The 70,841-nt window shown below is 38.9% G+C and overlaps 1 protein-coding gene across 1 annotated transcript; it reads left to right on the top strand.

The window, feature by feature from the left end:
- The first annotated feature begins 25,721 nt into the window (after nucleotides 1-25,721).
- Nucleotides 25,722-57,184, top strand: CLCA4 (chloride channel accessory 4). The gene is made up of 14 exons (XM_027536664.1): nucleotides 25,722-26,146; nucleotides 31,348-31,488; nucleotides 31,629-31,776; nucleotides 36,642-36,750; nucleotides 38,829-39,009; nucleotides 39,346-39,564; nucleotides 43,168-43,395; nucleotides 47,740-47,917; nucleotides 49,194-49,300; nucleotides 49,997-50,212; nucleotides 51,129-51,396; nucleotides 54,752-54,922; nucleotides 55,836-56,072; nucleotides 56,411-57,184. The coding sequence occupies exons 1-14, from the start codon at nucleotides 25,988-25,990 to the stop codon at nucleotides 56,848-56,850; spliced, it is 2,802 nt and encodes a 933-aa protein (XP_027392465.1). The 5' UTR covers nucleotides 25,722-25,987; the 3' UTR covers nucleotides 56,851-57,184.
- The last annotated feature ends 13,657 nt before the right edge of the window (nucleotides 57,185-70,841 follow it).

The raw sequence follows: 70,841 nt of genomic DNA, 5'->3' as shown, positions 1-70,841 counted from the left end.
CCTTGACTAGACGGACCTTTGTTGGCAAAGTAATGTCTCTGCTTTTCAATATGCTATCTAGGTTGGTCATAACTTTTCTTCCAAGGAGTAAGCGTCTTTTAATTTCATGCTGCAGTCACCATCTGCAGTGATTTGGAGCCCAGAAAAATAAAGTCTGACACCGTTTCCACAATTTCCCCATCTATTTCCCATGAAGTGATGGGACCAGATGCCATGATCTTCATTTTCTGAATGTTGAGTTTTAAGCCAACTTTTTCACTCTCCTCTTTCACCTTCATCAAGAGGCTTTTTAGTTCCTCCTCACTTTCTGCCATGAGGGTGGTGTCATCGGCATATCTGAGGTTATTGATATTTCTCCCGGCAATCTTAGTTCCAGCTTGTGCTTCTTCCAGCCCAGCGTTTCTCATGATGTACTCTGCATAGAAGTTAAATAAGCAGGGTGACAATATACAGCCTTGACGTACTGCTTTTCCTATTTGGAACCAGTCTGTTGTTCCATGTCCAGTTCTAACTGTTGCTTCCTGACCTGCATACAGATTTCTCAAGAGGCAGATCAGGTGGTCTGGTATTCCCATCTCTTTCAGAATTAGAACAGCAGAGAGTTCAGAGGCTAGAAATATTGTAATATCCTAAAATTCATTACTGTTCAGTTCTAAAATTCAGTACCGCTTGTTGAGTACACATCCAGGTACTTTCCCAACCAACTAGACAGAAGATCAGACTGTAGTCTTTTTCTGAAAGTTATGAAACCAAACTAGGTTGCTTCCACATCCTAGCTATTATAAACAGTGCTGCAATGAACATGGGGGTACATGTGTCTCTTTAAATTCTGGTTTCCTCAGTGTGTACGCCCAGCAGTGGGATTGCTGGGTTGTATGTCAGCCTATTTCCAGTTTTTTTAAGGAATCTCCACACTGCTCTCCATAGTGGCTGTACTACTTTGCATTCCTACCGACAGTGTAAGAGGGTCCCCTTTTCGCCACACCCTCTCCAGCATTTATTGTTTGTAGACTTTTTGATGACAGCCATTCTGACCAACATGAGATTGTACCTCATTGTGGTTTTGATTTGCATTTCTCTGATCAGCAGATGAATGGATAAGGAGGTTGTGGTACATATACACAATGGAATATTACTCAGCTATAAAAAAGAACACATTTGAGTCAGTTCTAATGAGGCGGATGAAACTGGAGCCTATTATACAGAGTGAAGCCAGAAAGAGAAATACCAATACAGTATGTTAACACATATATATGGAATTTAGAAAGATGGTAACAATGACCCTATATTCAAGATAGCAAAAAAGACACAGATATAAAGAACAGACTTTTGGACTATGTGGGAGAAGGCGAGGGTGGGATGATATGAGAGAATAGCATTGAAACATGTATATTACCATATGTAAAATAGATGACCAATGCAAATGCAATGCATGAAGCAGGGCACCCAAAGCTGGTGCTCTGGGATGACCCAGAGGGATGGGGTAGGGAGGGAGGCAGGAGGGGGGTTCAGGATGGTGGGACACAGGTACACCCATGGCTGATTCATGTTAATATACGGCAAAACCCACCACAATATCATAAAGTAATTAGTAATTAGGCTATTTAATTAGCCTTAAATAAATTAATTAAAAAAAAAACTAGGGCACACACTTGGCTAGAGGACCTGCCCCATATGGACAAATGGGTGGGTCTGAGGCCCCAATTCAGCCCCATAAAATATGGCTGCCATGGGTTTAGCCTGGAGAATTTCTAGGATGTCACTCATTGAGACTGTAGTTTCCCATTTGGGTGAATTTAATGGGATGTACCTTGGGATACATTGAGGAACTGCATAGAAATGTATGATGTTACTTCAGGGAAAGGAGGTAAATGTCAGCATGTAGCTAAGACAAAGTAGAGAACAGCAGAGAAAAACTTTCTTATGTACTCTGGATTATAAAGCAGATCATTGCAAAATGGATCTGGATTGTCATATGTGATTAAAAAAACAAACAAACAAAAACAAAATCTTGCTTTATGCCATCATAACCCCACAATGATCTTAGTTTTGTTTTTAGTTTCTGATAGGTCAATTAAGTGGGTGGGTATATCTGATAAATATATTCTAGGCATTGGTCACCTTGGATTTTCAAATAAAAGCTGTGTCCTACCTAGACTTTCTCATCTAGAACCATGGTTTTATCTTGCTTCCTCTCCCTCCTTCACTTAACTGAGCCTAAACTCTTATTGGAAGACTCCCTTTTTTCTAGAAGAGGCTGCAGCTTCTCCCAATATCCAAGTATCAGGGTTTGCCTGAGAGAAGTACTTTCTGCACTCCCCTCTGCAACTTCTGAACTAGGTCATTACTCCTATGGTATCATTTTTAAGTCTCCATCCTTCACCATTGATCTATGCCATCATTTATCCCTTATTTTCGCTGTTATCTACCAATCTCACCCAAGACACTCTTGCTCCCTTACCCCTTAAAATCATTCTGCCTGGTATCAGAATCTGTATGAAACAGTCAATCAATATCTTAGCTTCAAAATTCCTTGATCTTAACCCCATCTCCACTAATGTTACCAAACTATTGGATTGGATCATAAATAAAAAAGGGAGAATATTGCAATTCCATATGGTTTGACCTAATACTTTCAAGGCCACAATCTAGACAATATTAAGCATATTATGTGCCTGAAGCATTCATTTATCCACTTGACATATATTTTAAAGTACCTACCCTGTATCTGAATCACTCTGTTAGATGACAAGTATAAATGGATAAGCAACCCAGGTATGGTTTTTATTCTCAAGAATTTTACAGCCAGTCAGCATGTAAACAACCAAGTAGACAATTAACATACACAGTATATAGGCACTACTTTAGGGAAAACATCTCTTTCAAGAATCCATGGTTTGGTAACTAATCCACACGTAGTATCTGACAGAGGGAGCGATGCTTCCACTTTCATAATGTCTGGTTATAAGTATAAAATAAAGAGGGAAAACCAACAAAAGAAAAGGAAAAAAAAATAATCCTAATCAAATTTCTGTTTCTGCTAATATTACTACATTTTACATGTTGGGACCTATTTCTTTTCATTTGCTCATTGATAGTTTTTGAGATCAATGCCAGCAAAAGAATTAGAGACAGGGAATATAAACACTCTGTTTTTAAAAATTGTACTTAAAAAAACTACCTGACATATGGCCTCAATGGATTCCCCCTGCCTCAACAATTTTACAGTTTAGACTTTTGAAGAAATGCCAAAATGTTTCCAAACAACAAGCTTTTCAAAGTGTGTTTGTTAGAATGATTCATTAAAACAAATAAAGACTAATTAACAAAACAGAGTTCAACGAGGCTTATAGGAAAATGTCACAGAAACAAAGATGACAATCCAGGAAAGAACTTAATAATGAGAACGGGAAATTCATTTAATTAGAAAGCCTAAGAAATGCACAATTATCATAATTGAGAAAAATCAAAATTTTACCTAGTTCCCCGCATACAGTGCTAAAAGGGAAACATTAAAAGGTTCTTCTTAGTGTATTTTAACTATAATAGAGATAAATATTGTCCTAAATTTTAAAGTAATTCCAAATTCATTAGGAAAAAAGACAAAAAGCACATGAGGAACTGCAGAATGAACAGCACAATTCAAATTGCAGAGGGCACACCAAGCTCATGCATAATTCTGGCAGTCACTGAACCTCAGCTAATCTGACTCACAGGACATGGCTGTGGGACCCAAGGCAGCACTTTAGGGATCCAGGCAATCAGTCTATTTAGAGCAAGGCCTTAGTATCTGGGGATTGGAAAGCAGAATACCACCACTGTCACTATCACTCTTCCCACCAGGGGTTAAAGAAGAGGTAGAGGTGTAGGGCAGGCGGGGGTAAGCAGGGCCTTGTCCAAGAAGAGAACGGTGCTACCTTAGAACATCATTGTGGTGCTAGTGGCAAAGAACTTGCCTGCCAATGCACGAGACAGGAATTCGATTCCTGGAACCAGAAGATGCCCTGGAGAAGGGCATGGCAACCCACTGCAGTATTCTTGCCTGGAGAATACCATGGACAGAGGAGCCTGGTGGGCTACAGATCATAGAGTTGTGAAGAGTTGGACATGATTAAAGCAGCTGAGCACACACTGGGCTTTTACTAAGTTTCAGGCACTAAGTGCTTTACATATTCACATCCAGAACCTCCCCTAATATTTAAGAGGCTTGAGGCAAAATTAAAAGTGGAGATCAACATATATAAATCAGGCTAACAAGCTATTAAATGTGTTTATCTCCTGTCTAGACAACACTTTCAAAATGACTTGAAAGCCCAGATACAAATTTGAAATTATTAGACCGTTCTCAATGTCATGCTGATACATGGATGCTCAAGAACAGACGGGCCATGGGGCCCCCATTTTTCTTCTTACTGTCCCCAACTCCAGTCCTCACTTGAGGGACCTCATGTACATATGTGTGGCCTCCCTCAACCCACACAACACATCAATTCAGTAGCTGTCCTTTGTACTCTCAAGCCTAGAAATGCACACACCCTGATTTGATGCAATCTGTCTTGGGGAGACCTGACCCTGGCACCCCAGTTAGTTCTAGCCAATGCAGACTGTGGAAGCAGGATCAGTTATTTATCAGGAGATTTCAGGTCCAGGCATGTGTAGTGTGTTCTAGAAGAAGGGGAGGGGGCCACTCACTGGATGGGCACAATCTCTTGGCCTTGTGGACTCCTTACACCATAGGATGGACCAGCTACACAATTTGGAGAACCAAGTACAAAATGAAAATGCAGGATCCCTTGTTTAAGCAGAAGTAAAAAGTAATATTATTAAAGCTACTAAAACATAAAGCTTTTTTCTTTTTTCCATAGCCTTTCTTTACTTGTCATGGTAATTTTATTTGTAATTTAAAGTTGTTCTAAACTTGAAAAATTACAATTATAAAGTATTCATGTGATATTTACTATTTATCTTTACATCATGCAATGCTAGTTCTAAATGCACATATAAGAACATTTAACTTGTATGTAGAATATACAACTCATATTTTAAAACTCATACATGCATATGTGTTTCATTCTTGCCAAAATACTGAAAACAATGCACAAAACTAACTTTTAACTGTTTTTACTTCACATCTTGCCTGCCAGACACTCTCCACCTTTGGCTCACTGGTGAGTAAGGAAGGACTGAAAGGAAAAGGAACTATGGGATGTTCTATTTTCCCTTTTCCTTCTGAATCATCATTATCAATATAAGTAGTTGACTAACAAAGGAAAATGGAGAAGGAAATGGCAATCCACTCCAGTATTCTTGCCTGGAGAATGCCATGGACAGAGGAGCCTGGTGGATATAGTCCATGGGGTCACAAAGAGTTGGACACTACTGAGTGACTAAGAAGCAACAAAGGGAAATAACATGAATAAGAAAGGATATGATAGTTTCTTGGTTGCTTGTGTTTCTTGGAGTGTCATTGCCTTCCTTCTGCATTCAAAGTTCTGGATTAAACTGAAAGCACAGCCTTTCCAGGCTGTTAGGGCACTGTCTACTGAGATAAAACAGTGGAAACAGTGTCAGACTTTATTTTGGGGGGCTCCAAAATCACTGCAGATGGTGACTGCAGCCATGAAATTAAAAGATGCTTACTCCTTGGAAGGAAAGTTATGACCAACCTAGATAGCATATTCAAAAGCAGAAACATTACTTTGCCAACAAAGGTCCGTCTAATCAAGGCTATGGTTTTTCCAGTGGTCACGTATGGATGTGAGAGTCGGACTGTGAAGAAGGCTGAGCACCGAAGAATTGATGCTTTTGAACTGTGGTGTTGGAGAAGACTCTTGAGAGTCCCTTGGACTGCAAGGAGATCCAACCAGTCCATTCTGAAGGAGATCAGCCCTGGGATTTCTTTGGAAGGAATGATGCTAAAGCTGAAACTCCAGTACTTTGGCCACCTCATGAGAAGAGTTGACTCACTGGAAAAGACCCTGAGGCTGGGAGGGATTGGGGGCAGGAAGAGAAGGGGATGACAGAGGATGAGATGGCTGGATGGCATCACTGACTCGATGGATGTGAGTCTCAGTGAACTCCGGGAGTTGGTGATGGAGGCCTGGCGTGCTGCGATTCATGGGGTCGCAAAGAGTCGGACACGACTGAGCGACTGAACTGAATTGAACTACTTAGATAAAATATGTTTATCCTGTATTCACTTTGAGTCTCACTGAAATCCAACACTTTGTGAGCTCACCTGAATTTGTGCTCATGGATCTCATGAATGCTATATGTAAAGGAAGTGGCAAGAAATGGTGGGCACACATACATCTTCCCATCAGACTCTACTTATAAAAAATAAGTTCAAAGGAAAAAATGACTAAGAATTTTAGGACAACTACAGCAGAGCATTGAGTCAAGTGTATGACTTTTCTGAATCCAGGGCCATATGTGATGACTACACAAGTCTCACACCCATGAAGCTAGCCTGGGGGAGGCACAGCCAGCAAACGGCAAGTGCAGGGACCTCTAAAGAGAAAGGATGTCATATCAAAGTTGGTACAGACAGGCAACTAGGACTTAAGAGTTCAGGAATCTGCCTGTAGTCTCAGTTGGTAAGTGATTTAAGTAATATTTAAGCCATCAGATCAGATCAGTCGCTCAGTCGTGTCCAACTCTTTGTGACCCCATGAATTGCAGCACGCCAGGCCTCCCTGTCCATCACCAACTCCTGGAGTTCACTCAGACTCACGTCCATCGAGTCAGTGATGCCATCCAGCCATCTCATCCTCTGTCGTCCCCTTCTCCTCCTACCCCCAATCCCTCCCAGCATCAGAGTCTTTTCCAACAAGTCAACTCTTCGCATGAGGTGGCCAAAGTACTGGACATTAATCTCTTAAATAAATTTACTGCACTTCCTCCTGAAAAAGAAGACCAGTTGCATAAACTGGGCCAATAGTGTACAAGCCTCAGATTTTCAGGTATTCTTTCTCCCATGGCCAAGAAGCATTTCTGGGTGAGTTCTTTGGCAAGCTGATTCTAGAAACATAACTGCATTTATAATAATACTATTCATAAAACATTAGCTTGATGAAAAGAGAAGATGCAAGCAACTTTTCTTAGTAGTAATAATTAGAATACATAGAATAATAAGCATAACAAGAAAAATGATTATTATATAATACTAACAAAAAGAATAGCTAACATATATTTGTGTGTGTGTGATAAAGTCGCCAGTGGTGTCTAACTCTTTGTGACCTCTTGGACTGTAACCTATCAGGCTCCTCTGTCCATGGAATTCTCTAGGCAAGAATACTGGAGTCTGTTGGCATTCCCTTCTCCAGGGTATCTTCCTACCCAGGGATCAAACCCAAGTCTCCTGCATTGTAGACAAATTCTTTACTGACTAGGCTACCAGGGATAACACTTACTAAGTATCAGGTACTGCTCTGAGAGCTTCTGCTATATTAGCCCATTTTTATTTCACAGAAACCCCTTGAGTTTGGTAATATTATTATTCACATTTACAAATTAGAAAACTGAGGTAAAGAAGTTCCAACAAGTTTAGTAAGGTCACACAGTTGATTAGAGATAGAGTCAGCAGTTTGAACCCAGAATTGTTTGTTTGTTTCCTGTGTTTTTTGATCATAAAATAGGGAAAATATAAAGTTTATTAATATTCAAACTGACTATATTAATATAGTGTGGCCTTTTATTGAAGCATGGTTAATTTATGGTGTATTAATTTTGGGTGTATAGCAAAGTGGATCAATTATATATATTCCAACCCAAAGAAAGGCAATGCCAAAGAATGCTCAAACTACCACACAATTGCACTCATCTCACACGCTAGTAAAGTAATGCTCAAAATTCTCCAAGCCAGGCTTCAGAAATATGTGAAGCGTGAACTTCCTGATATTCAAGCTGGTTTTAGAAAAGGCAGAGGAACCAGAGATTAAATTGCCAACATCCGCTGGATCATGGAAAAAAAGAGAGCTCCAGAAAAGCATCTATTTCTGCTTTATTGACTATGCCAAAGCCTTTGACTGTGTGGATCACAATAAACTGTGGAAAATTCTGAAAGAGATGGGAATACCAGACCACCTGATCTGCCTCTTGAGAAATTTGTATGCAGGTCAGGAAGCAACAGTTAGAACTGGACATGGAACAACAGACTGCTTCCAAATAGGAAAAGGAGTACGTCAAGGCTGTATATTGTCACCCTGCTTATTTAACTTCTATGCAGAGCACATCATGAGAAATGCTGGACCGGAAGAAACACAAGCTGGAATCAAGATTGCCGGGAGAAATATCAATAACCTCAGATATGCAGATGACACCACCCTTATGGCAGAAAGTGAAGAGGAACTCAAAAGCCTCTTGATGAAAGTGAAAATGGAGAGTAAAAGTAGGCTTAAAGCTCAACATTCAGAAAATGAAGATCATGGCATCCGGTCCCATCACTTCATGGGAAATAGATGGGGAAACAGTGAAAACAGTGTCAGACTTTATTTTTCTGGGTTCCAAAATCACTACAGATGGTAATTGCAGCCATGAAATTAAAAGACATTTACTCCTTGGAAGGAAAGTTATGACCAACCTAGATAGCATATTCAAAAGCAGAGACATTACTTTGCCAACAAAGGTTTGTCTAGTCAAGGCTATGGTTTTTCCAATGGTCATGTATGGATGTGAGAGTCAGACTGTAAAGAAGGCTGAGCGCCAAAGAATTGATGCTTTTGAACTGTGGTGTTGGAGAAGACTCTTGAGAGTCCCTTGGACTGCAAGGAGATCCAACCAGTCTATCCTAAAGGAGATCAGCCCTGGGATTTCTTTGGAAGGAATGATGCTAAAGCTGAAACTCCAGTACTTTGGCCACCTCATGCGAAGAGTTGACTCATTGGAAAAGACTCTGATGCTGGGAGGGATTGGGGGCAGGAGGAGAAGGGGACGACAGAGGATGAGATGGCTGGATGGCATCACTGACTCAATGGACATGAGTCTGAGTGAACTCTGGGAGTTGGTGATGGACAGGGAGGCCTGGCGTGCTGTGATTCATGGGGTCGCAAAGAGTCGGACACGACTGAGCGACTGATCTGATATATATATATATATATATATATATATATATATATACACACATATATAATGGGCTGGCTAAAAAGTTTGGTTTTAAATAAAAATAAAAGACCCATTTTCCATTTTCACCAAGAACTGTATTGAACAACATATTCACTAACTGAAAAAATTTTCTGGCCAAAACAATATTTAAACAATACACACACACACACACACACACACACACACACACACAGCACACAAATATATATGCATTGTTTTTCAGATTCTTTCCTCAGTCATGACTCAAACATGTCCTGAGTCATGTCCAACTCTGTGACCCCATGAACTGTATCACGCCAGGCTTCCCTGTCCATCACCAACTCCCGGAGTTCACCCAAACTCATGTCCATTGAATCGGTGATGCCATCCAACCATCTCATCCTCTGTTGTCCCCTTCTCCTCCTGCCCCAAACACTCCCAGCATCAGAGTCTTTTCAAATGAGTCAGCTCTTTGCATCAGGTGGCCAAAGTACTGGAGTTTAAGCTTTAGCATCAGTCCTTCCAATGAACACCCAGGACTGATCTCCTTTAGGATAGACTGGTTGGATCTCCTTGCAGTCCAAGGGACTCTCAAGAGTCTTCTCCAACACCACAGTTCAAAAGCATCAATTCTTTGGTGCTCAGCTTTCTTTATACTCCAACTCTCACATCCATACATGACTACTGGAAAAACCATAGCCTTGACTAGGTGGACCTTTCTTGGCAAAGTAATGTCCCTGCTTTTCAATATGCTATCTAGGTTGGTCATAATTTTCCTTCCAAGGAGTGTCTTTTAATTTCATCGCTGCAATCACCATCTACAGTGATTTTGGAGCCCAAAAAAATAAAGTCAGCCACTGTTTCCACTCTTTCTCCATCTATTAGCCATGAAGTGATGGGACTGGATGCCATGATCTTAATTTTCTGACTGTGGAGCTTTAAGCCAACTTTTCTGTAACAGGTTATTACAAGATATTGAAATAGCTCATTGTATTGAATACAGCAGGTTCGTTGTTTCTATTTTTCATATATTAGTGTGTATATGTTAATTTTAAATTCCTAATATACCTCCTCTCCTTTGCTAACCGTAAATTAGCTATGTCTGTGAGTCTATTTTGGATTTGTAAATGAGTTCATTTAAATAATTTTTTTAGATTCCACACAAAAGCGATATCATATGATACTTATCTTTGTCTCATTTGTTTCACTTAACATGATAATCTCTAGATCCATCCAAATGGCATTATTTTATTCTTTTTTATGGCTGAGTAATATTCCAGTTCAGTTCAGTTCAGTTCAGTTGCTCAGTCATGTCTGACTCTTTGTGACCCCATGAATCACAGCACGCCAGTCCTCCCTGTCCATCACTAACTCCCGGAGTTCACTCAAACTCATGTCCGTCGAGTCAGTGATGCCATCCAGCCATCTCATCCTCTGTCATCCCCTTCTCCTCCTGCCCCCAATCCCTCCCAGCATCAGAGTCTTTTCCAATGAGTCAACTCTTCACATGAGGTGGCCAAAGTCCTGGAGTTTCACCTTCAGCATCAGTCCTTTCAATGAACACCCAGGACTGATCTTCAGAATGGATTGGTTGGAACTCCTTGCAGTCCAAGGGACTCTCAAGAGTTTTCTCCAACACCACAATCCAAAAGCATCAATTCTTCAGTGCTCAGCTTTCTTCACAGTCCAACTCTCACATACATGACCACTGGAAAAACCATAGCTTTGACTAAATGGATCTTTGTTGGCAAAGTAATGTCTCTGCTTCTGAATACGCTGTCTAGGCTGGTCATAACTTTCCTTCCAAGGAGTAAGTGTCTTTTAATTTCATGGCTGCAGTCACCATCTGCAGTGATTTTGGAGCCCAAAAAATAAAGTCTGACACTGTTTCCACTGTTTCCCCATCTATTTCCCATGAAGTGATGGAACCAGATGCCATGATCTTCGTTTTCTGAATGTTGAGCTTTAAGCTAACTTCTTCACTCTCCTCCTTTACTTTCATCAAGAGGCTTTTGAGTTCCTCTTCACTTTCTACCATAAGGGTGGTGTCATCGGCATATCTGAGGTTATTGATATTTCTCCCAGTAATCTTGGTTCCAGCTTGTGATTTTTCCAGCCCAACGTTTCTCATGATGTACTCTGCATAGAAGTTAAATAAACAGGGTGACAATATATAGCCTTGACGTACTCCTTTTCCTATTTGGAAGCAGTCTGTTGTTCCATGTCCAGTTCTAACTGTTGCTTCCTGGCCTGCATATAGGTTTCTCAAGAGGCAGATCAGGTGGTCTGGTATTCCCATCTCTTTCAGAATTTTCTACAGTTTATTGTGATCCACACAGTCAAAGGCTTTGGCATAGTCAATAAAGCAGAAACGGATGTTTTTCTGGAACTCTCTTGCTTTTTCCATGATCCAGCGGATGTTGGCAATTTGATCTCTGGTTCCTCTGCCTTTTCTAAAACCAGCTTGAACATCTGAAAGTTCATGGTTCATGTATTGCTGAAGCCTGGCTTGGAGAATTTTGAACATTACTTTACTAGCATGTGAGATGAGTGCAATTGTGCCGTAGTTTGAGCATTCTTTGGCATTGCCTTTCTTTGGGATTGGAATGAAAACTGACCTTTTCCAGTCCTGTGGCCACTGCTGAGTTTCCAAAATTTGCTCACATATTGGGTGCAGCACTTTCACAGCATCATTTTTTAGGATTTGAAATAGCTCAACTGAAATTCCATCACCTCCACTAGCTTTGTTCGTGATGCTTTCTAAGGTCCACTTGACTTCACATTCCAGGATTTCTGGCTCTAGGTGAGTGATCACACCATCGTGATTATCTTGGTCGTGAAGATCTTTTTTGTATAGTTCTTCTGTGTATTCTTGCCACCTCTTCTTAATATCTTCTGCTTCTGTTAGGTCCATACCATTTCTGTCCTTTGTCGAACCCATCTTTGCATGAAATGTTCCCTTGGTATCTCTAATTTTCTTGAAGAGATCTCTTGTCTTTCCTATTCTATTGTTTTCCTCTATTTCTTTGCATTGATTGCTGAGGAAGGCTTTCTTATCTGTCCTTGCTATTCTTTGGAACTCTGCATTCAGATGCTTATATCTTTCCTTTTCTCTTTTGCTTTTTGCTTCTCTTCTTTTCACAGTTATTTGTAAGGCCTCCCCAGACAGCCATTTTGCTTTTTTGCATTTCTTTTTCTTGGGGGTGGTCTTGATCCCTGTCTCCTGTACAATGATGAACATCCATCCAGAGTTCATCAGGCACTCTATCAGATCTAGCCCCTTAAATCTATTTCTCACTTCCACTGTATAGTCATAAGGGATTTGATTTAGGTCATACTTGAATGGTCTAGTGGTTTTCCCTACTTTCTTCAATTTAAGTCTGAATTTGGCAATAAGGAGTTCATGATCTGAGCCACAGTCAGCTCCTGGTCTTCTTTTTGTTGACTGTATGGAGCTTGTCCATCTTTGGCTGCAAAGAATATAATCAATTTGATTTCGGTGTTGACCATCTAATGATGTCCATGTGTAGAGTCTTCTCTTGTGTTGTTGGAAGAGGGTGTTTGCTATGACCAGTTTGATCTCTTGGCAAAACTCTATTAGTCTTTGCCCTGCTTCATTCCATATTCCAAGGCCAAATTTGCCTGTTACCCCAGGTGTTTCTCAGAGAAGGCAATGGCACCCCACTCCAGTACTCTTGCCTGGAAAATTCCATGGGCGGAGGAGCCTGGTGGGCTGCAGTCCATGGAGTCACTAAGAGTCGGACACGACTGAGTGACTTAGCAGCAGCAGCAGCAGCCAGGTGTTTCTTGACTTCCTACTTTTGCATTCCAGTCCCCTTTAATGAAAAGGACATCTTTTTTGGGTGTTAGTTCTAGAAGGCCTTGTAGGTCTTCATAGAACCATTCACCTTCAGCTTCTTCAGCATTACTGGTTGGGGCATAGGCTTGGATTACCGTGATATTGAATGGTTTGCCTTGGAAATGAACAGAGATCATTCTGTTGTTTTTGAGATTGCATGCAAGTACTGCATTTCGGACTCTTTTGTTGACCATGATGGCTACTCCATTTCTTCTAAGGGATTCCTTCCCACAGTAGTAGTTATAACGGTCATCTGAGTTAAATTCACCCATTCCAGTCCATTTGAGTTCGCTGATTCCTAGAATGTTGACGTTCACTCTTGCCATCTCCTGTTTGACCACTTCCAACTTGCCTTGATTCATGGACCTAACATTCCAGGTTCCTATGCAATATTGCTGTTTATATAATTGGATCTTGCTTCTATCACCAGTCGCATCCACAACTGGGTATTGTTTTTGCTTTGGCTCCATCCCTTTATTCTTTCTGCAGTTATTTCTCCACTGATCTCCAGTAGCATGTTGGGCACCTACCGACCTGGGGAGTTCCTCCTTCAGTATCTTATCATTTTGCTTTTTCATACTGTTCATGGGGATCTCCAGGCAAGAATACGAAGTGGTTTGCCATTCCCTTCTCCAGTGGAACACTTTCTGTCACACCTCTTCACTATGACCTGCCCATTTTGGGTGTCCCCACATGGCATGGCTTAGTTTCATTGAGTTAGACAGTCTGTGGTCCACATGATCAGATTGACTAGTGTTCTGTGAGTATGGTTTCAGTGTGTCTGCCCTCTGATGCCGTCTTGCAACACCTACCGTCTTACTTGGGTTTCTCTTACCTTGGACGTGGGGTATCTCTTCACGGTTGCTCCAGCAAAGCACAGCCGCTGCTCCTTACCTTGGACGAGGGGTATCTCCTCATGGCCGCCCCTCCTGACCTTGAACGTGGAGTAGCTCCTCTTGGCCCTCCTGCACCCACCCCCATTGCATATATACACTGTATCTTCTTTATTCAGTCTTTTCTCAATGGACATTTATGTGACTTCCATGTCTTGACTATTGTAAACAGCGCTGCTATGAGCATTGAGGTGCAAGTATCTTTTTGAATTATGCTTTCCTCCAGATATATGTACAGCAGTGGGACTGCAGGATCATATGGTAAGGCTATTTTTAGTTTCCTAAGGAACCTGCATACTGTTCTCCATAGTGACTGTACCAATTTACATTCCCATCAACAGTGTAATAGGGTTTCTTCTTCTCCATACTTTCTCCAGTATTTACTGTTTGTAGATATTGATAGCCATTCTCTCTATACACACACACACACACACACACACACACACACACACACACACACACACACACACAAAAACATATCCATCCCTATATTAGTGAAGTCTACTTGCAGGCAGGTAGAACTAAGCCAACTGACCCAGACAAGGTGATCAATAAATATTTTTAGAATAACAGTACGGGGAATGTTAACAGCATTTTCACTTATCAGGCATAATTAAAATCCTACATTAACTATTTTTCCTTTTTACTTTTCAGAAAAAAATTTTTTTAAGTTTCCACTTTAGATCCAGTATTTTTTATCATGTACGCAAGGTTTCATATTCAGGAAACATCTTGTATTTAATTCAATTTCCTATATATTTTCCTTATCTACACTGACAGTAAGGCCAGGAACCAGGAAATAAGGGGAAAATCCTGATGACTCACAAAATTGTTAGGAGGTACTATTCTCAACATGGCTATTAACTTCAGAATTGAGCATCAATCAAATTTGCTATCAATGTACAGAGTTTATTGCCTAGCTTCCTTGTTTGTTTTAGTTTTTTTGTTTTAATGATGGATAGTATGTGGAGAAGGAAATGGCAACCCACTCCAGTGTTCTTGCCTGGAGAATCCCAGGGATGGGGGAGCCTGGTGGGCTGCTGTCTACGGGGTCACACAGAGTTGGACACGACTGAAGTGACTTAGCAGCAGCAGCAGCAGCAGTATGTGGATCAAATTTGCTAATATAGCATGACCTAGTTGTCTAGTTAGCTTTCTTTTTGTTATGAGATAGTATAGTATCTATGTGGAAACAGGTATCAGATATGCATACATGGTAGTGAATCAGCAGTCCTGATTAATAAACAGTGACAAAGGTAACCAAGAGTAACAAACAGAAGCTCCTAAGTACTAGGTTAACTCAATTTCCTCATCTGAGAATGAGGTTAGAGAAGTGCTGTGAGCAACCCCATTGCTTAGCAACAACAAAAATAATAAAATAATTGTTACCAAATTAAATATACATATATAGTATTTATATATACATATTATTTGTAAAGTGTAATGACGTGTATACACTGATATACCATTTCATGAACTATAAATAGGCACTGACTTTCTAGAAAGCAATCGGCAATGTCAAAAGCCATAAAAATCTCCACTTGACACATTAGTTTACAAACAGTATCTATCATAATGAAATAAATAAACTCACCAACAAAGTTATTCACAGCAGCATTCTCTGAAAGATACCGAAATTGGAAATAATATCAATGTAATAGTAAATTTTATTGTATTCATGTGATGAAATTTTATTCATTTTGGTTTATGAAATATTGATATAAAAATGCTTTAAAAATACATATCCTCTGACTAGTAACCAAACATTGGCCAAGTTATCTCTCTGTACTAAAGCTTTTTTATATGTGGTATAAAATGAAAACATCATAGGACTGATGTGAAGATTAACTGAATGAGTATAAGATGAGTGGTTAGAACAGGGTCCAACACAGAAGAATCACTAAGTCAATATTCGTTATCTCATCAGCTACATCGTCATCTTCATTCTCTTTCCAAAACAGTCTTTTGGTAGAATGCTCATAATACGTCTATTTTTTAAAGGTTTACAAAATTGAAAACATATATATGTGAAATGAGGAAAATGGAGAACATACAGTTCTGCTGTATATGGACAACATCTTAGTAGCGCTTTCACTTCTGGCCACTGCACACAATTCTACAGAGATTAGCAAATTTCCAAGAACCTTGTATTGGTCTCCAGAGTGGTACCCAAAGTTGATCTACAGAATGATGGTCCTGAGTGTGCAACTAAACTAATTCTGATATGACATAGGAGATGTCACAGAAAGGTAAGCTCAAACACACTCAAAGAGGAAAAGCAAATGAGCTTTCTTCTATCCCTGGTGGCTCAGACGGTAAAGAATCCGCTTGCAGTGTGGGGTGGGTTCGAACCCTGAGTTGGGAAGATCCCCTGGAGGAGGGCATGGCAACCCACTCCAGTATTCTTGCCTGAAGAATCCCCATGGACAGAGGAGCCTGGCGGGCTATAGTCCATGGGGTGGCAAAGAGTCAGACATGACTGAGCAACTAAGCACACACACAGCAAATGGGCTTTCTTCTCTCTCTTTTCCCATAACAGATTACCGTATTAATTTATCTGAAATTGATTTCTAAAAAAATTTTAAATCTGGCACTTCCCTTCTGTGGAAGTATTTGTGTGCCTCAATAAAAATTTGTCCTGTGGATAAAGACTGGAGTATATGAACCTGGTGTCCACTGGAAGACATTCATTAAAGACTCCTGGAGACCTGCACTCACTCTTGTGCCCCATTATATTACCCAAGTTATCTTCAATATATTCTATTCAATATATTCTCTTTTAGAAAGAAAGGCCTGAAAAGAGTTAAAATTAAGTTTTCAAACTAAATGAATTAGGCTCTGGTTATCTGGGAAGTTCGATGACAGTATGTATTCCTGATTGATGCCGGATACTCAAGGCTTTCAGACACCCATATCAAGTAGTATCACAGAATATCAGATGAACTGAGCCTAGTTCTTCCAGAACAGCCTATATAGCAGCCTAATGCATTGGCCAACCAGGATTTTTTCACCTTGGGACCATCTCAGACTTTAGGAAATCATCCCCCAGATATTTTCAGAATCTGACCTAGGTATACAAAGTTGTCAGCAAAACTAATTCTGTATTGGTTCCTGGATAATGTACAATGGGGCTGGTTTTGAGTTCTCTTCGGGCTACTCCTTCGTAGTGCTATTTGAGATGTACCCAATATCTTTCAAACGAACAAACATATAAATAGATTTAACTAACTTATGTGAGTTGGTTTTCTATCACATGCAACCATAGAGTCCTGTTTAAAATACTCATATAATATAATTAACACTTCAGAACATAATCTTTTTAGAGCTTAAAAAAAATTCATTGTAACCTTTGTACAAGAACCTACTTACTAAATTTTTGTTTCTTAACTATTGCTCTAACAATGTCTAAAACCTAGAACATAATATTTGTTGACTTGAATTCATTTATTCATTGAGCACAATTTGTACTGTATAATAGTCACTGTGCTTTAGTCTGGAACTACACGGTTCCTGCTGTTCCAGAGGTTTACGATTTAGTTAAGGAGACAAAGCAATTTCAGGTGATGTGATACAGTGTCGCATAACTATAGGAGTATAAAGGAGAAAATGTAAACATTTCTGTGTATTCTAAGCTGGAAGACGAGAGGGCAAGAAATTGAGGACTAAGAAGGTAATGAAAAAGTAGCTAAGTCACAGAGGAAGGCTTTGAATAAAATGCCAAAGATCTTGGACTTTAACCTATAGCCAATGGGGAAATGATGATAGAAAAAACAACAACTGCAGGCGGATATGATCATGTTTTATTGAGAAAGACTGTGTGCAGAATACATTGGGAGGAATTAGTGTAAAGACAAGGGGTTCTGTTAGGACAGAGATTGCGTCTCTGAACTAGTAAATTATTGTACAAAGTTATAATGAGGTAAAATAAAATCATTCAGGGCCAACTGATTTTGTCTTTTTCATTACTTGTTACAAATTTCCTACCTTTCTTACGTTTTCTTTTACATGTAAATAATTTTGGAATAGTTAAAAAAATATATTGAGAAATTGAGGTACAGAAGGATCAAGGAGTTTAACCAAATTCATTCACATAATGGTAAAGCTAGGGTTTAAACTTGAACAATACAGTTCCAAACCCTTATATTCTTAACTGCTTTGCTTATGGCTGCCCCACAAGATAAGAGCTCTAGTATCTATAGCTTGGAAAAGGAATATATATGCATATGGATTTGAATACCCATCTCATTAAACTTGAGTCCCCTTGGAGTCTTAATCCACAGGTTGGAAATCACTCTCCTTTGATTTGGAAATCACTCTCCTTTACCTAGCATGGCCATTAATATGTTCAAGTTCACATCTCCATATCAGAAACATTTGAAACCTCAGAGTCCCACTTTTATATAGCTATGAATATAAGTGATAACTGCTTGAAAGTGAATATTCTAAGTATAAAGTAATTCTGAGTCCTTTTGAAGAAAATCTATCAATCAGAGGAAAGCACTACTATTCTTTCCACCAGAGCAAGTAAATGAGGTCTAGCTAGGTCTTTGTATTAGATTTCTAATAAGAATCACAGATACAGGCCATTTTCTACCTCTGTGATCCTGGCCTCTATTTCAAACACAGTTCTGGTATTTGTCTTCCATTGTAAAATAATAAAGTACAATTAAATTAAAATGAGATAAAATAAAACACTAAAATCCTGTCCATTCTTTATGACTCATGAGTCATTCCCTAACTTTATCTCTAGGATGAATTGTAGATTACTTAAGAGAAAGCACTTTTTTTTATCTTCTGAGCTTATCAGAAAGCAAATACTCCACAAATATTCAAGGCACTAGTCTAAAGACTATATGAAGTGTCATATAATATGTTTTGCCCGGATAAGATTTCTCTCTCTCCCCAGTCACAGAAATGTAGATCTTCTGGATTAGGAGAAGAAAACTATAAAATATATGATAATTTGTGTTTTACACTAGAATTTGTATCATTTGTTTTTGTATTCTCCCATAGATGGAGGGGCTGACTATGCGTTGGCTTCCTTACCAGGGGAAATTATGTATCCTTGAGGAGTACAACATAGGGGTTATGAATATGCCTTGGGAATCAGACCAGGGTTTCAGCTTGGTTCTGACAACCTACTGGCTGCGTGACCTTGAGGAGGATATTAAGGCTCAGCTTTCTCATTTGTAAAATGAGAAATGGTATCTACTCATGGGGTTCTTGTGAGGATTCAATGAGTTAATAGATTTAAAGAATATCACATAGTGCTTGGCATATAGGAAGTGCTTAATAAATAATATTTGAGAAATTAAGACATGATACTCTATCTTAGAATGGATTCACCAAAATTAAACCCTGAGACAAGACTTTACATACAAGCAATTTATTAAGGAAGTTCTCAAAGAAAACAATGGCAAAGGTGGAAAGAAAACAAAACAAGGAAAGATTAAGTCAAGTAGGATGTTGGTTACAGTCCTGTGGAGATTTTTTAAGGTTGTTTCCACAGGGAACTCTAATATCTAAGTTACATCTTAGAACTTGTCCCAACTTGAAGCAAAGGCGCTAAGATTTCACATCCCCTGTGCTTGTCAGTCACTGGCTAAGGACCACCTGGGAGGATGGACCCTACCACTGGCTCTCTGCATAAACAGATTAAGCAGCTCCCATAGCCTGAGGACCGTCCTCCAGAGAAGAGTTGCCAGTGTGAGCCACTGAGAGAAAAGTCCCCTGACACAGAGAGAAGAGGTATACAGGAACAGTAAAAAGGCAAGAGGAGATGGGGCAGAGCACTAACAGTGTCCACCACCATAGTCCAATGTGTAACCAAACAGGCAAAATATAGCTACCCATAACATGATGTAGAGACAAGAGATATAAGTTCAAATCCCATGTTCTTCCTTCTATGGGCTTATTATTCAGAAAATTTACTTAACATCTCTGGTCTCTGTTTCACCATGTGTAGGAGGAGGAAGATAATAGGATGCCTGTCTCATGACTCAATTTGCTATACAGCAGAAACTAACACAACATTTTAAATCAACTATACTACAACATATTTTTTAAAAAATAAAAATTTATTTATTTATTTTTTTTTCTAATTTTATTTTATTTTTAAACTTTACATAATTGTATTAGTTTTGCCAAATATCAAATAAAAATTTAAAGTTAGTGATTATGAAAACTAAATGAGTTAATGTAAAGTAACAATAAGAGTATCTGACATGGATGCTCAATAAATATTAGTTCTCCCTGATCCTTACAGGATCCCATATATATAAAAGAACGGATTACAGAGATCACTATGAATAGATGAATCTGTGAGTACTTGCTCCTGGCATAAAATTCTTTGGACAAACTTTCTGTTTAAAGCAATTTTGCTCAAAGGATTTTTTTTTTCTCCTTGTGGCTCATCCAATTCTGATTACACAATGAGAAAGTCTTTAACTTAGGAATCATATGTTACAAAATTTCTGTAGCATCTGTTAACTTTACAACTCCTAAAAAGAAACAGGTACCTTGAGTTCAGGGTACAGCTGGTATAACAAATAGCAATAGCAGCAGCAGCCAGGGGGAATAAGGAGGGACTGGCTCAGTGCTGGGAGCAGGAAGCCATGAGAAGAGGTCACACTGGGCAAAAGTCAGATGTTCTGGTTGGAGCTTTGCTACTAAGTCACTAATCTTCCTAGGACATGTGTTGTCATCCATAATATCAGTGGTTGAACTAGATGGTCTCTCAGGTCTCAGGTCTTCCAGCACTAAAATTGTATTATGAAGCTATTCAAAACCTCAACCCTTAAATCCTGAAATTGAGAGGATTCTCTGTGTAGAAAACCATGTTATTAATCAAAGGGTACAGAAATTCAGAGAAGGGAAATGACAGGAGGTATTGGTCAGGGAAACCTTCATAGGAAGCAGAATTTAAGCTAGATATTGAATAATTAGAAAAATGAATGTGGTCAAGGATACCAGAGTGGAAAGTAAAGGTGATTTTTCACAAAGTATGCGAGAGAAATATTTATTACTGGTGGTATTAAAAGATAAAATTGAAACTGTAAATTGACCAGATTCTGATATATTCTAAATAGCAAGTCAAGCCTTGTGCCAATCTGAAGGTAACGATATTCTCTTGAAGAATTAGAGAAGGGAAAGATGACATTGTACGTGAGACAACTGGTGTGCAAGAGGAACTGGAGCCGGAAAATCTGGTGACTAAGGATTTGGTAAGAAGGCTGCCTAACTGCTTGATTATGAAATTTAAAATCTTTGAAAATAGGGTTTTATACCATATGGCTAGCACTATAGAGGCTAGTTGAACAAGGTCTAGTTCCTCTAACAATGAGAGAAAATGAAACCACCTCTGACTGTCTAAGGGCTTCCCCGGTAACTCAGATGGTAAAGCGTCTGCCTGAAATGTGGGAGAGGGTTCGATCGCTGGGTCAGGAAGATCCCCTGGAGAAGGAACTGGCAAACCACTCCAGTACTCTTGCCTGGAAAATTCCATGGACAGAGGAGCCTGGCAAGCTACAGTCCATGGTGTTGAAAAGAGTCGGACAGGACTGAGCAGCTTCACTTTCACTTTCTGGCTGTCTATCCCCACATGAAGGACCTGTTGGAAAGTAGACTTCGTTTTGTTTACATAACACTATATAGCTCTTACATGGCAACCCACTTCAGTATTCTTACCTGGAGAATCCCATGGACAGAGGAGCCTAGCAAGCTACAGTCCATTGGGTTGCAAAGAGTCGGACATGACTGAGTGAGTGACTATCACTCACTCATTCATCTTTAACAGGCTTAAATGTGCAAGTTTCAGAGCAGCAGCAGGAGAGAGCTAAAGTACTACTTTGTAAAAAAGAGAAAAGTATTTGCAGTTCCAGGAATTTAACAGTCGTGAAAGGAATAAGTGAGAATAAGCAGAGAATGAGAAAAGAAAGGGGAAAGCTGGTCACTAAGTACGAAGAAGGGCCAATAGGAAACCCTTATTGGTGGGATGTTCCAAGAAACTATAAATATTTGATTTTATACTGTTTCCTATTTAACTAATACTTTGGGCTTTTAAATCACAGACACATACACAAAACCCCCAGCCATTTCCTTTTCAGAAGTTGGAACTAATTTGGAAACGGGTTTAGGAGTTAGAAAATCAAAATATTGGCTAGATCAATGGCAAACCTGGACTAAGAAATATGGTCTGACCTGAAGAAACAGTTGGGATTTCTAATGCTTCTCTCCAGGTCTAGAACTCAGAAACATACTCCCTCTACTATCTCCAAAACGTAGTTTGAAAAGCAGGTACTTATCTAATTAGGTATGGAGGGAACCACAACCTCTCATAAATTGTGTGCTAGTGGTAGAGAAAGAGAGATTGATTTCCAGACTTGGCTCTAGAAGGCAGGAAAGGATTCTGACCAATGTGTGCTTAGCACAAGTAATCTAGAACAGAATATACACAGTGCGGATAGGAAGATCCACAAAAGGAGGAGGAAGAAACAATATCAAAGGAGGAATTCCAACCTATTTATACCCTAAATTCTGTGTTATTAGTGGAGAACTCATTACCTTCAGGAAATTTCTTAAGGGGGAGTAACTCAGTTTTACAATTCAGAAAGAAACTCTTTTCATTTTTTAAAAATGAAGATATTACAAACATCATTCCTTCAAGGAAATCAAAAGTGAAATCATAGACTGTATTCCTGCCTCAATAATGCCAATCCAAATCCTCTTTTCATAAGGAAAGAAACTGGCTGTTACTGTCGTACCGTGTGACTGACTCATGATTTAAAAATCCCTTGACAAGAGATCCTGTGTGACTATGGCAATCAGAAATGTGACTCTCCCTGGAGAATTCAGTGTTACTCACCTAAATTCCCAAAAAAGAGGAGAATCTGGGATGGAATGTTAAAAAGAAAAAACATAAAATTAATGTCTCATTTTCTTAACTTGGCATATTGATTCCCCCTGTGAAGAGTGTAAGAGACTTCTGCTCTTTTTGATAAATGTAAAATAGCAAGGAGAAACATGTTTGTTTGCTTGCTTTATGGCTCTTGGAAAACAGTGTTACTCATTCAAATGTGAATTCACCATGATTTATGGCAGCCAATAAAATGCCTACTTGGGACAGAAAGAGAGTAGAATAGGGAATTATTAACACAGTAAATGTAAGTTTTCTAAATGCTCACTCAAACGTTGATACTATATAATAGATACTGTTACCCATTGGAATCTATTATTAATCAAATTCTACCAACAATTTTCTCTTTGGGTTATCATGTGAAAACTAAACTTAATAAAACCCTGTATTTTGAAGCTGAATAAAGTTTTTCATGCATAATAAAAGTATTATATAAAAACAATTCATAGTAACTATATTTGAAAATTTTAAACAATTTTTAATATTGCATATATCAACCTGAAAGTGAAAAGTGAAGTCACTTAGTCATGCCAGACTCTTTGTTACCATGTTCATGTACCCATTCTACTATTTTCTTAATATAGCTTTAAATCAACTCACTTGGAAAAAAAAAAAAAACAGTATTTGGTATCACTGTAACAGTAATAGCTGTGAAATCATAAGTTTTGATCTGTTGTTGTTGTTGCTCAGTGGCTAAGTTGTGTCCAACTCTTTGTTATGTTGGGTAACAACTAAATTTTTTCTAAGCTCCTTGGTTCAGTAATAGACAAGGAAATCCAACCCTTCGAAGTGCCCTATAAGTTAGCCTCTTTCCCTAAGCATGATTTGATTTAGACCCATTTATTTATTTATTTAGACCCTTTTCTGATTTTTGACCAGCCAGTCTCTGCCCCTAAGGCCCACATGAGGTTGAGTTGATGGAGACCTTTGAAGCTGGACCAACCAACTAGGAATCTGGAAGAGGCGGACTAGTTATAGAAGGGGATAGCTCTGAGATACCATCTTTACAATTATCATTCCCTCTTTACAACTAGCATTAGAAATTCAGCAAAGGAAATATATGGAAAAATAAGTCAGGGCATACAATCATCTTCCTTTCCATGGTGGTCCCTTTTCAAGCTCTACAAAGCATCACTCCTTTCTGGGCTTCCAGGAACAAGTAAAAGGAGAATGTGATAAATATTTGTCTATTGTCATGGGGCATCATGTATCTAGTACTTGAAGGGAGCTTTTCCTAACACCTCTGGCAAAGATGAAGGATCTCTTTTCCAACATTCTAGCCAAGAGTTTCCTGATTTTATTGAGGGAGCAAGGGCCTCTCCTGAAAATAACCTATATATCCCCCAAACGTTAGGGAAGATTTGAGCTCCCATGTTTCTCCAACATTTCAGAGACCTCAAACAAGTTTCTGTTTATGCACTGTGATATGTTTTTATTTGGGGTTAAAATGGTAGTCCTTCACTAGTCCAGTCAGTCCATCAGTTAAAAACAATTTCTTGAGCATTCTATGGGATGAGACCTTGCTCAGTGTGCTTGAAGCCCCTAAGCTGGAGTTCAGGGAGAGGCAGGGGGAAGTAGGAAGTGAGGTCAGTGAGGAAACCAAGAAAGACTGCCTAGTATATATTTGTCAAGGCAATGGCACCCCACTCCAGTACTCTTGGCTGGAAAATCCCGTGGATGGAGGAGCCTGGTAGGCTGCAGTCCATGGGGTAGCGAAGAGTCGGACACAACTGAGCGACTTCCCTTTCTCTTTTCACTCTCCTGCATTGGAGAAGGAAATGGCATCCCACTCCAGTGTTCTTGCCTGGAGAATCCCAGGGACTGCGGAGCCTGGTGGGCTGCCATCTATGGGGTCGAGCAGAGTCGGACATGACTGAATCGACGTAGCAGCAGCAGCAGCAGTCTAATCCCTCCAGGTAATCACAATTCACCTGCAGTGGCTAATATAGCAGCTCCACCCTGTATCTTGCATAAAATATCAATTCTATGAATGTAAAGTTATTCCATAATATTCCTGAATGAATGGAAGGAGGGTGTGAGATGCTACCTAAGAGGTCAGAATCTGAACACATATGATAAAACTTCTATCTTGATAAAAATCTTTTGCTTGTTCAGAATGTGACACAGGTATCCTCCTACTTAAGCTCTTAATTTAAAGATATTTTTTATTATTTTATTTTTAGTTCTCTTCTGGATTTCTGATGAGTCCTGGTTCCTTTTCTTTAGGACTAGATATACCTAACTCATCATTATAATTCCTATCCTGACCCCCTTTTTCCATTAAAAAAACTTATTATATTATTTGCCTTATAAGACAATATTGCCTTATTGTGGAGTATGATAAAACTCTGGAGTAAGCATATTGGGTTCAAATACTGACTTTGCCATTCACTAGCTATGTGATCTTGGCAAGGTACTAAAAGTGTGTGCCTCGGTTTCCCCAAGTATAAAATGAAAATAATATTCATACTTATGTTACAGAGTTGCAGTAAGGAGTAAGTGAAAGAATCTCTGCCCTGGTAAGTACTGAATAAATGTTAACTGTTAAGATGATTCACTCTGTCTCAATAATAACCAACACATACCATTCTTTTTTTATATAATTGATTAAAAACAAATTCTATTCATTCTTTACTGGACAGGGTTTTTAAAAATTTACTCTAATAACTTTATTAAATTTCCCTTAACTTATCAGTCTTTAAAATACTTAATTTAATTTTCAAAGCCATCTTACCTAATTTGACATTATTTACATTTAGTAATCTTAACATTCTCTTATTTTTACTGTTAGTAAATAATCTAAATAATAGTTAAATCACTGTAAAACTGATTAACAAAATTAGCATTTTTGTTTCTAATAATATCATGATGAAATTTTATTTATTTTCACATTGCACTCTTCAGAAAATACAAAGTATATGTCTATACTGAGGAAATTAGCCAGAATTAGAAAGCATAGAAAATATGTCCCAAAAGGAATATGTGCAATGTATTTTATAAAAAGTTCTGAACTCATCTATGATTCAGGTCATTTTACAGTAACATACAATAAAACAATTGTGTAATCTGAAGTCAAATATTTTCTAAAAATATGTAACTTTGACCTTTATACAGTCAAAGTCCCGTAACTAGCCAACATTGATAATGTTCAGGAGTATGTGTATATATATGTGGAGGGATTAAAGGTGAAAGAAATGCCCCTTGAACAACACTGGGGCCTGGACCAACTCAAGAAGAACAATGGGGTTATTCAGAAGTTTTGTCTTCCTCTTAATGCTATACCTGCTGCAGGGGTCCAATACTTCCCTTGTTCGGCTGAATAACAATGGCTACGAGGGCATTATCATTGCTATAGACCCCGCTGTGCCAGAAGATGAAACACTAATTGAAAAGATACAGGTAAGAAAGTAATGGGATTTCTTCTGTTTGAATTGATGAGAAAATATATATATATATATAGTAGTTAATAACTACAATGGAAACTTCTCAGTACTCCAGGAAGTTTAAAAGCACCAAGGTGCAGTAAAAAAAGAAAATAAAATAACGCTGGAATAGGCAGTGGAAATTGAAGGTTCCAGACAAGGTTCTACCCTGTTCCACCATAAGATCAAAGACGTGGCATGGGGCCTCCCTCATCCTCTGTTTCTCCATCTGTAAGTTAGCAACTAGACTTGTATGTTCTTTAAATAATGATTTACTGAATGCTTGCTATGGCATGACAGGAGACAGCGCAGTGGATTTTTTAAAAACTCTTGATCTCATGAAGTATATATTTTCTTCAGATGATACAGATAATAAAAACATGTCAATGTACAGCAGGTTCATGGTAGTAAGTTGCTATGCAGTAAAATAAACTGGCAGAGGGGATAGGCAGTGATGGTGGGGCTAGGGTAAGGAGAGAATGCAGGTTACTGTTTCATGCAGGGTAGTCAGGGAATGTCTCACTAGATGTAACGTCTGGGTGGAGACCTGAGATGAGTGAGGGGAGAGCCCACTGAAAACCTTGGGAGTGGACACTAGGTGCAGCAGCATGGAGATGACAGTATGCTTGATGTGACCAAGGAAACAACTGGGAATGAGCAGGAGGAAGAGCGGGGGAGAGCTGCAGGTGGAAAGGTAGCAGGGCCCAGGCCATTGGAAAGATCTGGACTTTTACTCTGAGAGAAATCATAATCCGTGGACGAGGAGAGGTGTGCTCGCTTGTGCTTGTTCTGGAGTCATTCTGTCTGCAGTGTTGAGGAAACACTGTAGAGGGTTTTCCCATGTCATTCATCTTGTATAAGCTCTGTTAGAACACAGAAGTATTGAGGGACCCTGTGTACGGAGCTGCTGGGAGTGAGAAATGACAGTGACTATGAACGGGGATACTGTGGTAGACATCATTAATGTGGTGTGATCCTGAACGTGTTCTTTGCCATGAGCTTATCATAGACAAGTTTGCTAATGATTTAGATGTGTGGGGTAGGGGAAGGGAAGAGGGAAAAATAAAAGTCACAGAAGACTTCAAGGGTTTTGGTCTGAACACTTGGAAGGGTGGTATTATTATTGATTGAGAAGGGAAAGACTTAAGTGGAGAAAATTTCGTGGCTGGGAGATCAGAAGTTAGTTTGCAAAATTTTGAATTTGAGATGCTTTTGCCATTTCTTTCTCTATGGGTCTTCCCCACCCAGGGATCTAACCTGAGTCTTTTATGTCTCCTGTATTGACAGATGGGTTCTTTACCACTAGAGCCACCTGGGAAACCCATTAGATATCCATATGGATGGCGATATGAATCTGAATTCAAGGAGGAAATCTAGGGAGAGATAAAAACTTGGGAGTCATCAGTGTGTAGATGAGATTTCAAGCCATGAGAGTGACTGAGTTCACTCGGAAGAGTGGGTAGACAAGAGAAAGTTTCCAGGACTGAACCAAAGACTCATATCTATTGTTTCATCCAACTTTAACGTTCCATGTAATAGAGAGACTGGTGTTACAGCCATGTAAATTAATTCTCCCTGTCCCTCACCTCAACATTTACTAACTCCTTATATTTAACTCCTTAACTATTGTTTCCTTAAATTCTCACTTTCTGCTTTCCCCATGGGTGTTTTTATCCATCAGAAGCTGATGAGCTTGACCTGAATCGTGAGCAGGTGATATTGTGGCTGCCATTTATCATTCATTCTGTATAATCTTAAGCACAGCAGTATTTACTTACTGGTACATTTTTAATTCCAGGAAAATAAAAAGATTAATTTACTGATGAACACAGGCTTGAGTAGCAGTTACTATAATTGATTGTGAATGATAGCTTTTTAGTATCTAGTTGATCAATATCAAAACTAACTGAAGCTCAGGAAACAGCATTTGGAAGAATTGTTTGTAGGGGCAAAACATTTGTTAAAATGGTTCTCTATTGAATGTAAAAGTTCAATGTTTAGCAGACATTCCTAGATTAGAAGAATGTTTTCTGGCATTCTCTGAGTCTTCTACAAAGTCCTTACGTTGATATTTTCAGACAACCTTGTGAAATACTCTCATCCAGACTATATAGAAGGGAAAACTGGGATTTGGAAAAGGAAATAATTTTCCCAAGGTCAAGTTAAATAGTACAATCAGAGCTGAGATCCTGCACACGGGTTTTGAAGGCTGATAGATCTGGATTTGAGATCCACTTTATACAAGATAACAAAAATCACTCTTTTTGTAAAGGGTGAACAGTGAACAGACTCTTATTCTTGGGATACTATCTGACCATAGTAAGATATGTTGAATTGATTCATAATTTATGACCTGAGTTTCAATTGTCAACTTTTCCTTATTCCTTTTATTCATGTGTCTTTTGGGTTTAAGAGTACTTTTTTTTTTGAAACATTAATATCTTAATCTTCTTTGATCAAACTAGGATATTATAGGAATTCTGAGAAGGAATTTAGATGGAATATTATAAAATTCTGCATGGAAGCCTCTGAGAACCATTATTAGCCACCCCAGCAGGCCCCAAGGTATCAAAGTCACCTGATATAGGGTATTTGAAATCCCTCCATGACTTTATAAACACACCACTACCCAAGACAGCTATATAGCATTACAAGACTACAAAATAAACTGAATCCCGTGGGCTTGTACAATTCGCAGCCCACTAAACTGTATGCAGTGATCTTATTTTCCCAAACTGTACTGCAATTCAATTTACTATATGCCAGATACACTCAAAGGGACAGAGAGAGTCATCACTTTAAGCAGAAAACAACTGATTGAGATCTAAATTAAGATCCAAAACAAAGAGAGAGGAGAGACATTCTTAGGGAACATACTTAGGTAGAAAATTATTTCATCTGCTTTAGGCCAGTGATGAAGTAATCTTCAGTCTAACTTAGGAGATCTCTGAAGTCCTCTTCCAAACTCCTAGCCAGTCCTCTGGATCTTCAGTTTTCTGTACCCTAGCTTCTGACTGATTCCTGGCTCAGAACCCAGTTTGCTTGCTGGTCGTCAGCACATGTGATCCTCCTCTCTTTCCTATCTGTAAATTAGCGATTGGACTTGTCTGTTCTTTAAACAATGATTTATTAAATGCTTGCTTATGGTATTCCAGGTGAGAAAGTAGTGAATTTTCTTAAAGCTCCTGATCTCTTTCAGTATATACTCTCTTCAGATGATACAGATAATGATAAAAAGTCAATATAAACAAGTCTGTAGTAGTAAGTTGGTATGTAGTAAAATAAATCAGCAAAGGGAGACAGGCAGTCTTTGTAGAGCTAGGGTAGGGAGAGAATGTGGGTTACTGTTTCATGCAGGGTGGTCAGAAAATGTCTCACTAGATGTGATATCTGGGCAGAGGCCTGAGATTTGTGAGGGAAGACTCATTGAAAATCTGGGGAGGGGACAGCAGTTGCAGTGGCATGGAGGTGACAGCATGTTTGATGTGACCAAGGAAACAACTATGAATGAGCAGGAAGAAGACTGAGGAGAGCTGAAGTTGGAGAGGTCGCAGGGCCCAGACCACTAGAAAGATTTGGGCTTTTATTTCGAGTGAGATGAAATCCACAGAAGGATCTGAGCAGAGGTCGGGTGTGCTCTAGCTTGCTTATTCTGAGATCACTCTGATGGCAGCGTTGAGGATACTCTCTACAGGGCTTCCACTTATCACCCATCCCATATAAGTTGTGAGCATAGAGGTGTCAAGGGACATTAGTAGGAAGCTGCAGCAGATGAAAAGTGATGGTGAATAGGAATGGAGATATTGTGGGAGAGATCATTAATGTGCTGTGATCCTGGACATTTTCTGAGAGTATTATGGAGAAATTTGCTGATGGTTTAGATGTGTGGGATAGAGAAGGGTTGAGGGAAAGTAGAAGTCAGAAACTTCATGGGTTTTTGCTTGAATACTTGGAAAAATATAATTATAATCAATTGAAAAGTAACCTCCAACCTACTTTGGGAGCTCTATAAAGACCTTGTCACACCACCAGCCAGTCCTCTGGTCTTCAGTTCTGTACTCTGGCTTCTGGCTGATCCCTGCTCTAAGTAAGCCTAATCACTTTAATGATCTCTTCAGTACACTAAGAGCACACTAGACCATCTTCCAGAGAAAAAGGAAGAAATCCTTGGAATTTCTGAAGAAGAGTTATATTCTGGTCTTAGGTCAGAAAGAATTGAAAAGGAGGATATATTTTCAAATAAAAAATACTGTAGACTGTGCTGTTTGCCAGCAACATGAATAGGGTAACATCATCATCCAGAACCCAGTATTCCTCAATTTTTCAGTGGATTTGATCATGTAGAATAAATCACCAAAGAACCTTTCAACCATCTATTTCCTCCACTAGATAATAAGCTCTTTTGAGGAACTATTTATCTTATTAATCCTAACATTTTTGGGTTTTGGATACTAATAATATAAGGATATGAATAATATAATATATATTCTTTTCACCCTGATGGCAGAGCTAGAAGCTCTGCCTAAAAAAGCTCTGCCTCTCCTATGAACTTTTCCATTCCTCCACTCCCTGTGCTCCCAACCCAACTGCCCCTCCTGGGAGGTAGTGAAAACTTCTATGACCCATCCATATAAACTGTTTTTCTCAATTTGCATCAGGTAAGGCTGTTCCTTACTAGTAATTATAATAGTGATGATATCAATGAGTTTTATGACTACCTTGTGTAGAACACTTATTTATAACTCATTTCATGTTTATATCATCCTTAAAGATATGTTTTAAGAGTATAGTAAATAAATAAGAAGGCTGAGATTCAAAGCAGTCACATAAACCAGTCAAATTTTAATAGCAAGAGGCTTAAGCTGGCATTAAAACCAAGTCTAGCTGCTTCCAAAGTCCATGCCCTTTATCATATTAATCAATTCCTCATAATGTAAACATAAGTATTTGCCTTTTGATGTAGGATTATAGAAGACTGAAAGCTGTTAAATGTGCAAATTAAGTCATAATTTTGAACTGACGATGACAGATTTTGATTTTTGAATCAGAAACCCTGCTCACCAGTCAGTTGCTTTTTTTTTTAATGACTAAAGGTGAGAAATGCCTGTGATGCTTGCCTGTTCATTTAGTCTACTGTCCCTTGGCCAGCCTAACTTCTCTTTTTTCCTATAATAACAGAACATGGTGATTGATGCATCTACTTACCTGTTTGAAGCCACGGAAAAGAGATTTTTTTTCAAAAATGTATCAATATTAATTCCAGAGAACTGGAAGAGCATCACTCAATACAAGAGGCCAAAACATGAAAGCTACAAACATGTAAGAATCAAAAGGCGTTTCTTAAAAATATTTTCTCTGCTGCTTCTCAAATTTGATGTTAATTAATCATTTCAGAATTTTTCAGACAAATGTTATAATTTCTATTCTGATCTTTTAAACACCTTTTTAAACGTTCTCAGGCTGATGTTAGAGTTGCTCCACCTACACTCCCAGGTAGAGATGAACCATATACTAAGCAATTCACAGCCTGTGAAGAAAAAGGAGAATATATTCATTTCACTCCTGACTTTGTACTTGGAAACAAGCAAAATGAATTTGGACCATCAGGTAAGAATTTTGGTTAAAACAAATATTTTGCAATGATTCCAACATGTAGATTTATATCCATGTTCAGTATACAAGCCTCGTAGGCTTAAATCCCAACTCCAAGGTCACTCCTCTGTGTGTGACCTTGGACAAATGACCAAGACTTTCTGTACTTATTTCCTTTAAAAATGATGAATAGAGGAGCTGCTCCTGCCTTATAGAATTGTTGGAAACATTAAACTAGATAATTCTTGTTAAGTGTACTCAGTATGGTTTCTACAGAAATTTGAATATGGGACAGCCATGATAAATTTTTTGCTTTAGGAACACATTTTAGATTTTAATTTTTCAGTTCTCCATTGCTGGATATTAATCACATGCCACCTCCATGAAAGGCAGAGGCAAGGCAAAATCAAAAGGGCCAAGATGACAGTTCCTGGCCAAGAGAAAACACTAATAGGCTGGTAGCTGCTGATATTATTATTCAACCCATTCTTTGAACCAGATGAACTTGTTTATAAGTGATCATTTTTACCTATGAAAATGACAATTTCCTCTAGTTCAATCTAAGCGTTAAGATCACTGTTTGAAATGAACTAAAGCACATTATATTTCAGATGAAAATGAAAATCACTGTCAAAGCAGTGTCCAACTCCTCACTAATCAATAAAACACTTGTTAAATTCACACTCCCCAGAACCACCTTTTCCTCTTGTACTGCCCCTTCAATGAACATTATTTAGTCTTTTATCTGTGTCAAACAAGTCAATCCTTGTCCTCAACATTTTCTGGACTTGTTCTCCGCCTCTGTCCTAAAGCCCATCACCCCATCCCAGCCTTGCCTCTCCCCCTTAATTTGGTCTGACCATGCTTGTTGTGCTTGGCACCCTTAGTCCCTGGTGCCTGTCTAGATACAGTTTCTTTTCTACTTGGCGTGTCCAGCAAAGTCAGTCATGCCACCTACTAGTGTAAATAGCACAACTCCCTTACCACTTTTATCCTTATGTTGTATTCAACTTGCCATTTCTCCATACTGAATTTCTAGGCAGTTTCTTTTGACTCCTGTAGTATGTTTCCAAGATTTTGAAAGAAAATTATAAAATTAATTGGTACTGTTTTTAAAAACACGTTTCACAAGGTCAATGAAGCTCTCAAATCTACTCAATAATGATTGGACTTGCTTCCTCTCATCTTGCTCATTCCCCCTAACAGTTGTTCTAAATATCTATCACTTTTCTTAAGACCAATAACCAATCTTTTCCACCTTATAAGTTAATGAATGCCTTGATTGAGAAAGTAGAAACCCCTACCTTCTACCTTTCTACTTCCAAACTCATGTCCATGTACATCTCCTTCCATCTCCACCTGTCTTAGAAGAGGAAAATTTTCTTCAGTTTTTAAAAATAATGCCCCCACTGGAGCTCTTATTCTTTTCCCACACTCCTCAGCTTGCCCCATCCCATAACTGAGTTTCCCCCTCTTTCTTAGACAAATATTTCTCCCATAAAGTGATACATATGTTTGTGGGAAAACTCAAATTCTGGAAAACAATGCCTTAAAAACAATAGGGCTTTGGGAGGAAATAAGATGAAGAAACTCTTCAAAATCTATGCAATTTGTAATAAAAATGATAACAGCAAAACAATAGTTCCCTGGAAAGAGTTTTTGGACCCTCAAGCAGCAGTTAAGTTTGTCTGGAAGCTGCCTCCAAAGTAGACAGTAGAAGTGTACACACACACAGTGAAATACTATTGGAGTAAAAACAAGACTAGTAGGAGCTGAGCCAATAATTGAGATAGGAATGGAATTCTAAGTCAGAGGAACTGCTTTTTAATAACAACTATATACAATTAAGATGTATAACACAATGATTTCACATACACATACATAGTAAAATGAATACCATGGTTGAGCTAATTAACATATCATCGCCTCACATAATTACCCTTTTGTATATGTGGTGCCCTGGAGAAGGGATAGGCTACCCACTCCAGTATTCTTGGGGTTCCCTGGTGATTCAGACAGTAAAGAATCCACCTGCAATATGGGAGACCTGGGTTCAATCCCTGGGTTGGGAAGATCCCCTGGAGGAGGACATGGCAACTCACTCCAGTATTCTTGTCTGGAGAATCCCCATGGACAGAGGAGCCTGGCAGGCTACAGTCCATGGGGTCACAAAGAGTCAGATACAACTGAGCGACTAAGAACAGCACACCATAGCACATGTGTGGTCAGAGTACCTGAATTTTATTCTTTCAACAAATTGAGGAAACCATGGGAGCCAGGCAACCAGCCATGAGCTGAAAAGAAAGTCAATCTGACGTGGACTGTTCCTAAAAAAGGAACCACAGATGCAGGCAGATATGAATTTTCTTAAAATTCACCATATTTCTATCACAGTCGATATGAGAGCTTTTTCTTCCCACACTGAAGAATATAAATAATTCATGCTCACTCATTAGCACCATTTGGCTAAGAAACCTAAAAACAGTGTTTTTAAACTTTAATGTGTAGAGTAGTAATTTAGGGGTCTTGTTATTAATAATAACCAAATTCTGAGTCATTAGATCTAGAGTAGGCACAACATTCTATGTGTCTTGTCAGCTCCCAAGTGATGCTGACACTGCTGGTACGAGGAACACATATGATTAGCAAAGGTTTAAAGAAGAAACATGACTTCTTCATAATGGTGGTATTTTCCCCCTATTTTCATGTCTCATGAGGTCATTATAGTTGGAGAAACACATATTATAGTGGACCAGACTACATTTTCAAATTCTACTTCTCCATTTCAATTTCCACTAAAGTTTTTCCTAATATTGCTAAAACAAAAATGTACTTATTTTTCTTTGTGCATTTCAAGCTTGGATTTAACCTTTATGCTTCTATTAATCCTGAAACTCTTAGGGAAAAAAAGTTTAGTTCTGACTCACTCTCTAGAACATTATCCTACTCAAGGACTCTATCTTACTCATATCTGTATTTCTTAGTATCTAGGACAGTGCTGAATATATATAATTAAAAATAATTGGTTTCATTTAATTAATGCTTATATGTGCTAAGTACTGTAAATTAATCACCTCATTCAGTTCAGTTCAGTCACTCGGTCATGTCCGATTCTTTGCGACCCCATGGACTGCAGCACGCCAGGCCTGGTTTATTCAAATTCATGTCAATTGAGTCAGTGATGCCATCCAACCATCTCATCCTCTGGCGTCCCCTTCTCCTCCTGCCTTCAATATTTCCCTGCATCAGGGTCTTTACAAATCAGTCAGTTCTTCGCATCAGGTGGCCAAAATATTGGAGTTTCAGCTTCAACATCAGTCCTTCCAATGAACACCCAGGACTGATCTCCTTTAGGATGGACTGGTTGGATCTCCTTGCAGTCCAAGGGACTCTTAAGAGTCTTCTCCAACACCACAGTTCAAAAGCATCAATTCTTCAGCACTCAGCTTTCTTTATAGTCCAACTCTCATATCCATACATGTCTACTGAAAAACCATAGCCTTGACTAGATGGACCTTTGCTGGCAAAGTAATGTCTCTGCTTTTTAATATGCTATCTAGGTTGGTCATAACTTTCCTTCCAAGGAGTAAGTGTCTTTTAATTTCATGGCTGCAGTCACCATCTGCAGTGATTTTGGAGCCCCCAAAAATAAAGTCTGACATTGTTTCCACTGTTTCCCCATCTATTTCCCATGAAATGATGGGACCGGATGCCATGATCTTAGTTTTCTGAATGTTGAGCTTTAAGGCAACTTATTCACTCTCCACTTTCACCTTCATCAAGAGGCTTTTGAGTTCCTCTTCACTTTCTGCCATAAGGGTGGTGTCATCTGCATATCTGAGGTTATTGATATTTCTCCCGGCAATCTTGATTCCAGCTTGTGTTTCTTCCTATCCATCGTTTCTCATGATGTACTCTGCATAGAAGTTAAATAAACAGGGTGACAATACACAGCCTTACGTACTCCTTTTCCCATTTGGAACCAGTCTGTTGTTCCATGTCCAGTTCTAACTGTTGCTTCCTGGCCTGCATACAAATTTCTCAAGAGGCAGGTCCGGTGGTCTGGTATTCCCATCTCTTTCAGAATTTTCAACAGTTTAATGTGATCCACACAGTCAAAGGCTTTGGCATAGTCAATAAAGCAGAAATAGATGTTTTTCTGGAACTCTCTTGCTTTTTCCATGATCCAGCGGATGTTGGCAATTTGATCTCTGGTTCCTCTGCCTTTTCTAAAACCAGCTTGAACATCAGGAAGTTCATGCTTCACATATTGCTGAAGCCTGGCTTAGAGAATTTTGAGCATTACTTTGCTGATGTGTGAGATGAGTGCAATTATGTGGTAGTTTGAGCATTCTTTGGAGTTGCCTTTTAGACATCCTCAAATTATATTTTGTCTACAGCAGTGTTTTTCAACCTTTTTTTCATTATCAACCCTTAACAAGCATATGTAGACATTTTTAAATTATGCAGTTTTATATGCAATTATGCAGTTGAAAGTTGCACCTTCATGAAATTTCAATACCATAGACGTGTTTTATATATGTTTATTCTGTGGTAGAAGTAACTTTTGTAGGACTGAAAAACCACGGTAATATCTAAGACTTTTTGACCCCTAAGAACCAAAACTCAGAGTTCAAACTGTTCTGCCCTTAGCATATACATAGTAAATGGTTTGTTGACTTAACAGATGTGGAATAAAAAATAATATGCTGAAATGATATAATTAATCCAATGAAATGTAATATAATATGTGTTTTATAAACAAAATACAAATGCTAGCAACTATTTAAATATTCTGGATTTAAAATTTTTTATTAAAATATGAAGGACAAGTTATGTCACTTAAAATATAATCATGGATTTGAAATATTTTCCTACAGGTAGACTGCTTGTTCATGAGTGGGCCCATCTCCGCTGGGGAGTATTTGATGAGTACAATGATGATGAGCCTTTCTACAGAGCAAAGTCAAGGAAAATTGAAGCAACAAGGCATGACTATTTACATTTTTAAATTACTGCTGGCAGTAACTTATTTTCCTTAGACTGATTCCTTTAAAAGCCTTTCTTTCATTTTTGTCCCAACGCAGGTAATGAATGCCATATCACAAAACAGAGCTTTTTGGTTTTTTAAGAAAATGTACCTGAAAGAAACTGCTTGTCCATTTAAAATACACATAGATTCAAGAGCATCTGGCAGTCAAGTTGATTTATTTTTATATCTCTCTACCATAGCTGCCAGAACTCATTTGTGCTAAGTAAATGCTCTATGTGAAGGATTGTACTAAGTTCTAGGAGGTAAAAATTATTTACACTACAAAAGAATGAAAAAAACAAGTAGTGGAGAATGCCAGCTGAGTAGGAAATCAACCAGCTTCAAAGAGCCAAGGAGAAATTTCTTGAGATTAATAAAGTTTACGTTACAATACCTGTGAAGCATCACACTTAACATAGATAATCCTCCTGATTATGAGATCAAGAGAACAGAATATATGGGGTAATAAATGTAAAATTGGATGCCAGCTGCTTAATCAATCTTAGATGCCCTGCTGGGGATGGGGACTTATTAAAAAATGTGAAATTTCAAATGAAATTTGAAATTTTCACAAATTTCAGTGAAGATTCTTCCTCAGCACCAGAGCACCAAGCTTTAGGATGCATATTTCAAAGATTATTATTTTGATAACATTTGTTTAGATTATGCATGCATGCTAAGTCACTTCAGTCGTGTCTGACCCTTTGCCAAACTATGGACGGTGGCTTGCCAGGCTCCTCTGTCCATGGGATTCTCCAGGGAAGAATGCTGGAATGTGTTGTGCCCTTCTTTCTCTAGGGGATCATCCCAATCCAGGGATCGAATCCGTGTCTCTTATGTCTCCTGCTTTGGCAGGCGGGTTCTTTACCACTAGTGCCACCTGGGAAGCTCTTTGTTTAGGTCATACTCTCCTAAAAGCCTAGTCTCTGCTACAGAATATTCATCATGGTTGTTAACATGTGAAAGTGAAAGTTGCTCAGTCATGTCTGACTTGTCCATGGAATTCTCCAGTCCAGAATACTGGAGTGGGTAGCCTTTCCCTTCTCCAGGGGATCTTTCCGACCCAGGGACCTAACCCAGATCTCCCGCATTGCAGGCGGATTCTTTATCAGCTGAGCCACAGGGGAAGCCCAAGAAGACTATAGTGGGTAGGCTATCCCTTCTCCAGTAGATCTTCCCAATCCAGGAATTGAACCAGGGTTTCCTGCATTGCAGGCAGATTCTTTACCAACTGAGTTATAAGTTGTTAACATAGGCAATGCTATTAAGTTTACTGAGTTTGGGGGCAATAGAGGCATAGACATATTTAGAAGACTTACAAAATTACTGACTAAAATCTAGTCTCTGTTTCTTTAATTTGGACTGGAACACATTGAAAAGATAAGCTACACTAACATTATAACATATTTGGTGCAATCACTGTCACTTGCTGCAAATTCCATGCAATGAGACACATGTCTAAAATTCCTCTACTATTGTTTACTGGCCTTGGCAGAACCCCAGTCTTTCCTTCTAGCCACATTTCACTTTGCATAAAAATGCTCCTTGAATAATCCAAACACTTGTAGCTATGCAACATTTCATTCTTTTGAAGAAAATTTCTTTGAGTGAGGAATACACAAAAAGTCTTAGGCTAAAGTGGTACCAAGAGTAAATGATTTCACGAGATGCCTTTTCCAGATTCCTGCAATGTATTTACCATCACAAGGTTACTGGGAGAGATGTTTGGAAAAGGGGAGCCTACAGTCACTAGTATAAGTGGGACAACAGAAGATTTAATTCCAGTGGACTCACCCTTTGCATAGACAGGAGATTCTACTTCAAATTTCCCTCAAAAATTTCTTGTAAAACAAATAAGCTACCTGGTGGGAACACTTAAACTTTGCTGTCAAAATAGGATGTGTGTGGTATACAAATAAGAATAAAAATCTTGATAAAAACCATCATTAACAACCTTGACAAGAAGACCACTTAATATTTTATAAAAATTTTAATGATTAGACTGGCTCAAAGACTAACTGTCACATATTTTCAGGTGTTCCACGAGTATCACTGGCTTGAATAGAGTGTATATGTGTGAAGGAGGCAGCTGTGTAACAAATAGGGAATGCAGAATTGATTCCAAGACAAAACTGTATGAAAAAAATTGTCAATTCTTCCCTGATAAAGATCAAACTGAAAAGACATCCATAATGTTTATGCAAGGTATTGATTCTGTAAGTATACCAATCAATCATTACTTCAGTTTGTGTTGATACATTTATAATCAAAGGACTTGCTATCATGTTTATAAATTATCTATGCAGGTGACCTGAGGGATTACATGTATTTTTATAGAATTCTTTAACATTGACTGGCAGACAGTAAGCACTCAAGTAGTGTTACCTATTATTATTGAAAATCTGCCTTACTAAGACGTTTCCTCCCTTAAATCATATTTCATTCAATAAGCATTTTTAAAGAAAAGGTTTTTAATGTTTTCAGATCTGTTGGTGAGTTTTTAAATGCACCCCATACAATTTTTTTTTCATTTTATAATATTAACCTTTTAGGTCACTGAATTCTGTAATGAAAAAAGCCATAACCAAGAAGCTCCGACTCTACAAAACAAAATGTGCAATTATAGAAGCACATGGGAGGTGATCAGCAATTCTGAGGATTTTAAAAACACAACGGCTATGTTGGCACCACCCCCTCCACCTGTCTTCTCCTTGCTAAAGTTCAGTGAAAGAATTGTGTGCTTAGTTCTCGATAAGTCTGGAAGCATGGCGGTGAGTTCACGGGCCCATTTTTCCTGGAAGTAGGGACAGGGCAGTGATTGAATGTCTAAGAAGATTCTGACTGCTACCTGCACCTGGGTTCTTCTAAAATGCATGGTGGCCTAAGTACTGTCACCTCCTGTGATCTTGACCTCAAGAGGGGCAATGAACATTATAATGAAAGAAGGATGGTAATAAGAGTTAGAAGGACCTAATCCAAGAATTTTCTTTCCCAGAAAATGGAGAGTTTATTGAGGAGAACTTTTAAGTCTTTAGTAAAGCTTTTGTTTCAGGATCAGAACTGGAGATTGAAATGTGTAATTATTTCCTAATCTTACTCCCTTTATCTATTGAAAATACTTGACAGGCATGAAGAAAGAGTGAATTCAGAGCTTCCAAACTACATTCCAAATCAAGGAACAAGATCAACCAGGAGGATTCTTAACATGTTTCTCTTATTTATACTCTCTATAGGAATGACCTCCTTATGCTCAAATACATAGACAAAAAGCATCACTATCAAGAAGAGATGGCCAGATTCAGTCATTCATTCCTTCTACCACATTAAGAGAATGGTACTAGGCTTGTACTAGGCTTTAGGAATAGAGATCCATATCCTTGAAAAGTTCATAGATGAATAAAGAAAGATTTCACTCTCTTCCCCATCATGAATTAATACTTAATTATATTTCAATATTTGGCGTAGGTATCCACTTTGTCCAGGACATGGGCTGGTTTTCCAGGATGGCCTAAGGGCATTTCTGTAGTTCTTTCACAGTGACCTGGGTGTGTGTTTAGTCACTCAGTCATGTCCAACTCTTTGTGACCCCATGAACTGTAGGCTCCTCTGTCCATGGGCTTTTCCAGGCAAGAATACTGGAGTGCCATTTTCTCCTCCAGGGGATCTTCTTGATCCAGGGATTGAACCCATGTCTCCTGTGTCTCATGCATTTCAGGCAAATTCTTTACCTGTTGAGTCATCAGGGTTCCCCTTATTACTATATATTATATTGAAATTACACATTTTTCTCCCACTATTCTATGAATACCTCTCGGACTTGAAACCATCTTATCTAGGAACCAGGTCTCCTAGGACTTGAAGTAGTCTGTCTCATCTTTGTGTCCTTTTGTCTAGAATATGGTTTATCACATGTAGGCATTCAATAAATAATTGTTGAAATGAATGGACTATAAATGAGCAGATGGAATGTGTCAAAAGGATGGCACATCTGAGGCAGAATAAAGCATGCTGAAGATCAGGAATAATGTATTCAACAAATGGGGGTTGATGAGTTAGTGGAAATGGCAGAGGATGATATAGCTGGCTGAAATAATCCACAGTACTACAGGGTTTCAGAAAGAACATCAGAGTGCTAGACCTCACCACATAACAATGTTTTAGGAAGAGTCCCTGGGGAGAGATGAGATTCTTAATTGGGAGAGAAGATGAGCAGTTTTCCCTAGACAGGGTGCAGGCATAGTCAAGTTTAAAGGTAAAGCAAAATGGTCGACACAACCCGCTAAGATGGGGATGTATTATAGAAGAAGTTCCTCACTGTGATTTGTTTCTAAGCAGTTCAGAGGGAAACTTGGGCATGTGTTGGGAACAGGTGCCACAGGTCAATTGGTATTGAGGGACTGGAAAAGACCAGTGCATGAAAAGGTGTACATCCTAGGGTATTCACCTAGAAAATAAGGACTTGAATCCTAATGGGTTACCAGAGAACCAATTACGGTTAATCCATTAGTGGAAATGTGGTGGGATGTGGTTAGGTGTAGAAGCAGAAATGGGCGAGGTGAAATTTAGAGTAAATTTCATCTTTTGGTTAGTCAGGTGGCCAGGGAATGGAGAGATTTCAGTCTCTAGTTGGAGTCCATGATGGTCTGGTTTGATATTGATATTATGGGACCTGGGGAGTAGTTTCATCTTGATACAACTGGAACAGAGGATCCTAGGAGTACTCAACCAGTCTCTAACATTTGAGTCAGATCAGATCAGATCAGTCACTTAGTCATGTCCAACTGTTTGCAAGCCCGTGAATCGCAGCACCCCAGGCCTCCCTGTCCATCACCAATTCCCGGAGTTCACTCAAACTCATGTCCGTCGAGTCAGTGATGCCATCCAGCCATCTCATCCTCTGGCGTCCCCTTCTCCTCCTGCCCCCAATCCCTCCCAGCATCAGAGTCTTTTCCAATGAGTCAACTCTTCGCATGAGGTGGCCAAAGTACTGGAGTTTCAGCTTTAGCATCATTCCTTCCAAAGAAATCCCAGGGCTCATCTCCTTCAGAATGGACTGGTTGGATCTCCTTGCAGTCCAAGGGACTCTCAAGAGTCTTCTCCAACACCACAGTTCAAAAGCATCAATTCTTCGGTGCTCAGCCTTCTTCACAGTCCAAATCTCACATCCATACATGACCACTAGAAAAACCATAGCCTTGACTAGATGAACCTTTGTTGGCAAAGTAATGTCTCTGCTTTTGAATATGCTATCTAGGTTGGTCGTAACTTTCCTTCCAAGGAGCAAGCGTCTTTTAATTTCATGGCTGCAGTCACCATCTGAAGTGATTTTGGAGCCCAGAAAAATAAAGCCTGACACTGTTTCCACTGTTTCTCCATCTAATTCCCATGAAGTGGTGGGACCGGATGCCATGACCTTCATTTTCTGAATGTTGAGCTTTAAGCCAACTTTTTCACTCTCCTCTTTCACTTTCATCAAGAGGCTTTTGAGTTCCTCTTCACTTTCTGCCATAGGGTGGTGTCATCTGCATATCTGAGGTTATTGATATTTTTCCCAGCAATCTTGATTCCAGCTTGTGCTTCTTCCAGTCCTGCATTTCTCATGATGTAATCTGCATATAAATTAAATAAACAGGGTGACAATATACAGCCTTGACGAACTCCTTTTCCTATTTGGAACCAGTCTGTTGTTCCATGTCCAGTTCTAACTGTTGCTTCCTGACCTGCATACAAATTTCTCAAGAGGCAGATCAGGTGGTCTGGTATTCCCATCTCTTTCAGAATTTTCCACAGTTTATTGTGATCCACACAGTCAAAGGCTTTGGCATAGTCAATAAAGCAGACCCCCCAATTCCAACCCAACCTCCACCGTCCTCTACACCTCTAATTTAGGTGCTTAGAAGCCAAGAATCAGCTCTAGTTAAAAACCTGTGTTCCTTAATATACTATACATATGTATTACATAAGGCTTCCCAGGTGGCTCAGTGGGTAAAGAATCCACCTGTAATGCAGGAGACCACCTGCAATACAAAAGATGCAGGTTCAGTCCCTGGGTTAGGAAGATCCCCTGGAGAAGGAAATGGCAAACCGCTACAGTATTCTTTCCTGGAGAATCCCATGGGCAGAAGAGCCTGGCAGGCTATAGTTCATGGAGTTGCAAAAGAGTCGGACACAACTTAGCAATCAAACCACCTTGTATTACATAATAAACAGAACTGTATTTTTAATTGTATCAACTGAAAAAATTTGCTTTCTTAAATAACATCAATTACTATTGATAGAAAACCTTTAACAACAAAGTCTGTTCACTCATTTTATGTGATCTTCTATTACTTTCTGGTCAAAAATTACTTGTTTTATTACCCGTTTTTATTCAGGCTTCTAATCGTCTAAATCGAATGAACCAAGCGGCCCAACATTTCCTGCTGCAGACTGTCGAAAATGGATCTTGGGTGGGGATGGTGCACTTTGACAGTTCTGCCTCCATCAAAAGTAATCTAATCCAAATCATAAGCAGCAGTGAACGAAGAAAGCTCTTGGAAAGTTTACCTACAGCTGCTAGTGGAGGAACTTCCATCTGCAGTGGAATTGAATCAGGATTTCAGGTGAAAACCATACTTCAAATATACTTTGTTTATTACTAGAACATTTTTATGTTAAGTGATGCTCCTCATACTTGCTCCCTAATTTTAACATAACTAATTCTAAAAAGTAGAGAACTAATCACATAGAGAAATTCACTTGCCCATCTTTTCATTAAAAGAAATCGATGAGCAAAGTAATGGGTAAATAAATGACTATTACAGTTTCACTGGAGTATAAGCCCAATGAGGTCAGAGACTTTGTCTTATTACCATGCAGCAGTCAGTGCTCAAGGAATGTTAATTAAATAAGAGGGCTTGAGCAGCAAGAGTCATCCAATTTTAAGCAATGAAGCAAGTTATATGGTATGATTCTCCTTCAGAGCAATCCTCATTTTAGCTTCTGTTATATTCAGTTAGGGAAACTAATGTTTATCTGTCACAGTTCCAGATGTAGCAAGAACTGTTAATCATACTTAGGGTAAGGAATACTGGTCATAACATGAGTTGTGACATCATCAGAGTACTGGCTATGCTACTTACTAGCCATGTGATCTAGGCACAGTCATCAGCCTCCTTGGAAATTAGTCTCCAATGCCTTACGTATAAAATATAGGAAAATAAGAACGCTTCACTTATAGGATTATTATGAGACTTAAGAAAATGATACATTTGTACTTAGGACAATAGTCATTATACTACATAGTAAACATATAATTCATACTAATTATTATTACAAATCTTATTTTTATCCAAATGGTCATCTTGAGCTCAAAATTAATATCAATTGCATCATTTTCCTGCATAGAAAACATGTCCCTTCACAGTCCATAAGATAAAGTCTGAATTCCTCAGTGTGATGTTATTTAACAGCTTCTCATTCTATGATAAGCTTGCCCTCACCTCTCTTGCCAGCCTTTTTTTTCAGTTCTCCCTTACCAATACTCTATGCGTCAACCAATTTACTGCACACATTGTTCTCCAAGCCCCTATGTACTAACAGCCTCCATACATGTAATTCCCCTGTCTAAAATGCTTCTTTTCTGTCTTTGCATGCCAAAATTCTATTCATTCTTCAAAATCCTTGCTCCTATCAAATGTTCCTGTTTTATGAATTAATGGCATTTTAGTATAGTTTTCTAACATGAAGTCTGGGTTCATACTCCAATAATCACTTACCAGATTTCTTACCCTAAGCATTCTTCACCTCACTAGCTTTTAATTACCTCATCAATAAAATTGAGTATGAATGTTAGCCTGTAGGGTTGTTCGTGTTTAATTTATTCAATACATATTTATTGTAGGGAGTAACCATAATATATTTTAATTTATTAACACGTATTTATGTAAGAAGCAAATCTCACATGTTAATTTATTGGGAACAGATAATATACAGATAAATCTATCAATTATTTTTTTTAACTGAAGGTTGTAGAGATAATCTTGTGAAGTGACCAAATAAATGTGATGTGATTAAGTAAGAGGGAAAAGAGGGACAAAGCCTACTTTAGAAGAGAGGATCTATCTGAAGGGTGATGGTTAAGCTAAGATTTGAAGGATGAGAAGGAGCCAGCCATTCAGGTAGAAAGAAAAGGGCAAAGTCCCTTGGGAATGAGGTGAACAAAAACTGAATTATTTAAGAAATGATAGAAGCCAGTGACACTGGGATTTGGTAAGTAGGGGGAATGAAATGTAATTGCCAGGTAGAAAATGGCTATATTCTTCAAACCCTCAAAAAATACGATGAGGTTTGTATTTTAAACACAACAGAAGGGCTTTAAGCACAAAAGACATAATTAATTCATATTTTGGGAAGATGACTCTGGTTACCCTGTATCAAATAAAATGTAAGGATTAAGACTGGTAGTAGAGTAGTAATCTAGGGACAGGTTGACAGTTTGGAGTTGGATTAAATTACAAAATGTGTAAAACACATTTAACTCACAGCAAATTTCAGTAAATGGTAGCAGTTTAATATTATAGTTTCTCTTTATTGATTATATTAGTTTTGCCTTTGCCAATCATCTCTATGTTTCCTCAGTCTCTCACCCAACTCCCAATAAATATCTTTAAATGTAATTATTTCCATGAATACAAAATCCATGTAGTTCCTGCTGAATCTCCAGCAGTCAGTACAGTGAATAACACACTGCAAGTGTTCAGTGAATAAAATAATACAAGGGAGACATGAAGGACAGAGAACCCTGCTTCATCTTTAAATCTTCATTTGTTCCCAAATGTGTAGGGGGGGATGTGATTGGGATGCTGTATAAATGCTATAATGCATGAAAACATTTCCTAAATTTTAATTTAGTTCTAGTATACATTGAGCCATATTTCACATATATTAAAAAAGTACATTCAGAAAACTAAGATCATGGCATCTGGTCCCATCGCTGCATGGCAAATAGATAGAGGAACAATGGAAACAGTGAGAGACTTTATTTGGGGGGGCTCCAAAATAACTGCGAGTTGGACTGTGAAGAAAGCTGAGCACCGAAGAATTGATGCTTTTGAACTGTGGTGTTGGAGAAGACTCTTGAGAGTCCCTTGAACTGCAAAGAGATCCAACCAGTCCATTCTAAAGGAGATCAGCCCTGGGTGTTCTTTGGAAGGATTGATGCTAAAGCTGAGACTCCAGTACTTTGGCCACCTCATGTGAAGAGTTGACTCATTGGAAAAGACTCTGATGATGGGAGGGATTGGGGGCAGGAGAAGAAGGAGATGACAGAGGATGAGATGGCTGGACGGCATCACCAACTCGATGGATGTCAGTTTGAGTGAACTCCGGGAGATGGCGATGGATAGGGAGGCCTGGCGTGCTGAATTCATGGGGTCGCAAAGAGTTGGACACGACTGAGCAACTGAACTGAACTGACTGAACTGAAAATCACTGCAGATGGTGACTACAGCCATGAAATTAAAAGACACTTGCTCCTTGAAAGAAAAGCTATAACCAACCTAGACAGCATATTAAAAAGCAGAAACATTACTTTCCCAAAGAAGGTCCATCTAGTCAAAGCTATGGTTTTCCAGTAGTCATGTATGGATGGGAGAGTTGGACTATAAAGAAAGTTGAGTACTGAAGAATTGATGCTTTGAAGTCCCTTGGACTGCAAGAAGATGAAACCAGTCAATCCTAAAGGAAATCTGTCCTGAATATTAATTGAAAGGACTGATGCTGACGCTGAAGCTCCAACACTTAGGCCACCTGATGTGAAGAACTGAAAAGACCCTGATGCTGGGAAAGATTGAAGGCGGGAAGAGAAGTGGTCTACAGAGGGTGAGATGGTTGGATGATATCACCGACTCGATGGACATGAATTGAGCAAGCTCCGAGAGTTAGTGATGGACAGGGAAGCCTGGTGTGCTGTAGTCCATGGGATCACAAAGAGTCGGACACAACTCAGCGACTGAACTGACTGAACTGAAAATTATATATAACAGTCATTCTTTGCCTCAAAACCTGCAAAAATTGAAACAAGACTGGTCACATTGTATCCTGACACCAGCATTAGTAAGATTTTTTACATTGTAAACCCTTCTTTGTAAACATATACACATCTCCACTACAAGTTCAGGAAAGCCACTGATAGCCTATCATTTTTTTTCCTCTTGGACTGGACTCGGTTTCTCAAAATGATGTATCAAGAAGCCACTTCCAATAAAGCTGTCAAAGAAGATGAAATACAGTTGCCTTCCTGAGATAAATTCTCTTTATCCTTTCTTATGGGTGCCTAGATTCAAAACTCTGTGTTTCAAACTGTTTAGCTTTATAGGAAATGGTTCAAATCATAAATAGGACACATTCTCAGTAAGTCATATATTCTCTTAGCACCATTAATATGCTTAGTTATGTGCTTGTGACTATTAGAGATTAATTAAAAATTATATAACAAGATTTTTAACCTGTGTAGAACTTTCCATATCTTTTGTTTATTAGCATACTGAGGATACCCTAATTTGGAACCAACAGCTTCTTTAAAAATGTTGAGGTGAACTCTTAATGCATCTAGCTGCATACAGAACCAAAGAAGCAGAAAAATATTTAATGCCATTATATGCTTGGTGTCTGATTTTCCTGAGTGCCACAGAATGGGATATCATAGTCATTGTACTCAAGTAGGATTTTCCATACCCCTACTCCCACACAACTTCATCTGAGCAAACATTTCCTACAGTGGGTGGAGAGAAAATAAAAAGTCCTGTTTAAATTCCCCTAGCGTTGTGATTACAGATCCTTTGATTTAAAAATGAAGCTGTCTCCTCTTTTCTGCACACTATTTTCTATGTCCATTTTTATCCTAATCTCTCCCAGGCCTAGTTGACCTAAGATCACCTGTAATAATGCTCTGATTATATTTGTAGGCAATTAGAAACGCTCACTTCCAAATAGATGGATCTGAAATAGTGCTGCTGACTGATGGGGAGGATAGCACTGCAAAGTCTTGTATTGAGAAAGTGAAACAAAGTGGAGCCATCATTCATTTTATTGCTCTTGGACCAGATGCTGCTCAAGCAGTCAAAGAGATGAGCATTGCAACAGGTAAAATATGACATACATCCTTTGATAGCAATATATAAATGTAGAGGCTGACAATTCAACAAGTTCTCTTAAGCTCCTACTCTGCAGGTGCTGTGCCAGGAGCTCGGGATCAGAGTTAAACCAGAAATGATCTCAAGGTGCCAACAGTCCCGAGAGACAAAAAACACTGCTAATCAGAAAAGCATAGTCAGATAACACTCCTCCATAACAAGAGACATACATAGGTGCCAAACACCATGTGAGCAGATGGAGTCATTGATTCTCTCAGCTTTGAATAGAGTCAGGGAAACAAGGCATGAGAGATGAGGAGCTAGACATTTATCAATTTGTTTGCTTTCTCTGGAAGAAAAAAGAATGACAGAGAATATAAAGCATGTTGGGGTGACAATGCAAGCCACATTGAAGGATAGTGAGAAATACATGAGACTAGAGAATAGACTGGAAGTTAAGGGGTGGGTTTAACAGAAGCTCAGGCTATAAATATAGTAATAACAAGTTTTCTAGATTAAACGTAAAATAACTACTATCTTACAGACAGAGACATGTGAAGAAAATGGACTACATGTGTTCAGTGCCTTCTTAAACATAGTAGAGAATACATAATTTATAACATTATAAAAATCAATTATTGTATTGAATTGACCTCTAATGTTACCATACAAACACTTGCTTTTTAATGCTTAATTGTACAAACTCCCATCATTTCCAAGTAATTTTATAGCCATTGTAAAGTATTTCTGTCCTAAATATCCCTCCAAAAATATTGTTTTTAAACTTGTCTCTATTGCTTATCATTTTTTTATCTGCTCATTGCCAAATTTTGTCAGGATGCTTCAATATGAAATCTCTTTGCTTCAATATGAAATCTCCTTAACCTTTCTGATTCTGACCCACTCTGGCAGGAAAACTTGAAAGCTGATGTGGTTAGAACTGTATCTTAAATAATCATTAAAGTGAATAATTCTCCTAAAGGTTATGTGATCCTGTGAGCTTTAGTTCATGAAATTATAACATCTCCTTTCACATTCTTTAGTTAGTTGATGCATTTAAACCAGAAAGATTTCTATTAGTGGAGTTTAAAGGTAGCTTACCTCCCAGTTATGACATTTTTTAGGTAACATTTCAGAGATAATCTTTATACCTATCTTATTTGGGTTTATTTTTATAATACATACTGAAACTATGGTTTTGTTTACCCTGATATTGCCTTAATCACTAAAATGTGAAAAGCACTTATTTTCTGAAAAGCAACCTAGTTAATGTATTTATATTTTAGGAGGAAAATATATTTATGCTTCAGATGAAGGCCAGAACAACGGCCTTATTGATGCTTTTGCAGCCCTTGCATCAGAGAACATCGATGCCTCCCAGCAATCTCTTCAGGTCAGAGTTCCTAGTCCTTGAGTGTTAATGTTTGGATTTAGACCTAACCAAGAAAAATCATCTGGTTGTTACAAGTTTTGAGTTCTATATCATCACCAGGTGGCTCAGTGGTAAATAATCTGCCTGCCAATTTAGGAGATGCTGGGTGGATCCCTGGGTGGGGAAGATCCCCTGGAGGAGGAAAGGGCAATCCATTCCAGTATTCTTATCCAGAGAATTCCATGGACTAGGAGCCTGTAGGGCTATAGTTCATGGGGTCACAAAGAGTCAGAAACAACTGAGTGACTGAGCACTTTATTTTAAGTCAAGAAAAATGGTAAACAGAGGGCAATACACACACATACACACACAGAACTAATTTTCTCAGAGGTAGTTTAGCACTTCAATGCTAAATCCTAGTGTAGGTGCTCACCAAGACAGCTGGGAAAATAATAACAGGGCCATATCTCCAGCTGTAAACCCTACTGTCCTGCTCTAATGCTTTTATTATACCCTGTTCTCTCCTCAGTAGCTATATTTCCACACTTTCTGACTGACAACTGTCATCCCAATTAGCTTTCAAAGAGATCGCAAGCCTAAAGTGGTATGCCATATTTAAGTTTGTTCTCAAGACAGAAATTTTAAAATATGTAAAACAGAAGAAAAGCATAAAATTACTCTCTTCTACAGTTATTAATTTTTTATATATTTAAACAGCTTGAAAGTAAGGGATTAAAACTCAACAGTAATGACTGGATGAATGGCACTGTAATAATTGATAGCACTGTGGGAAAGGACACGTTCTTTCTCATCACATGGAACCAACAACTTCCCTCTATTTACCTCTTTGATCCCGATGGAATATCAATGGGGACTTTCATAGTGGATTCAGCTTCCAAAATGGCCTATCTCAGTATTAAAGGAGCTACAAAGGTAAGCAATTAATTTTTAGACCTCCTCGCAAATTTTACAGGTGAAAATACATCATTTGAGATCATAAATATGGATGCCAATACATCATTTCAAAATTAAGATAAAGTAGAATGTACTTGATATGACTGTATGGTCCTGAAAATTTTGGTGACAGAGGGGAAAAAAAAAGAAGTTAAGCATTAGAAGAAAGGAAGAGAAAGGAAAAAATTAAGATGGCTAAGGATAACTTTGAGGGGACAATGTAGTAAGTCTGTGCAGCTTGCTGTGTAGATAGCTACAAAGCTATTTCTTATACCAGATCATAGGGGAGCTTCCCTGATAACTCAGTTGGTAAAGAATATGCCTACAATGCAGGAGACCCCAGTTTGATTCCTGGCTCAGGAAGATCTGCTGGAGAAGGCATAGGCTACCCACTCCAATGTTCTTCGTCTTCTCTTGTGGCTCAACTGGTAAAGAATCTGCCTGCAATGCAGGAGACCTGGGTTCGATCCCTGGGCTGGGAAGATTCCCTAGAGAAGGGAAAGGCTACCCACTCCAATATTGTGGCCTAGAGAATTCCACGGACTATTGTCCATGGGGTCGCAAAGAGTTGGACATGACTGAGCGACTTTCACTTTCATTTTTCACCAGGTTATAGAGTCTGTAGACTCTGAGGTCTAAGGATAAGTCCAAGATCAAGGCAAACTTTCCAAAACTTATTTTTATCAGTGGAGATTTCATAAACTTTGAATACCAGGCATGATAATAGGATATTCTTTCCAAACTACCTCAACTCTTACCTCTTTACCCTCAAAACTCTTAAAGCTCTATAAACTCTAAATGTTTATTCAGTAACATACTTAATAGTTTAGAGTTAGTGTAAAAACAGAAAATAGCTTGCTGTTGGATACTTATTCCAATTTTATTGAATTTTTAGGTGGGTGTGTGGACTTACAATATTCAAGCAAAAGCAAGCTCAGAAACATTGACTATAACAGTAAATTCTCGGGCAGCAAACTCTTCTGTGCCTCCAATCACAGTGAATGCTAAAATGAATAAAGATACAAACAGCTATCCCAGCCCACTGATTGTTTATGCAGAAATTCTACAAGGGTATTTACCCATTCTTGGAGCCAACGTGACTGCTTTCATTGAATCGAAATTTGGAGAAACAGAAGTTTTGGAACTTTTGGATAATGGTGCAGGTAAATCACAGGTTTCTCTGAACAAGTCTAAATGTTCATAACTCAGGATATGTTATGAGTCCCTGAGGAAGTGTGGGGCAGAGGGACAGGCATCAGAAAATTGATGCAGATTATGGATGAACAACTGGACCAGGGTGAAATTCTATCCAGGTAACAACTCCAAAGTGATTTGCAAGTGTCTTACACGTGGTAGAGCACTCAATGAACTTTATTTACTGTCATTACTGTTCTTTCTTTCATTTAGACAACCAATGTCTTCCAATAAATAGGAAAGTATCATTGCTGAGATTGAGGACAGCATCAAGAATTCTGAATAAGTGTTTCTTAGAGGTATATAACCAAGAAAGTCTGGCCAGAGACAGTGAAACACAAGTAGTAGTACGGAATGAAGCAGTACAATTTGGGTCCCTGGCAGGGAGGGGATGCCAGCCATGAGAAATTCCCAACAGCTGGATAAAAAGTTCACATATAATCTTAGGGACTGAGACCAAAGGAAGCTGGATCTGCCATCAGAGAGAAGGGGACATTACTGGGTCATCATCAGATACCAGATCTGACTGGGAGGTATCAAAATAGAGTGTTGACTGCTCTCTATCTCCTTGGTCTGTATGGGTGAGTGGTACTGTACTTTAAAACCTTTTCCCAACTCTGAATTGTTCTGGGAACTAACACTTCTTTAGAGAGGTCATTTAGTAAAGAAATTACTATCTCAGTAAACGTCTAAGTTGTCAGAATTTTCAATTAGCTTCTTTTCAATGTAGTTAAATCAGCCAGCTTATAACCTATCATCAACTAGAGTTGGCCCTGTAAGAAGTTTAGAAGGCAAAAGTCTTTGGTTTATCAATGCCTTTATCTAACATGACAATATTTTCTTAAATTATCCCGTGACTCTCTTTCTCCCAACCCCTTCCATGCTACGTTAAAACTCCTGTATCTTGTTTCATTTCTCAAGGAGAAATAAAATTTCTCAAATAAAACTCAGATAATTTGGGACACCTTTACCTAAGAAAGCATAGGTGCTTAAGAATGACTTTACCTAAGAAAGCATTGGTAATTAACAATGACTTGGAGCAGGGGTTCTCAAATTTTAACTCCTGAAGTGAAACTCCTAAAGAGCTTGTTTTATAACACAGAATGGGAACACCAGAAAAACTTTCATTCCTTATATGATCCAGAGAAACGCAGATGCTGTTGGTCTAAGGATTTCATTTAAGAATCTCTCTCAGAGTCTTAACCCTCCTGAGAAATGTGTTTGCAAGTTAACAAAACTCTCTAGTACTGGTGATATGAAGAAATATCCTCATGATACAGTATTCCTGAGCTCTCCTAAACGTTTATTCTAAAAACAGATGGGATTTTCCACTGTTAGACCAGAAAATTAATCGATCATAGTGTAAGAGGTTACAATTAAAATGAAAAATCAGACATTGAAGATAAGTTATAATAAGTAATTTGTAGGTTATAGCAATGAGAATTAAATCTTATGCAAAGATAATATTTCTTTAGTGGGGATCCTTTGATTTGGAGAGAGAGAGACAACATAATTGTGCTTAAAGCATGAGCTGCAAACAGTATATATGAGTATATATACCAGTATGTCTATGTCTATGTAATAATATATTATTACAAATAGAAAGGGAAAAAATGGAAGCAGTGAAAGATTTTATTTTCTTGGTCTCCAAAATCACTGCAGTGATAGCAGCCATGAAATTAAAAGACTCTTGCTTCTTGGAAGAAAAGCTATGACAAAACTAGATAGCATATTAAAAAGCATAATATTTCTTTAGTGGGGATCCTTTGATTTGGAGAGAGAGAGACAACATAATTGTGCTTAAAGCATGAGCTGCAAACAGTATATATGAGTATATATACCAGTATGTCTATGTAATAATATATTATTACAAATAGAAAGGGAAAAAATGGAAGCAGTGAAAGATTTTATTTTCTTGGTCTCCAAAATCACTGCAGTGATAGCAGCCATGAAATTAAAAGACTCTTGCTTCTTGGAAGAAAAGCTATGACAAAACTAGATAGCATATTAAAAAGCAGAGACATCACTTTGCTGACAAAGGTCTGAATAGTCAAAGCTATGGTTTTTCCAGTAGTCATGTACAGATGTAAAAGTTGGACCATAAAGAAGGCTGAGCGCCAAAGAATTGATGCTTTTGCACTGTGGTGCTGGAGAAGACTCTTGAGAGAATATTAAACCATTCAATCCTAAAGGAAATAAACACTGGATATTCATTGGAAGGACTGTTGCTGAAGCTCTAATACTTTGGTCACGTGATGCAAAGAGCTGATTCATTGGAAAAGACCCTGATGCTAGGAAAGACTGAAGGCAAAAGGAGAAGAGGGCTGAGGATTAGATGGTTCGGTTCAGTTCAGTTCAGTCACTCAGTCATGTCCAACTCTTTGCGACCCCATGAATCACAGCACGCCAGGCCTCCCTGTCCATCACCAACTCCGGGAGTTCACTCAGACTCACGTCCATTGAGTCAGTGATGCCATCCAGCCATCTCATCCTCTGTCGTCCCCTTCTCCTCCTGCCCCCAATCCCTCCCAGCATCAGAGTCTTTTCCAATGAGTCAACTCTTCGCATGAGGTGGCCAAAGTACTGGAGTTTCAGCTTTAGCATCATTCCTTCCAAAGAAATCCCAGGGCTGATCTCCTTCAGAATGGACTGGTTGGATCTCCTTGCAGTCCAAGGCACTCTCAAGAGTCTTCTCCAATAGTTAGATAGCACCATTGACTCAATGGACATGAATTTCAGCAAACTCTGGGAGATAGCAAAGGACAAGGAAGCTTGGCGTGCTGCAGTTCATGGGGTCACAAAAAGTCAGACACAACTTAGTGACTGAACAACAATCACGACAAAAATAATACACACACACACATACACACACACACACACACACACTCGGGCTTCCCAGATGGCACCAGTGGTAAAGAGGCCACCTGCCAATGCAGGAGACATAAGAGGCTCAGGTTTGATTCCTGGGTCAGGAAGATCTCCTGGAAGAGGGCATGGCAACCCACTCCAGTACTCTTGCCTGAAGAATCCCACAGACAGAGGACATTGGTGGGCTACAGTCTGCAGGGTTGCAGAGTCTGACAGGACTGAAGCGACTTAGTATGCATGCATATGTACACACACAAACACAGTACCACTAGGATATACATCCCACAAGATACTGGTTGGCAGAGCAAAATGGAAATATTCCCCAAGGGGTCAATCACAAAATAGGGAGATGAATAAAAGCAATATGCTTATAAAGCCCATATGCTTGACTTAGAAAATACTTAAGTTTTTATTTTTCTTTACATTAGTAATTTATTCCTTCACTTCCATAACAAGGTGCTGATTCTTTCAAGAATGATGGAGTGTACTCTAGATACTTTACAACTTATAAAGAAAATGGCCCATATAACTTAAAAGTACGGGCTCATGGAGGAGAAAATGCTGTCACATGGAACTTAAGGCATCCACTGAATAGAGCTGCATACATACCAGGCTGGGTAGTAGATGGTGAGTACTTCATAATATCTGAAGTCAATGGTGGCTTGAATAATTGTGAGTTGGTATGATTAAGGCTACAAATATTTTATAACTTCAGAGTATAGCTTCTCCCATTTCTGGAATGAATTCTCAGTCATATGACAGTTTGCCTCCATATTAACCTAAGCTTTGGTACAGTGTCTTTGGTATAGACATTTCTATGAAAGCCAGCCATTATTACATTTGTTTGGAGCAAATGACCTATATCAACAAAAATTTGCCCCATTTTCAGCTCAGGATGAAGTAAAGAGGCTAATATGTTATGTACTTAACTAGAAACCAATGGTAGAATTTATCCATCTGATTACAAATACCTTTATTTGCAAAGTTTTTATTTAGTCAAAGGGAAAAATGTGTAGAGAAAAGCAATGAAAAATATTAAGAATCCATTTTAATTGGCTTTCCTTTGTTTTGTCCCTTATGTCACCCTTATAGGGGCTTTCTGTTGCAATATAATCTGAATATTATTCGTTAGCACTTGCAACAGGGAGGAAGTGTGAAACCTGACACAAGTGACTGAAAGGGAACCAGTATAAATTCCCCCAGATTTATTCCCATCTTTAGGGTAATTTAAGAAATAAAGCAACTCCTCTATTTTTTAAGCACATATTAACTATATAACAATATTCCCATTCAGGACAGTCTTAATTCCAAAGCAATTTATTATCCAGTTCTACCCTACAATACTCTGGTCAGGATGCTAAAGCAAGAATTCTTCTACCAACTGAATCCTTATGATCTTGTCACCAAAACTAATAAAAGGCAACTGTGTATATGGAAAAAAAAAAGGAGGGGGACATTTAGGATAAAAAAATACAATTCATTGAGTTCTGAAAATATTAGTGTAGATTTGTCCATTAAATACCAGGAATTTGTAATGCAGGCAACATTGAAGGGAATCCACCAAGACCAGAAAATGATGAGGACACTCAGACAAATGTGGAGAGTTTCACCCGAATAGCAACAGGAGGTGCATTTGTGGTTTCCAATGTTCCACAGTCTCCCTCATTCCTTGACCTCTTCCCGCCAAGTCAAATCACAGATCTTGAAGCCACATCAAATGAGGATGAGATCAATCTAACATGGACAGCACCAGGAGATGATTTTGATGTTGGAAAAGGTAAGGACTATGTGTCATGCACTTGTTGATTAAGTGAAAGTTGCTTGTTGCAAAAGCAAGTGTCTAAGGGTGTGTGAGAGGAAAATAATTTACAATTAATAGCTCAACAAAGTATTAATTTTATAATCTCGTGTTATGAATCATCATGTGGCACATTATAACCTGCCATGTATCATTTGCAGAGTTTAAAAATCAGAATTCAGCTTTTATGGAAAAATAAATAAGGCTCTGGATGTGAGCATAACTTTGGCATGACTAACAGCATTTTGGAGGAGAATGAAAAAAGATTTCATATAATATGCTCTAGTTTCTAAACTACATATAACTTTTTTTCTTAGTTCAAGAGTATATCATAAGAATAAGTGAAAGCATCCTGGATCTAAGGGATAATTTTGATGATGCTCTGCAAGTAAACACTACTGCTCTGTTACCAAAAGAGGCCAACTCCAAGGAAACCTTCACATTCAAACCAGGAAACATCTCAGAAGAAAATGAAACCCACATATTCATTGCCATTCAAAGTGTGGATAAAAGCAATTTGACATCAAAAGTATCCAACATTGTGCAAGTAGCTTTGTTTGTTCAAGAAGATTACATTCCTGATGAAATTCATCCAGATACTAGTCCTGATAAAAATCCCCCTAAGTCCGGACTCAGCATTTCTGCCTTGGTGTTGTTAGTGGTTGGCTCTGTGGTAATTGTTAGTCTGATTTTAAGCATCACCATTTGTATCGTAAACAAGAGAAGAAATCCTAGAAGACCTAGAACAGGGTTTTAAGAATATATCAACAACAAAATTAAAGGATGTTTCATAATTTTTAAATTTATCATGTGTGAAAATAATTTTAAGAGTTTTACAAGGAACCCTTTGATTAAATATAAACATAAAGAGATATTTGAAAAATTGTAAATCAATATTAAATTAAACAATTTGTATTTATTAATTTACCAAAAGGTTATAAAGATCTTTTCATATTCATACCTGGTTACATATTATCTGACACAAAAGTACTCTATAAAATTCAAATTTCATCAAGAAGTTAAAACTGTCTATTGGAGTGGTCAAAATGCAAATGTAAGAAGGCAAATAAATAATATTTTTGAGAAATGAATTTGTTCTCAGTATTTTTTAGTATAAACTGATTTTTTGTATTCACTGAAGGTCTTTAATTATATACTTGTATCAGTTCAGTTCAGTTGCTCAGTTGTGTCCAGCTCTTTGCGACCCCATGGACTGCGGCACACCAGGCCTCCCTGTCCATCATCAACTTCTGGCTTTTACTCAAACTCAGGTCCATTCAATCGGTGATGCCATTCAACCATCTCATCCTCTGTCGTCCCCTTCTCCTCCTGCCTTCAATCTTTCCCAGCATCAGGGTCTTTTCAAATGAATCAGTCCTTCCCATCAGTGGCCAAAGTACTGAAGTCTCAGCATCAGTCCTTCCAATGAATATTCAGGATTGATTTCCTTTAGGATGGACTGGTTGGATCTCCTTGCAGTCCAAGGGACTCTCATGAGTCTTCTCCAACAATATATACAATATAAATAAGGACATGTTTACTGTACTTCATTGATATGGAAGATAGTATTAAAGAAGCTAAAGGAAAGGAAATAAGGGGGGGATGCCTGATATCTGAAAATGTTGGTTTTACTCTTATAGCATTCATTGGAAAATAAGCTGTGTAGTAGGGCATTTGGGGACTGTGCTATTAAGGTAGAAGGTCTATTAGCACAATTAATTCCTCTGGTGGGCTGGCACCTACTCAAGCATTGCTGAAAGCTATATACATAGAGGTAAACATGGAGGAAATGTAGGAAAGGGGTTGAAAGTGGAAGTGTTGGTTGCTCAGTCATATCCGACTCTTTGCAACCCCATGGACTATAGTAGTCTGCCAGGCTCCCCTGTCCATAGGATTATTCCAGACAAAATTACTGGAGTGAGTTGCCTTTTTCTTCTCCAAAGGGGCTAGAGTAAGACAACTGACTTTTTACCAGGAGGGGAATAAAAGCCTGAAATTCTCTAATAGTGGACAGAAATAATGTAAAACAGCCAGACTTTCCCTATGTCCTTCCAACCTATCAACCCAATAGCCCTGGAGACAAAGCCTACCAGCCTGGTTAGTACTCTCCCTGATTCTCTGGGGCAACAGCTTTGCTCTGATGGGTCTTAGTTGAAGGCTCTCCACTTACAGGTCATGCTTTGATTTAGATCTATTTCCAGAACTACGTCAGTAACTGATTATGAATTGGTAAGAATCAGAAAAACAACAGAATGATTACCATTTTTGTATTCTGAATAAGCTACAAAATGTATAGACTCAGTAAAAAAATGAAAATGAAGAGCTGCTGCTCAATAATTTATAAGGATTTTAAGATGGTAACAGCAAAGCATTAAACCAAGTACTTGGACCTTCTAAGCATGAGACACCATGCAAATGTACAAGTCTCACCCCACAAAGCTAGCCCTGACTATGGTACAGGATAACCTAGTGAGAAAATCTGCAGTATAAAGGCTCTACATGGGATTTCCATTACATTCCCATAGCATTGTTATGATCTAATAGTTTATTTATAAAATGTACCAGGTATAGAAATGAAATCTTGGGGCCATCATCATCTGGTAGGAAATTTAGCTACAGGAAAAAATTCTAAGCTACCCCAGTAAAGGAAGAGAGACAGCCCTAAGTGGGGAAGAGTAGCCCATTATCAACCACAAAGGTTCAAATGACTACAGGATTCCTGAAGAGAAAACCCACCACAGCAGCCATCCAACTGGCTGCTGCCGCTACAGATGGGCAGTTGGCAGTATCACAGGCTAACGACCCACCTGGAGAGGTCGGTCCAAGCTTGTAGGACCAAGAGATGGTATCCATTTACCACCTCAGCTGCTCAGTCAGAACTGAGAGAACCACTTTCCCATGTTATATATAATGCATGCTACTTGGTGCTGGCTGATGTTACAGGTCAGAGTGACCTAATACAGCATGGGTAAATGGTGAGACCCAAACCATAGTGTCTGATGACACTACCATAAAATGGAACTCAGAAAAGCACAGCTCAAAGGAACTATGAAGTGAGTCGGGACTGCTGAAAGATTTAACAGTAAAGTATGGTTGCTAGTCTCCAAAAGGATTTTCCAAAGAGCCACAGCTCCTATTGTCCATAGCCTTATATAGTTGCCTCCCACATTAGGGTATAGGATGGTCCCAATGACTTATTTAAAAATTAGAAAGCAGCAGAAATGATGGACACTACATTTTTTGTGTTCTTGATAACTCTGTCATTTACAAAATTCAGTTATAGTGACAGAGATCACTGCAGAGGTTCCAAGACTATACAGAGAATGAAAGAGGCCTAACTATCCCTGATTCCCAGTCATACCTCAAGATTATTCTATTTGCAGTCATTAGACTTCAAGCATAACTAGCAAAAGAACTTCCCCTTTAAGACCAGTAAGCCAACACAATTATGGAGTGCCGGGAGCCAGCACAGGAGATCCCACCCGTAACAAGGTCATGCGGAAGAGACCTGACAGGCAAGGCAGATCAGGACTCAAGGGACTCCCTGGACCTGCTCGAGCATCTACCCTGAAACCAAAGTCTGTCTGTCTACTGTTTACTATATTGTGCCTTTCACCAACTCTTCTGACATTAACAGGGGGCTATCCCCGACCACTTTTCTCTGAAAAAAATCAACTTAGGGCTCTAGTTATAAGTCTCCTGGGCTTGAAAGGAATATTTCAATTCTAACCCCTCTGTTAGCATTTTAGCTTGCTTGGCAGGTTTATCCACACCCTTGCAACTAACGCACATAATTGCTCACAACTCCCCAACCATGAAAGGCACGGGAAGCCTAAGCATTCTAAAAGTCCTAATGAGCATAGAGCCCTTTGAGGGATGAAAAATTATTAGAATAGTACTGATAAAGGGCTTCATTATTGGGCCAACGCTTACTGCCAAGTTCCCATATCCCTTATCCACTGTGCACATGGGAGTGCATTAGTTAATGTAGTTGGAATGTAAGAAAAACAAGTAGTAGCCTTGGTATTAACCACATCAGACCTTTGAGCTAATAAGTTCTTTCTTTGTTGTGACCCACTGCACTTCTGCTCCGTGAGAATGTAACTTTATTTAGTACTTTCTGAGGCTGGGAGAAATAAAGAAAAAACACTTTAAGGGGAAACAAGTTTTCTGGCTGATCAACCTTTATCAGAAAAGAGTCATGGAATGTTAACAGGCCACAGGGCCAGACATAACATAAGACCTTTGTTTATGAAAAGGTGTACAGGACATTTACAGAAAAATGTCCTGGTTTCAATAAAGTTAAAATTGATGGAATGTTGAGCTGACTCTGTATCTTTTACTTTGAGAAATGTGTAACTCAGAGTATAAAAGTTCCTTTTGAAAATAAAGCTGCAGATCCCACTTCACCAGAGCTCTGATCTCCGTGTCTTTCTTTCTCTCTCTCTCTTTCTCTCTCCCTTTTTTCAGGCTGTATCCCTGGAGTACAGAGGCCCTCTGAGTTCACTTTTTTGCCTAGGCTTCTAAGACCCGATCAGGAAGGCACTCTGCGTCTTCACCCCACCGAGAGCGCACCTGAGGCCTCTGTGAACAGAGCAAGTCCTGTGTCAGGGGCTTTATTGGCTTTCTGTGTAAACCAAGGAATATCAGCCTCTTTCTCTCTCCCTTATTCTTTCTCTTTATTTTTTATTTTTATTTTTGACCCTGGACCACCAGGTCCCAGTCCATTATAAGATCCATGTCATCTCTCTCACTGACGCCGTTCATCCTGAGAGTTCCCCTGGATCCTGCTGGGGCTGGACCCTGGCAATGGAGGAGATAAATAGGTAGTTGTTTTAGCCACCAAGTTTTCAACTAGTTTGGTCCATAAATCTAAATTACTGAAACAACCAATAACAGTATTAGTCAGTGTTCCATCTGGGTATCAGAACCACCATTAACATTATGGAATTGAGAATTTATTATAGAGGTTAACTGGGACACCAAAGAACTGAACAAAGAACTGTAGAATCGGGGAAAAAAAAAAAAAACCTTACTATAAATACTAGTAACAAACCTCCCTGAAACACTGGAATTAGCTCTTGGTGTTGGATGTTGGAAGTTAAGCAAGGCCGGGAACTGTAGAAGTTTGCTGTTTACTATAGAAGTCTTTGCCTCTGCTCCACTACCACCCGTGTAAGACTTTTGCCAAGTATCTCACTGTGGGTCTGGGATCATAATGGGTTGGCAAAGCCAGCACTAAAGAAGAGGAGTTGGACATGGAGTAGGGAAGAGTAAGGACACCAGCCCATTTCCATCTTTCTTATTGCCTCCTATCATCTCAGCTTCAAATAGTTATAGCAGCTCTTTTTAGATCTTTGAACTTTCAAGCAAATGTCTCTTGTCACCAACTCTACCCAAACCATACAGATTCTGTGAAATGTACTTCTATTTTCTCCAAGTTGCCTCAGCAAAGCAAATTCAAACAGGGAAGTATGTAATGATGATCTGTTGCACAGCAAGGAATTTCCTTATGTGGTAGTAAGTGGACCCTGTCCTTAATGTGTCCTTAAGAAAACTGAAGGAAACAGGAAGCTCTGAGCCCCTGTGACCAGGTAGATTACTCCCTTCAAAGCAGCTTCATGGACTGCAAAACTTCTGGCCCACTCCCAGGAACCATGAAGGTATGTTGTACTGAGCCCACTTATCTATTTACGTCCATATTCTGTAAGCCTTTTGTATTGCTTCTTTGCAAATTCAGTAATAAACCTTGTTATTCAGTAATAAACAATTTAAGAAATGTTATCAATTTCCAAATGACACAAATAGTTTTGATACTGAATAGAAAAGCATAAATTGCCGGGGGGCGGGGGGGGGGGGGGCGGGGGCGGGAACAGAAAGAGCTTATGAATACAAATGAGAAACTCAAGTGTGTGAGATCAAGAAAAGATAAGAATGATTCAAGTAGGAAGGAGCAGTCAAGCATTTCTGATTAATGCTAAAATGTGGCTAATGAATATAACAATACAGTTATTAGTGACCATAATAAGAGAATTCTTGCTAAAGAAAAACAGGAAGTGAATAAATCCAGAAACTGTGTGCACACAATTCTTTCAAGATTTTAATTCTGAAGTAGAGCAGAGCAAAGGAGTAGAAATTGGGAAAAGTAATATGTGGTCCAAAGAGATTTAATCTGTAGTACAATTGTAAATTTTTTGTAAATGTTTCAGAGCTATTTTATAGTTTAAACTCTCTCTACATAATGAACTGATAAAAAATAAAACTTTAACACAGTTCTTTGTAATTAGAGATTGATATAAAAGCAACAGAAACTGTGCTTTAATTTTCTCATCTGTAAAAATCTGTGAAAATACTAATGTCCACCATTGGAAAAGAGAAAGTGAAAGTCGCTCAGTCATGCCCAGCTCTTTGCAACCCCATGCACTATAGCCTGCCAGGCTCATCTGTCCATGGAATTCTCCAGGCCAGAATACTGGAGTGAGTAGCCGTTCCCTTCTCCAAGGGATCTTCCCAACCCACAGATCAAACCCAGGTCTCCCGCAAGTGTTGTATATATCTTAAGATAATGGCAGTTCTTGGCCTCATTTCTGCACATACTTAGTGTTCAATTCATAGCAGCTCTCATGCTGAGAAGGTTTGTACTGCCATACCCTAAATTTAGGTATCTCAGCATTGAGGGCAAATTGCCCATCAGTCAGTCAGCCAGGATATTAAATTCCTACTATTTATCAACACTTTGCAGCTAAATGCTGTGAGTAGAATGGTGAATGAAAATACTACCCTAAGTCTTCATGGAAGTTAGAGTCTCACAGAAAGACAGATATTAAACAAATCACAAGACACAGATAATTATAAGTTTTCAAAGTGGTCTGAGGTTTCATTCAGTAACTGTATCTCTCATGATACTTATCAAGCCTACAAGCAAGTAAAATCCTCACTATGCACACCACTGACCTTCCATTCATATCCAGATTTCTAGGAGCACAAAGTTTTGCACTCAATATGACCTTTACTACAAGAACAAGGGAGTATTTGCTGCCCATCAGGTTATCGTTTCCAAAAATCAGCTATACAGGCCCAAAACAGAGAACAAAAAATATCATGTACACCAGCTTACAAGCTTAGAATACTGCAAGCCACATCTCCTTACAGAAAGTGAGAGGTACTAAGCCAAACATGACAACCACCCACTAATTCTACTACTCTAAACACTGCCCGGTACAAGAAGATAAGGCAAGAGAGAAAGAGGTTGTTCTTCTGGAGAAGTACAGTGTTCTGAAAAGACACTCCTGAATGAAGTGTAAATCTCAGGAAGCCACATAAGTCAGGAGAGTAATCCACTAACATCAACATTGCTGAGCCTCTGGAAGGGCAGAGTTCCTGATGCTCTGACATGGAAGAAATGGACAGGAGAGAGAAGGTGGAAGACATCAAGTATTTTGTGCATGTTTGATACATCAAGGAGTATAGAGTTTCTTATTGAGTAGAATTGTAGATTGTGACTAGGCTTAATTCACTTGGGATCTCCCATGTCAAGAAACTGTATAAAGAGAAGAGCTTTATAGGATCCATCAAAGAAACTACTGAGTGACATCTGAAACTACACAATAGTAGGACAGGCTCATGAGGAGGCCTCTCCTAGTCATCCTCACCAAGACCCAAGCAGAATACCTCTAGGAAAAGGGAGAAGATATTGAGACTGAGGTATTATACTCCATCCTCCCCTACTTTAAGTCATTGGCATAAGTCTGGCTTGAATTAGAGGAAGAGAAAGAGGAAAGCTGCAATTCAAGTATGAAGTGCTAGTCATTCAGTCATGTCTGACTGTTTGCGACCCCATGGACTGTAGCCTGCCAGACTCCTCTGTCCATGGAATTCTCCAGGCAAGAATACTGGAGTGGGTAGCCTTTCCCTTCTCCAGGGGATCTTACTGACACAGGGCTCGAACCCAGGTCTCCTGCATTGCAGGCAGATTCTTTACAGTCTGAGCTACCAGGAAATCCAACTCAAGTATAAGCATATCTTAAAATGAATAGGATTGGGATTTAACCATCAAACCAAATAAGAGAGCCAAAATTGATAATACTAATGGAATTTGGGCTTCCCTGATGGCTCAGACAGTAGAGAATCTGCCTGCAATGAGGGAGACCGGGGTTCAATCCCTGGGTCAGGAAAATCCCCCAGAGAAGGGAATGGCTACCTACTCTAGCATTTTTGCCTGGAGAATTTCATGGACAGAGGAGCCTGGCAGGCTATAGTCCATGGGGTTGCAAAGAGCTGGACACAACTGAGCGACTAACACCACACACACACACACACACACACACACACACACAATGGAATTGGAGTGTGTTGTGAGTAAGTAAGAGATATTGGTACCCAATCAGATAGGAGAACTCTGGAGCACAGTTCATTATAGACATGGAAGAACAATATTCTTCCATGCTTATATACAAGAGAGATATGGCTCAGATGGTAAAGAGATAATACCACTCAATAAATTGATTCCACAGTGATCACAGTCAACAATATTGTTGCACAAAATTATGGTGACAAAGAAATTGGTATACAGACAGTTTCTTGGACACCAAACTCCTACTGTCTTCCACTTCCTTCCCCGCTGTAGATAAGATTTGTGTTTGCCTCATCATCATCCATTCTCCCTTCTGCAGGCATAGTTGCAGTCATTTTCCACGCTGGATTTCCTGACAAGTCCTTGTCTGCATTTCCAGTGAGCCTTCCTACCATTGCCCACTACTTCTGAGCATGGCTTCATCCCTTAGACTGACTCCATTTCCCTCTATTTCTGCCTTCTGTTTCCTTATAATCTCAATTCTTATCTAGGGCCATCACATATATGACTCCAAAGGGATCCATTTAAATCATGTATTAATGGCATCACTGGAGTTTAGCAAAGCACAATCTCAGGGTTGTCGTGTGGTGGCCTTGCTCACCACACAGGACTGACACATGAAAAATATGTAGTCTTTGTGAAAGATTGTAAATGCAACATTAAGTGGTCCTATAGCTTTAGTACTACAATAGCCCATTATACCTCAATTCAAGTAACATTTTTTGGCAAAACAACTATATGAATTATGATCCCAGTGCTCTATTTTCTTTAATAAACTATGTGATGACCCATACATTAATTTGTGGTATGTCTGACCTCAAGGGGAATATAAGCAAAGTGCTAAACACTATGTGTCCTGCTATCTGTCCTCACACAGTATAGGAAATAAGGGAGGGAATTTACACAAAATTGTGACAGAGGCATATGAGAAACTGAAAAGTAGGAATGTTGTGATATGCAAGTAGTGCCATCACTCATTCCACAATTTGAATATCTGATTGAACTTGGAAGTAGCAACAAAAATCCCGTGCTTTTCTCCAAATGTAAATTCATACACAGCAGTTTCTCAAATATATTGGACCCTTAATCAAACTTTTTTTCCTAGAAAGGAAAACAGGGCTTTCCAGATTCCAGAGAATCTAAAGTCAAGGGATAAGGTCATCAGAGGAAATCCTGCTATTGAATGCCAATTCCATCTCCAACCTTTGCTCCACACCATGAATGTCACACATACATACATACTCACAAACACACATTTTAAGACAACACTTAAAATGTGGATAGTTTAGACAGCTTTTTGGATAAAGGTTTGTCAATTTTTATAAGGCAATGAAACAATTCCATAAAACTTAAATACTATCTTCACCCACACCTCCTTCTGAACTTCTTTTTCTCAGAGAAAGAAATATCTCACCACCCAGGCATTCATATTGGAGACTAGGAAGCCAAACCTTGGAGACCAGGAAGCCAAACCTTGACCTGCCAATTTCCTCACATTTTGCCTCCCATCAGTTAACAGGTCCTGTCACAGACATCTCCCCATCTCGTCTTTGTCTCTCCCCATCTCACTGTTAGTGATGCTGCCTCAGTTCAGCATCCATCATCACCTCCTAGATACAGATGCTCCCTACCTTGTCTCTGTATCTTTTTTAATTTAATTTTGTACTGGACCATAACTGATTTGCAATATTGTGTTAGTTTTAAGTGTACAGAAAAATGATTCAGTTGCACATTCTACATACAGCTGGGCTTCCCTGGTGGCTCAGAGGTTAAAGCGTCTGCCTCCAATGCGGGAGACCCGGGTTTGATCCCTGGGTTGGGAAGATCCCCTGGAGAAAGAAATGGTAACCCACTCCAGTATTCTTGCCTGGAGAATCCCATGGATGGAGAAGCCTGGTGGGCTACAGTCCACGGGGTCGCAAAGAGTCAGACACGACTGAGCGACTTCACTTTCACTTTCATTCTTTTTCAAATTCTTTTCCCATTTAGAATATTATAGAATATTGTGCAGAATTCCCTGTGCTTTACAGTGTCCTTGTTGGTTTTCTATTTTACATACAGTAGTGTATGCATGTCAATCCCAAACTCCCAATCTATCTCTCTCCTCAACTTATCCTTACCCCCGGTAATCAAAAATTCCTTTTTTAAACTCTGTGAGTGTGTTTCTGTTTTGTAAGTAATTTCATTTGTATCAGATTTTCAGATTTCACATATAAGCTGTATCATATATTTATCTTTCTCGTACTTACCACACTTAGGATGATACTCTCTAGGTCCACCAGTGTTGCTGTAAATGGCATTATTTCACTCTTTTTAATGGCTGAGAAATATTCCATTGTACATATGTATCACATCTTCTTTATCCATTCATCTCTCAGGGGACATGTAGGTAAGTTACTTCCATGTCCTGGCTATTGTAAACAGCACTACAATGAAGCCTGGGGTACATGGAATCTTTTGAACCATCTTTTTCTCTGGATATATTCTAAGGAGTAGATTGCTAGATTATATGATAGCTCTATTTTTAGTTTTTTAAGGAATCTCCGTAGATTCCCCATGGTGGCTTACCAATTCACATTTCGCCAAAAGTGAACACCCTCTCCAGAATTTATTGTTTGTAGATTTTTTGATGATGGGCACTCTGATTGGTGTGAGGTAATATCTTATTGATATTTGACAATGTATTTGATATTACCTTTGGCTTGCATTTCTCTAATAATTAGCAATGTTAAGAATCTTTAGATGTGCCTCTTGTCTATCTCTATGTCTTCTTTGGAGAAATGTCTATAGGTCTTCTATGTATTTTTAGTTGGGTTGTTTGTGTTTTTTTGTATTGAGCCTCATGATCCATTTGTAAATTTTACAGATTAAACCCTTGTCAGTCTCATCATTTGCAAATATTTTCTCCCCTTCTGTGGGATTTCTTTTCAATCTGTTTACGGTTCTTTCACTGTGCAAAAGTTTTTGAGTTTAATTAGGTCTCATTTGTCTATTTTTATTTCCATTACAGGAGGAGACTGCTCCTAAAATCAATTGTTGCAATTTATGCCAAAGAGTGTTCTTTCTGTGTTTCCTCTAAGAGATTTATAGCATCCAGTTCTACATGCGGCCCTTTAATTCATTTTGAGTTTATTTTTGTATATGGTGTTAACCAAAAACAGAAATACAAGTCAATGGAACAGGAAAGAAAGCCCAGAGATAAACTCACCTACCTATAGTCAATTAACCTACAACAAAGATGGCATCTTAAGACTATCCAATGGCACACACATAGAGAACAGAATTATGGACATGGCTGGTTGAGGGAGAAGGAGAGGTTGGGAGGTATGAAAAAGGAACATGAAAACATACATTACCATATATAAAATGGATAACCAACAAGAATTTGCTGTATGACTCAGGGAACTCAAACTAGGGCTTGATAACAACCTAGAGGAGTGTGGTGGGACAGATGTTCAAGTGGGAGGGGATATGGGTAAACTCTGGATGATTAATATTTGGTAGTTCAGTTCAGTTTAGTTCAGTTGCTCAGTCATGTCCGACTCTTTGCAACTCCATGGACTGCAGCACACCAGGCTTCCCTGTCCACCATCAAAGCCCAGAGCTTGTTCAAACTCATGTCCATCGAGTCAGTGATGCCATTCAACCATCTCTTCCACTGTCATCCCCTTCTCCTGCCTTCAGTCTTTCCCAGCATCAGAGTCATTTCTATGTACTGATCATGAGGAAGGCTTCCTTATCTCTCCTTTCTATTCTTTGGAACTCTGCATTCAGATGGGTATATCTTTCCTTTTCTCCTTTGCCTTTTGCTTCTTTTCTTTTCACAGTGATTTGTAAGGCCTCCTCAAACAGCTATTTTGGTTTTGGGCACTTCTTTTTCTTGGTGATGGTCTTGATCACTGTCTCCTGCAAAACGTCACAAACCTCTGTCCATAGTTCTTCAGGCACTCTGTCTATCAGATCTAGTCCCTTGAATCTATTTGTCATTTCCACTGTATAATCATAAGGGATTTGATTTAGGTCATACCTGAATGGTCTAGTGTTTTTCCCTACTTTCAATTTAAGTCTGAATTTTTCAATAAGGAGTTTATGATCTGAGCCACAGTCAGCTCCCAGTCTTGTTTTTGCTGATAGAGCCTCTCCACCTTCAGCTGCAAAGAATATAAACATTCTGATTTTGGTATTGATCATCTGGGTGATGTCCATGTGTACAGTCGTCTCTTGTGTTGTAGGAAGAGGGTGTTTGCTATGACCAGTTTGATCTCTTGGCAAAACTCTGTTAGCCTTTGCCCTGCTTCATCTTGTACTCCAAAGCCATACTTGCCTGTTACTCCAGGTGTTTCTTGACTTCCTACTTTGCATTCCAGTTCCCTAAGATGAAAAGGATATCTTTTTTGGGTGTTAGTTTTAGAAGCTCTTTTGCGTCTTCATAGAGCTGTTCAACGTCACCTTCTTCACATTACTGGTTGGGGCATAGACTTGGATTACTGTGATATTGAACGGTTTGCCTTGGAAACAAACAGAGATCATCTATCGTTTTTGAAATTGCACCCAAGTACTGCATTTTGGACTCTTTCATTGACTATGAGGGCTACTCCATTTCTTCTAAGGGATTCTTGCCCAAAGTAGTGGATATAATGGTCATCTGAATTAAATTCACCCATTCCTGTCCATTTTAGTTCGCTGATTCCTAAAATGTTGATGTTCACTCTTGCCATCTCCTGTTTGACCACTTCCAATTTGCCTTAATTCATGGACCTAACATTCCAGGTTCCTATGCAATATTGTTCTTTACAGCATTGAACTTTACTTCCATCACCAGTCACATCCACAACTGGGTGTTGTTTTTGCTTTGGCTCTGTCTTCATTCTTTCTGGAGGTTTTTTTCTCTACTTTTCTGCAGTAGCATATTGGGCACCTACCGACCTGGGGAGTTAATCTTTCAGTGTCATATCTTTTTGTGTCTTCATACTGTTCATGGGGTTCTCAAGGCAAGAATATGGACTGGTTTGCCATTCCCTTCTCCAGTGGACCACACTTGGTCAGAACTCTCCATCATGACCCATCTGTCTTGAGTGGCCCTACACAGCATGGCTTATAGTTTCATTGAATTAGACGAGGTTTTGGTCTGTGTGATCAGTTTGATTAGTTTTCTGTGATCGTGATTTTCATTCTGTCTGCCCTCTGATGGATAAGAATAAGAGGCTTATGGAAGCTTCCTGATGGGAGAGACTGACTATGGGGAAAACTGTGTCTTGTTCTCATGGGCGGGCCCATGTTCAGTAAATCTTTAATCCAATTTTCTGTTGAAAGGGTAGCCTTTCCCTTCTCCAGGGGATCTTCCCAACCCAGGGATCAAACCCAGGTCTCCAGCATTTCAGGTAGATTCTTTATTAGCTGAGCAACAAGGGAAGCCCAATGTTTGGTAGAAACCAATTCAAAACTGTAAGCAATTGTCCTTCAAGTAAAAATAAATAAACCCAAAAATAAAATAAAACGGCCAAAAGCTCTGGAAAAACAACAACAACAACTATCTAATAGAAAAAATACAATCTATCTGTTTAATAAATGGTGCTGAGAAAACAAGACATCTGCATGTAAAAAATGAAATTAGAATATCCTTTAACACCATACACAAAAATAAACTCTGTATCTGCATTCTACCCTCCCTAATATGTCTACCATGTTGCCCCCAAAGTAATGCACAAAACCAAAATAGCTCTTAAACTAACTTTAAAATAGTCTCATGCCACAAAGGCAGCAACTATATATCACTTTTGCCAGGAAGACATCTAGCACAAAAGCACCAAAATATTTATCAAAGGGATCAGTGCCAGGCCTGCCAATGGGGCTCTTGCCTCCACTTCCCTATCTCTTATTGTACCATTCCAGTGATCTCACACTTTTAATCTGTCAGACTTTCAGTCTTCCCAAAATTTCACATGATTTTATCTCTAGGTGTTCATCAGGAACACCATAGTCCCTCATCCTTCTGCATTTCTAATTCTACCATCCTCAGGCTCCTTTTTCTGCCTTCTGATCATGTCTTTCTTTTAAAATCCCACCCTACAAACTTTCTTGGCTGCCTCACCCTCTTGCATGAGTAGAGCACTCCTTCTTTTGTGTTCAATTGGAAGAGGTCAGTCTTCATTCCAATCCCTAAGAAAGGCAATACCAAAGAATGCTCAAACTACCGCACAATTGCACTCATCTCACACATCAGCAAAGAAATGCTCAAAATTCTCCAAGCCAGGCTTCAACAATATGTGAACCATGAACTTCCAGATGTTTAAGCTGGATTTAGAAAAGGCAGAGAAACTAGAGATCAAATTGCCAACATCCGTTGGATCATAGAAAAAGCAAGAGAGTTCCAGAAAAACATCCATTTCTGCTTT

This window comes from Bos indicus x Bos taurus, chromosome 3 (genome assembly GCF_003369695.1).
Source record: "Bos indicus x Bos taurus breed Angus x Brahman F1 hybrid chromosome 3, Bos_hybrid_MaternalHap_v2.0, whole genome shotgun sequence".
NCBI lineage: Eukaryota > Metazoa > Chordata > Mammalia > Artiodactyla > Bovidae > Bos > Bos indicus x Bos taurus.
Note: the sequence above shows the minus strand (reverse complement) of the source record. Positions and strands in the feature narration are given on the sequence as shown.

Bases quoted from the DNA above. Each gene is read 5' to 3' on its own strand.
- CLCA4 (XM_027536664.1), top strand. From the start codon at position 25,988: ATGGGGTTATTCAGAAGTTTTGTCTTCCTCTTAATGCTATACCTGCTG. The intron at 43,396-47,739 runs GTGAAAACCATA...TTATATTTGTAG, and splicing joins GAATTGAATCAGGATTTCAG to GCAATTAGAAACGCTCACTT. The intron at 56,073-56,410 runs GTAAGGACTATG...TTTTTTTCTTAG, and splicing joins TGATTTTGATGTTGGAAAAG to TTCAAGAGTATATCATAAGA.